This window comes from Peromyscus californicus, unplaced genomic scaffold (assembly GCF_007827085.1).
Source record: "Peromyscus californicus insignis strain IS unplaced genomic scaffold, ASM782708v3 Scaffold_2__1_contigs__length_46816999, whole genome shotgun sequence".
NCBI lineage: Eukaryota > Metazoa > Chordata > Mammalia > Rodentia > Cricetidae > Peromyscus > Peromyscus californicus.
In genome coordinates this window covers 2,299,876-2,364,702 of record NW_026294540.1, presented here as the reverse complement: position 1 = coordinate 2,364,702, position 64,827 = coordinate 2,299,876, and the positions used below count along the sequence as shown (strand labels likewise).

The 64,827-nt window shown below is 53.6% G+C and overlaps 2 protein-coding genes across 4 annotated transcripts; both read right to left on the bottom strand.

The window, feature by feature from the left end:
* Positions 1-7,438: 7,438 nt before the first annotated feature.
* Positions 7,439-42,913, bottom strand: Tpst2 (tyrosylprotein sulfotransferase 2). 3 transcript variants are annotated; one of them, XM_052754951.1, is made up of 7 exons: positions 42,794-42,908; positions 19,592-19,663; positions 15,631-16,542; positions 14,228-14,426; positions 11,159-11,209; positions 9,469-9,517; positions 7,439-7,881 (listed from the first exon to the last, which is right to left on the bottom strand). In XM_052754951.1, the coding sequence occupies exons 3-6, from the start codon at positions 16,509-16,511 to the stop codon at positions 9,476-9,478; spliced, it is 1,173 nt and encodes a 390-aa protein (XP_052610911.1). In that variant the 5' UTR covers positions 16,512-16,542; positions 19,592-19,663; positions 42,794-42,908; the 3' UTR covers positions 7,439-7,881; positions 9,469-9,475. The 3 variants fall into 3 exon arrangements, with proteins under 3 accessions (XP_052610911.1, XP_052610912.1, XP_052610910.1); XM_052754952.1 differs by lacking the exon at positions 19,592-19,663 and having other exon boundaries at positions 42,794-42,913; XM_052754950.1 differs by lacking the exon at positions 42,794-42,908 and having other exon boundaries at positions 7,439-7,917.
* Positions 42,914-50,063: 7,150 nt separating this feature from the next.
* Positions 50,064-63,061, bottom strand: Crybb1 (crystallin beta B1). The gene is made up of 6 exons (XM_052754949.1): positions 62,863-63,061; positions 61,243-61,428; positions 59,109-59,227; positions 55,422-55,554; positions 51,871-52,013; positions 50,064-50,331 (listed from the first exon to the last, which is right to left on the bottom strand). The coding sequence occupies exons 2-6, from the start codon at positions 61,414-61,416 to the stop codon at positions 50,148-50,150; spliced, it is 753 nt and encodes a 250-aa protein (XP_052610909.1). The 5' UTR covers positions 61,417-61,428; positions 62,863-63,061; the 3' UTR covers positions 50,064-50,147.
* Between the last annotated feature and the right edge of the window lie 1,766 nt (positions 63,062-64,827).

Here is a 64,827-nt window from a genome sequence, read left to right as displayed (position 1 = left end):
GCGGAGTCAGAGAGAGACACGTAGCCGCCCAGGAAGCAAGGCATGCTAGAGGACAGGTAAAGCCACGAGCCATGCGGCAATACATAGGTTAATAGAAATGGGTTAATGTAAATGTGAGAGCTAGTTAGTAACAAGCCTGAGCTTCCAGCTGAGCATCTGTAATTAATATAAGCCGCTGTGTGTTTATTTGGGACCAGGCAGTCAGGACAGGAAAACTCCACCTACAATTAGGCATGGTGGTGGTGTGGCCACATCGCAAGACCCCCCAAGCAAGACCACCACAGAGCCGATATCTGACGCAAAACACAAAGGGGTTTATTGATAACAAGCAAGCCTGGGCTTGGTCCGTGTCCAACACTCGACACAGCGGGTGGAGGAGGACGGCCCTGAGCTCTCAGAGTGAGGGGTTTTTTAAAGGGAAAAACCGCAGGCAGGGTGGTACCAGCCTTTGCATCATATGATTGGGTGAGGGTGTGTAACCTTTGAATTTACTGGTTGGAGGTTACAGTTATCATTTTGGGGCAGGCCTGGACAAGTCCCAGGCTCTGTCCTTGAGATGCCTTGGAGGCTGGCTGGCCTCGCACGTTCACATTGACCCACGCACATAACTGTAAGTTGGTGAGAGGTCCCAGACAGTAAACAACTGGCTGAACCTTGAGCAGTCAGAGTACATGCAGAAAGGGAGCTTCTGCAAGGACTATGTCTTTTGTTCATGGCCCTCCCAGAAACTGCTTGCTCAGGTCTCAGGAAACTGAGATTGAGGCCTGACCTCTGAGAGAAGACTGACAGCCTGTTATGGCCTCTGTTTGGTCCTTTCAGTGGCAGGCACTTTTAATCCCAGCACTGGGTAGGCAGGGACAGGTGGATCCCTTGTTACGAATTATTGCATGGAGGCAAGGGTATCCCGCATGTGCAGGGAAACATGCTGGGCAGATGCATGCCATGCGGTCATGGCAGCGGGTAGCGGTCAGTAATTCACAACCCAGATGCTGCATCCATGTGGAGGGTTTACTATAATAGAGAGATGAAGAGAAAGACAGGAAAGGGAGAGACAGAGAGAAAGAGAGAGGAGGGGGGGGGGTTGACGATGTGCATCTCATGGGCTGAAAAGCAGGAGAGAGAGAGAGAGAGAAAGGGGAGGAGTTTTTCGTTAGAATGAGGCTTTTAGGTCAGGACGCGAGGCAATGCCAAGGGGTGGAATTTCAAGGGGCGGATCAGAATATTAACCCGCCTAAGGCTTACTCACTTAGGCCAACCTAACCTACTGGGCCAGTTCTAGGCCAGTGAGAGAGCCTACCTCAACAAAATGGTGGACAATGCCTGAGAAATGACACCGGAGATCTCTGCCTGCCCAGTGCATTCCTAATGGCCAGTGGGATGTCCCATGGTTGAGAAGTATCTCTGTCCACTTGCCCCTCCCCCCTCAGTGTGTTCCTCCATCTCCTCATGGAGGGAGGACTCCAGACAAACTGAAACACAGCGTTGCAGGCTCGTTTTGAAAATTACCAGTCACAGCCAGACAGCGGTGGCACACACCTTTAATCCCAGCACTCAGGATCTCTATGAGTTCGAGGCCAGCCTGGTCTACAGAGTGAGTTCCAGGACAGCCAGGACTACACAGAGAAACCCTGTCTCGGGAAAAAGAAAAAGGAAATTACCAGTCACTTCTGAAACATCTGCTCAGGGAAGGACAGTATGAGCAGCCTGATTATCTTAGATTGCCATGTGGAAGCCTCCAGGCACTCTGGCTGAGAAGGAGGAAGCCTCTGGGAGACAGAATGTCAGCGCTTGTCTGGAGAGTCACTGACTGAGCATGCCTCACTAGCTCTCAGAACCCAAGATTCCACAGGGGTGGCTCCCACGCTCTCTGCATGCAGCCGGAGGGGAAAGGCACAGGGAAGATCTGAGTATTCCCTGCTGCCCAGCCCATGAGTCTCCTGTGCTCCTAATGCAGACACTGTCCATCCCTGGAGGCAGGGGCTACTCTCTGGGTAGATACAGGAAGAGGTTTTGCTGATGTTCCCTGGCAGATGTGGAACTCGCTGTGTGCACAAGACTGGTATCAATTTACAGAGATCACCTGCCTCTGTCTCCTGAGTGCTGGGATCAAAGTGTGAGCCACGGCACCCAGCAGGAGGAGAGGGGTTGCATTTTAATTAAGTTATTGATTGTGGCCGTGCATGGTGGCACACACCTTTGATCCCAGCACTTGGGAGGTCGAGAGGTTGGGAGGTTCAAGCCTGGTCTACAGAGCTAGTTTCAGGATGGCCATTAGCTGCACAGAGAAACTCTGTCTCAAAAACAACAACAAAAAAGTAACATTGTGTGTGTTGTATGTTGTGTGTGTATGTGTGGTGCACGCACAGATGTGTGTGGGTACATGTGTGTGCATGTTCTCTGTATTATTGCCTTGAGATAAGTTCTCACTGAACCTTAAGTTCACTGTTTCGGCAGGATTGGCTGACCATCGAGTTCTCAAGACCCACCACCACCCCCAGTGCTGGGAACCACAGGCACATGAACCCATGCCCAGATTGGTGAGGGCTGGGGATACAAACTCAGATCCTCATGCTTGCAGATTGGGCCTCTTACCTGTTCTATTACTCAGGGTTCTCCGGAGAAGCAGAGCCAACAGGAAGAATATGTACGTTGAAAGAATTCAGTAAGTCATCCATGAGGCAGAGACCAGCCTGGGCTACCAAGTGAGTTCCAGGAAAGGCGCAAAGCTACACAGAGAAACCCTGTCTCAAAAAACCAAAATAATAATAATAATAATAATAATAATAATAATAATAATAATAACACCTGCTGTCTCACACCTGAGACGCTGACCAACCCCGGTAGTTGCTCCACCCCCCAAGGCTGGTGTCTCAGCAATCCCATGTGCTTCAGACACTCGGCAAGGCTCCTGGAGAGCTGGAGGTCAGTCTGTAATGGAAGCCCAGACTCTCTGGTTCTGATGTCGGTGAAGGAATTGACAGTGGCAGCAGGTAAATCAATACGGTGTTGAGAGGGAGGCCACCAGCGCAAAAGGCCGAGGATTTTCCTTTTGAAATCCCCCTTTATCTGGACTGCTACCAGAAAGTGCCACCCACAGTCCGGCTGGGTCTTCCCATGTCAATCAAGGCACTCAGGACAGTTCTGCAGGGGAGGCTCACTACTCAAGTGACTAATTTGTGGCAAGTTGACATTAAAATTAACCATTGCATCTCCCTAGTCATCATTGCAGCCCCAGGAAGAGTGTGTGTGTGTGTGTGTGTGTGTGGTGTGTGGTGTGTGTGTGCGCGCGCGCGCACGCGCATTGGGGACAGGTCTTAATGCACCGCTAGGCAAGTACTCTATCACTGAGCCCAAGAAGAGATTTTTTTTTTTTTTAATTTGAGATTGGAGTCCACTCTGTTGTCCAAGCTGGTCTCAAATTCAAAGATCATCATCCATTTCTGTCTCCTGAGTGCCGAGATTAAAGTCATGGACCAACCCTCCAGGCTTGTTTGAGACAGGGACTCACCATACAGCCAAGGCTGGCATTGAACTTGTGATCCTTCCTACCTCAGTCTTTGAGTATTAGGACTGCAAATGTGTGCTACACGCAGCTTCGAGAGTTTTGTTTAATTTTTACATTTATTTGCTCTCTTCGCTTCCTTCCCTCCCCCCCACCCCACCCTCTGGGTACTGTGTGTGTCTGCGACCAGCGTATGCCACAGCATGCACGTGGAGGTCAGACGTCAACTTGCAGGGGTTGGTTCTCTTCCACCTTGTGGGTTCCTGGGATGAAACCTGGGTCACAAAGTGCCTGTTGTGAGGCACTAGTCTCCAGGCCAAACTGCTGCCATCTGCCAAAGACCAACAGTGTCTGCTTGCAAATGATCACCACACTCCAGGCTTGCTGACCACTGACATTTCCTCAGACAGTAGGGAGAGTCACTGAAACCCATCTTGACCAATTGTATGAGATCCTGTCCGCATGGTCTGGGAGGACCCTAAGGAGAGACTAGATAAAGGCTGGGAATGACTAAAGGAAGCTATTATCAATGTCTTAGGGTTTCTATTGCTGTGAAGAGACACAATGACCATGGCAACTCTTTTTTTTCCCCCCCTTCGGAGCTGAGGACTGAACCCAAGGCCTTGCGCTTGCTAGGCAAGCGCTCTACCACTGAGCTAAATCCTCAACCCTGGCAACTCTTATAAAGGAAAACATTTAATGGGGGCTGTGTGGTGGTTTGAAAGAAAATGGTCCCCAAAGGGAGAGGCACTATTAGGAGGTGTGGTTTTGTTGGAGGAGGTGCAGTCTTGCAAGAAGTGTGTCACTGTGAAGACAGGTTTTGAGGTCTCATATATACTCAAGCCCTGCCCAATGGGACAGACAGTTCACGTCCTGTTGCCTTTGGATCAAGATGTGAGGACTCTCAGCTCCAGCACCATGTCTGCCTGCACGCTGCCTTGCTTCCCGCCATGACCATAGTGAACTAAACCTCTGAACTGTAAGCGAGCCACCTCAGTTAAATGTTTTTCTTTGTAAGAGTCACCGTGGTCATGCCTCTTCACAGCAATAGAAACCCTAACTAAGACAAACTGGCTTACAGTTCAGAGGTTCAGTCCATGATCATCATGGTGGGACATGGCAGCATGCAGGCAGACATGGTGCTGGAGAAGGAACTGAGTTAATACATCTTGAGCCACAGGCAGCAGCAGGAGGCTGGGTCACTGGGCATGGCTTGAGCATATGAGACCTCAAAGCCCACCCCCGTAATGACACACTTCCTCCAACAAGGCCACACCTCCTAACAGTGCCATTCCCTATAGGCCAAGCTTTCAAACAGGAGTCTATGAGGGCCATACCTGTTTAAACCACCACACTATAGTTGCGAACACTTCCCATTGTGGCTGCTTTAAGGTACCCACACTGTGGTCAGCAGCCCCCTCACCCATGTTTTGTGAGTAAAACCCATAAATGCTTTGGTCCCCCAGGGTGAACTGTGGTGGGATTGTACTTTGGTTTTGTTAGGATCTTAAGAAGAGAGGGCAGACATTGTTCACATCTCCCCCAGGGAACAAATCTTACCCACAGAGCCTCTCACCAGCTTTTTAAAATAGGAATTACTAAGCTCTTTGGAGGAGCTGATGGCACCAGCAGGCTGGAAGTGGTTGATGAAAACTCTACATCCAGAGGCAGGTGCACAGTTACGGTCCTGACTGTGCGGCTGGGCATCAGCTCCATTGACGTGCAATCTTGAGGAAGCATGGATGCTCCATCACAGCCCATCCATCTCTTAGAAGAGCATGTGTGTGGAGGTCAGAGGACAAGGTGGAGCTGGCCCTCATCTTCCAGCTTTACATGGGCTCCAGGGATCCCACTCCCTTCCTCCTGTGTGCTTTGAATCTTCTCTCCATGACTTACAATAATGCCTCACCCAGTGGGACACTGTGGAAACCACTGTTAGGCTCTTGTGTATAAAGCACATTAAGTTTGGATTCCCTGGACCCATGTAAAGCCAGATGTGGTGGTGTGTATCTGTAAGCCCATATACGCCGGAGCCCACCAAAACACATCCACAAAATTAAATATTAAAAAAAGAAATTAAAAGTTTAAAACTGCATCTCACATTGTCTAGCCTGGCTTCCAACTCACTATGGTGCGCCATGCCTGGCTCGACTGACCAGAAGCATGCTGTGGGATGTTCTGTATGGCAAATGTGTTGCTGATTAGTCAATAAATAAAACACTGATTGGCCATGGCTAGGCAGGAAGTGTAGGCGGGACAAGGAGGAGAATAAAGCTGGGAAGTGGAAGGCAGAGTCAGAGAGACACTGCCAGCCACCATGATGAGAAACAGCATGCGAAGATGCCGGTAAGCCACGAGCCATGTGGCAAAGTATAGATTTATAGAAATGGGTTCATTTAAGCTGTAAGAACAGTTAGCAAGAAGCCTGCCACGGCCATACAGTTTGTAACCAATATAAGTCTCTGTGTTTACTTGGTCAGGTCTGAGGGGCTGTGGGACTGGCAGGTGAGAGAGTTTGTCCTGACTGTGGGCCAGGCAGGAAAACTCCAGCTACAGAAGCAGGCTGAGCAATCTTTTCAGCTATTATTAATCACACTTGGCTGATCTTATAAATACCAGGCTGAGGCTATAGGGAGCAGGGGGCATGGATGCAAATGTATGCAAATGCACAGCGGTCAGGAATGCCTGGTTCCAGCAGGGAAGGAGTCATAGGAAGAGTGCACACTTGGCAATCTGAGGGCACTGATGTCAACTGAAACGAACAGAAAAGATCTCAGGAGTGACATGGTCAAAGTCATGTCTGACCACCTCAGTTCAGTCCCTGGCACCACCTGCCACTGAGTCACAAAGGACCCTCGTCATCAGCCTGACTGGGTGCAGAGGCACCTGGGAGATTGGATGAGCAGAGCTCTGGAAGGGCGTTTCCAGAGACAGTGAGCTAAAAGGAAAAGATTGGCCCTGCATGTGGGCAGCACTACCTCAGGCTGGGGGCTCAGACTCAAGAGGAAGAGAAAGGGGAGGCCAGCTGAGCCCTGGCAAGCCCCTCTCTGCTCCACTGCCCACTGTGACCTGAATGTCTGTCACATGTGTCCTGCTATGATGGAAACTACGAGCCAACATAAATCCTCCCCAGCTTATCCTAACACAAAGTCAGCCCTGCCTCCAAAACCCATACCCCCAGGACACTGCAAGCCATGGCCTCCCTAAGCCTCACAGCTTAGCCCAACAAGTCAAGCAAGGTGTGGCGAACTTCTCTGCCCTCGTGAAGCTGTTCTTGACCCAGCTGGTTACAGAGCATGTAGGGGCCACGCTGTACAGTAAACTCAGCAGGCCAGAGCGAAAAGAAAGGCCCTTGGCACCTCTCGAGAGATCGCCTCTGGCTGGGCGGTGGTGGCACACGCCTTTAATCCCAGCACTCGGGAGGCAGAGGCAGGTGGATCTTTGTGAGTTTGAGGCCAGCCTGGTCTACAGAGCGAGATCCAGGAAAGGCTCCAAAGCTACACAGAGAAACCCTGTCTAAAAAAAAAAAAAAGAGATCGCCTCCAAGGCACTGATATATCTTCCAAGAGAAGTGGTCTGCAAGAATGTGGGCAGGAGGGAATCTTGGGGCACACCCTCCAGAGCGGCTGGTGGGTAAGATCTATGTTTGCTTGCATCACCTCCAACAAAACCCCAGGTGTAAGAGCAAAGCTGAAGGCTCTGTCTGTGCTGCCAAGGATCCTTGTGGCGAGGATCACCAAAGCGCCTACACACTTTACCAGAAGAGACCCCCCACACACACACTGATCTTTCTAACTCGGCTTTTCCTTTACTCTTCCTGTGGGGGAGCTCGGTGGTGCCCTCAGCAGCGTGGGTATGTTTTCCAGTGTTACCTGTCACCCACTCGTGAGGGAAGAAAAGAGCCCTATTCACTTTGTGTGAAGTAAGGCACAGACAGCAGCCTCTTTACTTTATTCATTTCTTTTCTCTGTGAAAGTGAGTAGGACTCAAGGGTGGAGGAAAGCCCATATATTAAACTCTTAAATAGATCCTTTGAGTTCAGAGTCCAAGTCAAGGAGAGGAACGGGTCACAGGTCTTGTCCCAGGAAATGAGGCCACCAAAGGAGCCTGTCCCTTAGGGAAGATAGCAAATTCAATTCTTTAAAAAAAAGTTCTCGAGGAGAAAAAAATAGAAAATTCCTAAGTTTCTGAAGCTGAAGGTAGTCCCCTCCTTGATGTCCACCCTGGAGCATCCGAAGGCAGAGTCTCCAAGTCCATTTCCACCGAGACGAATGCTCCGCCTCTGCGGCCACGGCACAAATGAGAAGAATGCGCTCGGGTTAGTCCGACTTCCGAATACATACAACGGTGGAGACTCAGACATCTGAGCCCTGCAGAGACTGAGAAAGGGGAGGTGGTGTCATCCTGGGGCGAAGCTGAAACAGAGCATTTCTGTTTATTTTATTGTCTACCTTTTTGTTTCCCATTTTTGTGAGAGGGTCTCACGGCACAACATTGGCTATACTGGAAATCACTGAATTGAGCGCCCCTGTCTCCTGAGTGATGGGATTAAAGGTACGAGCCGCTATATGTGACTTATTTTACTGTTAGTGTATCTGTGCACATGTGGGTGCAGGTCCCAGAGGCCAAAGGAGGACACGGTCTCTGTCCACTCCTAGGGGTGCCCAAGGTTTCATAGGTACACACCCTAGACAGCTGGGGAGCATCTAAATTTAAAACTGGCCCCTGAGTGAGTTCTCACCCACATTTGAATCTGATCTCAATGGTCCTCTTCTCTGATTTACAAAGAATAAAGGAGGCCCGGCCTGGTGGCACAGGTCTGTCTTCCCGGCAACTCGGGAGGCTGAGGCAGGAGGGTCACAGGTTGAAGGCCTGTCGAGGATACAGAGTGAGTCCAAGACCACCCTGAGCAGCTTAATGAGATCGATCTCTAAAAGTACAGGAGGGTAGGAATATAGGTCCGTGGTAGAGCACCTGCCTACCTGCAGGTGCCAGGCCTAAGGTACAATGCAAGAAGGCCTGGCTTCAACAGCCCCGCCCTCCAGAAAATTATGTGTTAAACACAATGAGTTTCAGAGGAAAGAGAGGTATCGGTCTCCATGCCAAGCCAACCTACACAGGTTGGGTGCAGGCCCTGCATGTGGCATCTCATTTAAACGGTCAATCAGGATCGAGCTGGCTTTGGAAATGGGCTGGTCTAGGATTCTAACACATTTGCAGAAGATGAGGGAGGCAGCAGTCAGATGGGGAGCAGTCTTCTCTTGCAGGTTCTTCTCTTTGGAGGGAACCCTGACAGTCTCAGAGACTGGATGTCCCCAACTCAAAGTGCCTTTCCCTACCTCTTAGGAAAACAGGTACTTAAAACCACTCTCGCAGGGAGGTGGTGGCGCACGCCTTTAATCCCAGCACTCGGGAGGCAGAGCCAGGCGGATCGCTGTGAGTTCGAGGCCAGCCTGGGCTACCAAGTGAGTTCCAGGAAAGGCGCAAAGCTACACAGAGAAACCCTGTCTCGAAAAACCAAAAAAAAAAAAAAAAAACCACTCTCAAAGAGCCAAGCCTGCAGACTGCACTGGAGGAAGCGTCAGCGGCTGCCTGTGTGACACAGGAGGCCCTGGGGTTCTCTGTACAGCGGTGGGGCTGTGTCCCTTGTGTGTCCCAAGCATCATCTGACCCAGCGTCTGGGGGCTCTCTTGGAGGAGTCCATGATGACTACTGAGAACATGCCTGCTGTGAGCCAAGGCTGAGGCTGTTATAGAGGTGGGTCTGACAGACTCCACTAGGCATCCATGTGGCTTAGGATCCCTGCCTCCATGGTCCTTCCTGCTCCTCCACAGACTAAGCCTCCATTCTATAAATAGCTCCCTAGTCAGTCACCATGGAAACGAGATGGGGCTGGATCTGTCCACCTTAATGGACACATCTGAGAGAAGGCTGAAAAGATGGGCACTTCAGCCAGGAAAGCTCACCTGGAAATCACGAGCTTCCCAGGTGCGGGGAGGTGCTATTCTGGTTCACCTGGAGGGAGACAGGGAGACAGACGAAGGGGTCAAGGCCAAGTGGTGGATGAGGGGCTCCTTTTCCCTTCTAGGAGGCCTAGTCCCACTGGTGACTCATGGAGCCACCAAGAAACCCCTCTCTCTCGCTCTCTTTCTCTCTCTCTCTCTCTCTCTCTCACACACACACACACACACACACACACACACACACACACACACACACACACACACACACACACGAGGGGCACACTGTGCTCAGGACCGGGTGACTGCAGCTATGTCCCCAGGATCTCCCAGGTGACAGGGCTGTCCAGTGTTGTATCCATGTCCCAGGCCTCCACCCCCAGTGCTGGTCCAGTCCTTAGAGCTGTAATCTAAGAGAACACGATTCTTCTCCCCACAAAGGGCATCTTGTGAGACACTGAGAAATCTGAAGCCATGGAAGGGGGTAGTTGGGCCAGCTTGGGCAGGTACATCAGTGTACATAATGTGGTCATGCAAAAGGGTCACAACCCCACCCAGCAGAGAGGGAAATCCCATGACAGCAGGGTGTACCCCGGAAGCACAATCAGCACAAAAATGTACACAGCACGCCAAAAAGGCAACAGCAGAAAGCCGTTGTCCCCGAACTCAGACACTGGTAGTCTGACCTTTAAAATGATGACTGCCATAGGGTTACCACACAGCTGGTACAGCCCAGTCAGTGAGCTCCGGATTCACTGAAAGACTCCTCAAAACAGAAGACAGAAAGGCGCGCGCAGCGCGTGTGTGTGTGTGTGTGTGTGTGTGTGTGTGTGTGTGTGTGTGTGTATGTGTGTGTGTGTGTGTGTATGTGTGTGTGTGGATTGAAGAAGGTACCTGATGTTCACATCTGGCCTCGCTATGAAAGTATAAACATGCACCTCCACACTTAAAAAATTATGTAAAAAAGTATAAATTATGCTCCACACTTAAAAAAATAAACACATGCGCCAAGTCACCCATTTCAGGACCATGTCGTCATTTCAAAGGCAGCATTTTAGCCCCAAAGGAGCGTAATGGTGGCCGAGCACAAGTCCATGCTGTCAGAAGGTTCAAGCTGTACCCACCCCGACACTGCATGGACCGGTCAGGGACAGCTCAAGGATGGCGAGCCCAGCTGTGGGAGGCATGGGGAAGTGTGACTCATGGCCACTTAGTCACATGCCCCAGGACCCCGTAGCTCTCATTTCCTCAAACAGAAGAAAAGCACATCTGGGGATGTGCTTGACCATTGTCCCCTTAGTAGGATGGGGTTTAGGTAAGAGACATAAAATCCTCACAGAGTCCCCGGCCACCTTCCATCCAGAGGACAAGGGGCGGGACAGCTCAGGAGAAATAATGCTGAGATTGGCCTTGGCTAGATGAGTCACTTAGAGACCCCCCCCCCCCCACACACACACACACACACTGCTCAGCCCTATCCAGGTTTATGATGGGTGTCATCCATCCACCCACCCACCCACCCACCCATCCATCCATCCATCCATCCATCCATCCATCCATCCATCCATCGTCCATCCATTATCCCTCCATCATCCAGCCAGCCAGCCAGGGCAAAGTGGAGCAGCCATGGACCAACTCTGAGCTGGAGTCCAGCCAGGTAAACAGAAAGCAGAACTCCCCCTCTGGGTTTTCTAACCTGAAAATATCCTTTTAGATTGGCTGGCGTTTTATAGTCTCCTTTCAAGACCTAGGAAAGAAGGTAAGTGTCACTGTGGGAGAAACAGGCAGAGAGTAAAATCCAGGTCATCACATCTATCCAACTACCCATCCATCTACCCACCCTCTGTTCCTCCAGTTCTCCACCCGCCCACCTATCAGTCATACATTTTTCTCCCATGCCCCTCCTTTCAACTACGTATCCTATCAATCCACCCATCTACTCATCATTCCATTTATCCATCACAGATCCATCAATCTGTCCACCATCCATCCATCACCCCACCCATCCATCCATCCATCCATCCACCCACCCACCCACCCACCCACCCATCCATCCATCCATCTTCCCTCAGCAACATTTACTGAGTGCCTCTTATTCCACCGACATGGGACAGTGTTAATCAGGCCACTGGAGCTCTTGTTCCATTGCAATATCTATTCTGACAGGGCACAGATGAATCAAAAGGGTGTGGTTGGGAGTGACCAGAGGTTTCTGCAACCTTTAACCACAGAGGTGAGGTCCAGATAAGTAAAACCAGCCAGGTTAAATAGGAAGGAAAAGTCCTCCAGCAAAGGTAAGACCAAGGACTTGAGGGTGTGGGCAGCACGTGACAGTGTCACCAGCTGCTGTCAACAGGAGTCAAAGGGACCCAGGTGTGAAACTCTACCCATCAACGCAAATATCTTTTATTCAATCTGGTGTGTAAAGACCTTGAACAAGTCAACAAGACTCTATATAAAAATGATTAATGAGAAACTTGAGGGTTTTTTTGGCCAAAGTCTTCAAACCCATCATGCATTTCCACACACAGCCTCAGCAGAGCCTAGCTCCTGTCTCATGGTCACCTGTGGCTGGCAGCCACAGTAGCCAATGTTACTGTGGGGGAACAACCTCACGAGTGTAATTCTCATCACCGAGCTGTTGAGGCCCAGGGCCCAGGACAGGGAGACTGCCCGCAGCAGCACAAGCACCTATGCCTGCCCACTGGCTCCCACATGGCTTTTCCTCAGCGGTGTCCTTTCTCGGCAGAGGCTGAACACCATGTTGATCAAGCCAGGGCCCTTGCCAAGACCAGAAACCCAAGGAGGAAATAAATGTCTCTGGTTCTCTGGGAGAAAATTAGGCACTATTTTATTTTAAACAACAAAAAAGAGTTGATCCAACACCGGCATTCACTGGAATTCCTGTTCTATACGACAGAGTCTGGCCTTTCCCTGGGGGGCTTTGGAGCCACTGCTGTACATGGCTATGTTACCTCTTCTCTCTCTCTTCTTTCTCTCTCTCTTCTCTCTTTCTCTTTCTCTTTCTCTCTCTCTCTCTCTCTGTCTGTCTCTCTCTCTCTCTCTCTCTCTCTCTCTCTCTCTCTCTCTCTCTCTCTCTCTCTCTCTCACACACACACACACACACACTTGCTCGCTCGCTCCAGGAAAAGGAAAATGATAGAACCTCAGCGTGACTTCCTGCCGCTGCTGTGGCCCCTTCTAGGTGCCCAGAGCTGGATTTCTGTCAAGTGAGGCCACTGCTTTTAAATCTAGAATATTATCGTTACTTAGGCTGGAACCCAGAGCCTCATGCGTCCTGGGTAAGGGTTCTACCACTGTGCCATGCCCAGCCTCTTTTTTTAATTGACACAAGCTAACTACCCACATTTATGCTCTACAACACTGTGGTTAGTTGTCTATCAAGGTCAAGCGAAGCCTCCCTAGGGAAAGGAATATAAAACATGGAAATGGAGTTTGAAGAATAACTTGTTTGTGACTAAGAATTAATTAATAATATTTACAATGAAAACGGACAGAATCACAGTCTTGCTGAGAATACCCAGGCTGCTGCTGGGCAGGGGTGCTTGCTGAGTCTGTATCTTTATAAGGGATGAGACGTTGGGGCTGGGATGTGGCTCGGTGGTAGAGCACTTGCCTGGCATTTGAGTCCTGGGATCATCTCCAGCATTGCACACACAGAAGATGAGAAATGAATGAGAACCAAAGAGGCAACAAAGACTTCTTTGGGCTAACAGGGAACTGCAATGCAAGCCTGGGGTTGTGGCTGTTCAGGAGGCTGAGGCAGGAAGATGGTTTGAGCCCAGGAATTGGACAACAGAGCAAGATCATGTCTCAAAAAAAAAAAAAAAAAAAAAAAACTGAAATGGTGATTGATTGTGGTGAAGCACATCTTTGTAATTCCATCAACTCAGGAGACAGGCAAGGTAGGACCACTGGTTTAAGGCTAGCCTGTACTACACAGGAAGACATTCTCCATAAATAAACAAACAAATGCTCTCAGAAGTGTGGGGGCGATACTGTGAGAAATACATTCAGGGGTGTCCACTGCCACACGGGTTATCATAGTGCCTCTGCACACTTGCACATATGGTATAGCCTCTGCACACCTCAAATACATAACTGCACCCTGAGCTTCCACATGACTAGAAGCCAGTGGGTGATGCATTGTGCTTGGATGTCCCAACAGCTAACTGATCAACAGCAATGTGCCAGCCTCATTATCATCCCACGGCACACTGGAACTATAACCACCAAGGCACCCGTGTGGATGCTCAGATATGCACCCAAAGCACCCAAGAAGCTGGATGATGTCAAGTAGACTTAACCACGAGCAACTGAGCTGTTCTGATAAAATGTCTTATCAAAGTCACTTCCCTTAAGTATTTTCAGCATGGAAAACAGTAATTTCAACAACTCCCGGCTCTGGTGTATGAGAAATCAAAATGATAACTTAGGGAGCGACAACATGGTCCATTCTTTATGTATGTTTTCTCTCAAGACTTGAAGGGCTCTGCACACAAGGGAAAAGAGCCAGTGAGACAGGAAGGAAAGGTAAGTACGTCCTGAGATAAGTCACAGATCTGCCGTGAGAGGACAGGGAGAGGAGGACCCCTGCTGACCCCTGCTCACGCCAAAGTGGAAACACCCACATTGGTACCATTATGTCCATCGGGCAGAACACAGATGCTCAGGAGCCCTGAGACTGGAGTACACATCCTGCTAAAGCCTATGCTCACATTCCTGTGTGTGCACACGCACTCACCCGGTGTGTGTTGTTGATGACAATCGGGTCAGGGTTCCCATAGTTGGGCGGGTTTGCATACGGGTCATAGCCAAGCCGAGCCAGCATGGGGGCAATCTGAGCCATATCCCTCACCACGTCCCCAGGGATGTGGCCGGTCCACTTGGAGAGTGCTTCCAAGTTCACGGGTTTGATGACCTGGTCTGTGGACCGCTCGATCCTGGGGAGAAAGGACAGTCTCGTCAGGTTGGGGGACACCCTCTGCTCTGTGGCTGCAGGGCAGCAGTAAGGCAGGGCACCCCTGGACAGCCCTGCCCCATCAGCTGTGAGAGTGCGGCCAGGGGACTGTGCCTCATGGAAGCGGCACACACCAGGAAGCAGAGCTGTGTGCTTGTGATGCAGGAGCGGCTTCCTTCAAGTGTGCATGTGTCTGTGTGCATACCTGCATGTCACATGTGTGTAGTACATGTGGAAGCCAGATGCCGAGGTCCTCAATCACTTCTCCCCCTCACCTTGCTGTGTTGGCTTGGCTGGCCAGTGAACCTCCAGGACCTGCCTTCTCCCCGCCAGACTCCTGTCCTGTGAGTTCCTTGCAACCACGTGTGGCTTTCATGTGGGTGCTGGGGACGCTGAACTCAGCTACGTTTGCCTGGCAGAAGTCTCACCCCCATTGGCCCTCTTTTACACTCCCCTGCGCCTTTCATTATTACGATTTACTTATTTATTTATTATGTGTGTATGCACAGGATGTGTATGTGTTATTTACTTATTTATTATGTGTGTATGCACAGGATGTGCATGTGTTAGTTACTTATTTATTTATTATGTGTGTATGCACAGGATGTGCATGTGTTATCTACTTATTTATTATGTGTGTATGCACAGGATGTGCATGTGTGGGGCATCACCAGGATGCATGTGTGGAGGTCAGAGGACAGCCTTGTGGAGTTGCTTCTCTCTTTCTACCTCTGAGTAGTTCTGGGGATCACACTCAGTGTCTGGGCTTGCACAGCAAGTCCCTTTACTTACTGAGTCATGTGCCAGCCCAGCCTGTGTCTCCTTAAAAGTGACTTGTTATATCTGTGACTAACTTGAGAAATTTGTCCTTGAAGAAAGAAAACATCAAACACTAAGGTTAGGCTGAACACCCCTGTGGACACCAGCTTCCTAGCATGCTGGGCCTTCAGTCTTGAGCGCACGCTTTCCTCACAGTGTCTGAGTTTTGCAGAAGGCTACCGGGAAGGAGAGGCCCACCTGGTTCCAGACTCTACTTTCAGTCACCCAATTCCCAAACCCTTCCCCAGGACATAGAAGGACGCTGAAGCTCAGAGAGGCACAGACACTTGCCTAAGGTAGCACAGCTCAAGAAGGGCAGACTTGATCTGCCGCTTGGAGCCTGGGAGGAGCTGTGGGGCCCCACTCACTTGGACAAGGAGACGCCCCCAGGCTTGCCAATGAGGTCCTCGTGGTGCAGGACAGTGTCACTCCAGGGGATGCCCAGGAAGTCCAGGATGCGCTTGAGTGAGCGCCGGGGGTGCAGCACCAACTGCTCGTAGTACACGGGCAGGCATTTGTCCCTGCCCACCTCCAGGCACTGTGCGTACATCACCTCGATGGCCTTGTTCCACTTGGTAAGACAGTCTCGGTAGCTACTGAGGTCAAAGCCTGCAATGGTGACCTTGCGAGTGATCATCGAGTGCACGGAGGCCCGGCCGTCACGCACCATTAGCAGAAACTTGGAGTTGGGGAACAGGCGTGCCAGGTAGACGGAGGACTTGAGTGTGAACGGGTCCTTGTTACACAGCACGCGCGCCGGCTCCCCGTGCTTGGCAATCACCTCCAGGATGAAGGCCTGCATGGCGGCATCCAGCACCTCGTCCGTCACACCCGCCTCGTCCAGCCGCAGCTTCTCCCGGCCAGACTTGGACCAGGCCTGCCGCATGGCCAGCACACGGGGGATGATGCGCGTCTCCTCTCCGCAGCGCACCTCAGGGTGCGCGTCCAGCATGGCGCGCATGAGGGTGGTGCCGCTGCGAGGCACGCCACCCACAAAGATGAGCGGCATGGCCTTGCCATAGCGGTATTCCACCTGGTCGGCCCCAAGCATCACCAGTTCCTCCTGCTCCGGGCGCATCCTCCGTGGGTTCCGCACGCCCCCGAGCACCGCCCGGCACTCCAACACTTGCTGCCCAAGTTGCAGAGCCAGCACCAGGGCCAGTGCGCAGCCAGCAGCCAGCAACACCTTCCGCACCGTCAGGCGCATGCCCAGCCAGGGGCCCAGGCCCAGGCAGGGGGCCCGCCTCATGGACGGGTCAGCAGGCCTACCTCGTGTGCATCTGTGGAGAGAGGACAGCGTCAGCAGGCCCATCAGGACACAAACTAGACGCTGGGGCGATAAGCTCAGGGACATGTAGGTGTAGCCCCTGCGTGGTGCCTCCCCTCGCCCCCAGGACTACTGCGGCCTCCAAAGCCTCAGGTGGACAGCACTCGATCCTCCACCACCATGGCTTTGGTGCCCTGGTCAGTCAGTTGGAGCTCCTGATCAGTGTTTCAGCTGGCCAACTGATAACAAAGGATGGTGATGGAGGTTATTATTAAAATGTTGGAAACACCAGCACAAGCCTGTATGCCAGCCAGTTGGGAGACCAAGACAGGAGGATTCCAAGTTCGAGCCTGCCTGTATCAAAAATAAAAAGTAGGGCTTGGTCTGGGAACTGTGGAGTTGGCGTGGCCTAGCTGCCTTGAGAAGCACATGCCGTAGGTTTTTCAGGTTAGAGTCCATGGCTCATGGGGCACAGCGTGCCTTTCGGTTCCTGAGAAACTGAGGCACTCCCTTGAGCAGTAGAGTGTTCCCTGTATGATCCCTTAGTCCCTTAGCAGTCAAGGAAGCTTGACAGGACAATTGGTCTTAGACACTAATCTGGTGTACCCTGTATAGCTTACAGCATTGGATCCTGGCAGCTACAACTGTATTGATCCTGGCAATCCCCACCACATTCTGTTTCTGATAAAGGTATAAAAAGTCTGATTGCTCTCAATAAAGCTGTCACAGCCTCAGTCTTGCTGTGGCCCCTCCAACCCAAGCCTGGATTAATTTCTCATCAGCCCTATCAGGTGACCTTGGTCTGGCAAGTGAGGCAGGGTGCTCACAGCTTGGGACGGAGCTCAGTGGGTGGAGGGCCTGCCTGGCATGCACAGGGCCCTGGGTTTGACTCCCCAGGACACATAAACCAGGTATGGTGGCTAATGCTTGTGACCCCCGACATGTGGGAGGTGAAGGCAAAAGGGTCGGGGATTTGGGGCCAGCTCCAGATACAGGAGGTCCTGTCTTAGAAAAAAACAACAAAACAAAAATAACCCATAACCACAGGTCGGCTGATTCCTGCGGCACACACAGCGGAACTGTGTTCCCAGCTCCCTGCACAGGCCTGGCACAGAGGAGGAAACTGAGGCTACCCAACAAGGAAGCAGCCGAGCCAGCGTCCTGACTGGCCTGCCCTGTAGTGCACGGCAGGGGACAGTCTCCTTCAACACTGTCCTTGCCTCTATCTGCATTTGGGACATGCTCACCAAGCTGGCACTAAAGTCTGTGCACTAAGCCCAGGACTGGGAAGATGGGAGGCAGGCGGCCAGGACGGCGGCCTCCACAGCACAGGTCCTGGTGAGGAAGTGAGGAGCTCCCGGGGGATATGCGTGGTGTGATGATGAGCTAGCTGCTGCTAGAGGGACTCAGAGGGGAGGAAGAGGCATCCTAGCTGGGAGCTAGCACAGCGGGGCTGAGCCGCTGGGAAGGGTGCTCCGAGCAGAGAAGCAGTCTGAGCGAAGGCTGCTGGGGCCAGAGGGAAGCGAACAGAATGAGGACGGAGCAAAGAGCCAGACCAAGTCCGAGGTCAACTCCAGGGCACCTGCCGGGCTCCAATGCTGGAGGCTAAGGACCAGGCAGCTGGGGGACTGCTTGGAGCATGGTAATGCATCTCCCCAGGCCTTGCTGACCAGAGGGTAGGAATCCAGCAGTGCTTTATTTCAGACAGGGGCTTCCCATGAAAAGCAGAGCCAGCTGCTGTCAGCCCCGGCCCAGATCACTGCCAGCACTCAGGCTCCACAGCTGGAGACCAGCACAGACAGTGGGTGTTCTCTGTCCATCTCAGACCACTCCACCCATCTCTGCCTTGGCCCCAGTCTCTCTGAGCCTGTTTTCCTCGCCTGCCCCTTGAGCCTTTTGCTGGAATCAGTTGAGTGGGTCCAGATTTACCCAGTTCTATCACTTCTGACTCAGCTAGCCACACTCAAACTGAGGACAGTCCACAGCAAGGTTGAGAAGTGCCTGCCAAGGCAGATAAACCTGGCCCAGGGCCAGCAAGCTGAGCATCAGATCACAGCAGGGGCCTCTCCCTGGAAAAACAACTCACTTTCTTCTGCCGATGCTGGGGCTGCTCCCCACTTCAATTCTGGACCCATGATGGGAAAAACTGATTCCAAGGCACTTTTAGGGGAGAGAGCAGGCTGGCCAGGGCACAAAGCCACTCAGATATCTAAGGATGCCTCAAGTGTTCGCAAAGCTTGCCCGGTGGATCTGAGATCCAAACTCTGCCACTTGCAATGACTACTGTGCCAAGGAAGCCACCAACCACACCTTAGCTGGAATTTCACCCTTGGGGGTAAAAAGGTAGTGTGTGTGTGTGTGTGTGTGTGTGTGTATGGGGGGGTATGCTTTAACTGTAGGTTGCTTGCAGAATGGGGCAGTACAGTGTGCATGTGTGTGCACATGCATGTGTGCGTGCATGTGTGTATGGGCCTGTGGTTGGGAACTGACACAGGAACCCTAGAGGAAAAAGGAACACAGGACAGCGAATGGTTATCACACATCCAGTTTGCCCCCAAGTCATTCACGTATTTCGGAATCCGAAGTCTAGCAAACATCCTGCCTGCATTTTGTTTTTATAATTCTAACAAGCTCAGAGCTACACAGCCAGGACTACAGGCCCGACCAAGGTCAAGGCCATGCTTGTCCGAAAGAAAACAACTCTTCTTAGGCAGGTGAGATGAGGGCAGCTTTGAGGAGCCACTGTTGTCCCAGCAGTGAAGGCAGCTGGCAGGAGTTCTGTAGAACTGGATTCAAATCCTGCCTCTGCAACTTGCTGGCTCGCAACATAGACAAGAGACTTTCCTTTCAGCCAAGGAGAGCAATGGTAATCATTACACCATGGACATTGGATGCCGTACTGCCCCTGCTTGTCTATAACCCACAGTGCACCTGTAGTTTCCTGAGGGCTGGCATTCCCGGTGTACCAGGTTCCTGCATTTTAACTAGCCAGCTGGGCAGAAAGCTCACCCGCCTGATGCTGGCAGGGAACACAGGACAGTGGGGTCTCTGGGTGGACTCACCTCCCCTGGGTACCCTCATTTCCAAGCACCAGTCCTCGAGCCTGCTCAGCACGGCTTCCTGTCCCCACAGTCCTGTAGTAGATCAACAGAGATGCTGTGTCAGCAACAGGCTGAGGCACAGGGGCTTCCGGGCTCTCGGAGGCACCGGACAACGGCCTTTAGGGGAGAAACTGTGCAGACCTTTGTTACGGTGAGTCACCTGGTCCTCTAGGACAGTGGTTCTCAACCTGTGGGTTGCGACTCCTTTGGCAAACCTCTATCTCTAAAAATATTGACATTACGATTCATAACAGCAGCAAAATTATAAAGCAGCAACAAAAATTATTTTATGGTTGGGGTGGGGGGTCACCACCACCTGAGGAACTGTATTAAAGGGTTACAGCGTTAGGAAGGTTGAGAATCACTGTTCTAGGGAGTTTGCTGGCTCGGATCACAAGGTACTGCTGACCGGGGATCCCGAGTCCCTGCAGCCTCTCCCATCCTCTCAGCCCTGAATGTCAGGAAAAGCAAACAACACAGCAGCATGCCTGCCACCACCCAGGGCATGCTGGGCATGACTGGCCAGGCGGTGCACTGTGCAGCTCCAAAGGGTACCGTGTACCCAGGTATGGCATTCCCTGTCATCAGATAATGCGCAGCCTCCGCCACCCAACACCTACTCAGTGCCTGCCTAAGTTACATGTATCTCAAAGTCCGACGGGGAAGAGAGTAGAATTCCTCTCACCAGCTGACCCAAGAGTTAACTGAATCCGCTTCCCATCTTGGTCTGTGAGACTTCATAACTCAGTTCTCAAACACCGTGTTTCAGGCAGAGGCTGTGTCCCCATGGGCCTGGCATCCCAAGAGGGCACTCACAGCCTGGGAAGGGGTGTCGGCAGGTACACTGCACTCCTGTGGTTTACCATCACGAAATTCCCACTCCCCTATCTAAGAGAAAGAGCTCCTGCCGCTGGAGCGGGCAGAGTTCACAGACACACACCCACAGCTGACATTCCACGTCCCTCCTCGGTTCTGTCTCAGATGCCGGTATGGACGGTACAGAACGGCACAGAGTCTCAATTCCCCTAGTGTGTAAACAGGGGCCGCTGGAAGCTCCAGCTGGACAGAAGGACCTGGAACGCCAGCAGTGACTGTCATTTGTGTCCCAATGGGAAGGAGTGGCTGCCTGTGTCTGTCCTCCATCTCGTTCCTCACCTTTATCATTTATTTCATTTGTGTCTTTCCTGTTCTCTGGAAATCCAGCCCTGCTAATACAACGAGGCCCCGCTGGAGAAGAGGCCCCACCTCGTCCTACACTGCAAGATGCTCAGGCCCGGGACTCCTGGACATGATGGCCGACTCCCCCGGGAAGAAACCGAGAAATCCAAGGAGGGCACTGGAAGCTTCCAGAAGCAGCTGGAGCCAACCCGGCTGCCCGCAGGAGGCCCTTGAAATGTCAAGTGTGCCCCAGGCTTGCCAACCCCACAGCTGGCACCAACCAAACGCAAAGAACACAGGCTCGCTGCAGCCATGGACTGACTGATGGGCTGTCCATCTCAGAGCTGGGCACCCGATGCACTGCACAGGGATTGAGAAGACGTTTGGATTCAAGTTCAGCCAAACCAAATAAAATGGTAAAATTCACTTCGCTTTGCACAGGCCATATGCCAAAGGCTCAGAAGCCACTGGTGCCGGGGGGACCATCATACTGGGTAGCCCTGACCTACATCGGGGTGACAAATGACAGCCAGCCTCAGTGGTCCCAGACCGAGGGATGCTTTGTGTGCTGAGCACCGGCAGGGGCTATGTGCAAAGGCTCATCTGAGCTTGGAGGGGAGACTGCCTCTGTGGGGGCATGTGTGGCCTTCTTGTCTGTTTTCCCTAGACGGCGGTGTGGAACAACTATCCACACTGCATTTACACTGCACCAGGGGTGCAGATCAATCTGAGGTGATCTGCAGTACACAGAGGTGGGCCAGCAGGAGGGCTCAGCAGGCAAAGGCACCAGCCACATGAGCATGGTAGTAACCTGAGTTCGTTCCCGGACCCACAGAGATGTGGAGAGCACTGACCCCACAGAGTCGGTCCCTGACCTCCATGCTTACCCCAGGGCATGTGCGCTCCCCATCACACATACAATAATAAAGGAAAACGACAGAGTGTGTGGAGGGTGTGCACAAATACTAAGACCTTTCATGTCTGTGGTCGGAGCACAGGCGATGAGGGAGGGAGGGGAGGGAGAAGGGAGAGCACTCTGCAGGAACAGCAGCCTCAGAAACTGTCAGTACACCACAAACCCCTGAACAGTGGCCACAAGAGCAGTCACAGACTGTCAGCCTCTATTCTGGAACCTTCTACTCAGTGCTGAGCTCTTCCACACAACGCTGACTCAGAGGACAGTGAGAGGCAGAGGTGGGGTCCACAGCTCTCTCTTCTCACAGGAAGGTCGCCAGTCAACACGAAGCCAGGGGTTATCTGCATCTTGCCTCGCCCATACTCCCATTGGCCCTGCGCCTGCACAGTGGGCTCTGCCTTCTAAGGACCAGCTGGGTCTGTGAGGATGCAGGGCAAGTGGAACTGTGCCCCAGGGCGGAATCACTAGTAAGGCAAACTAACTGGCACCCAAAACAGTAGCAGAAGACTGTGACACACTCGGATGCTCCCTGCAGAGTCCTGACTGTCGGGACGTTTTCTCCTAAAACACGCTCCTGGGGCTGTTGGTCACACTGTCTCTCTGTGATGAGGGCGTCGGAGGATTACTAGGTTTTCCATTTGTGTGCCAGGCACAGAAACGGTACAGGCTGCCTGCACTCAGACCCAGCTGTATGGGCCTGGCCTATCACTGCCTAACCTCCCTGAGTTCCTCTGAGCAACAGCTGACGATGCCTTTGGGTGTTTCCACACTCAACGTGAAACAGCACTGCAAATACGAGCAGCCTCCTGGAACACGGGGAGGGGCTGTCAGGGAAGCCACGCAAGGGCGTCTGCCCAATGCAAGTGCTGCCACGGCCGGTGCCCCGAAGCGGGTTTGTCCCCATCTGCTGATGGAAGAGGCTGTGGTCCCCAAGTGTCACGATGGGCAGAAACCACACAGCTGAGGAAGCGGAAAAGTCAGTTTCCAAATTCAGCTCCGTCCTTCAATGCTGCCCCACCCCGATGTCATGCAGCTCTCAAAACGGGCCACGAGGGAATGGGGGCCTCACACCAGCTCTCAGCTCGTCCCCAGGCTGCCCAGGGGTCATGAAAAGGGAAGGGGGAGCAAGTGCGGAGGGTTCTGAGGGAACCGCCTGCCCCAGACAGACACTTGTTTCCTGGGCATCTACTATGTGACCGCACCACTCACACTAGTGGGGTTCAGTGAGGCCAGAGACAACAATGGAGGGTTGGGTCACCCTCAGCTACACAGGGAGTTCAAGGCCACCCAGGGCTACACCAGAGTCTGTCTCTAACAGAAGCAAACAAAAGACGCAGCCCAGGTGCCAAGGGCAGAAGGAAACAGCCAGTTTGAGAGCAGGCACCCACAGCCAGTTTGAGGAGCAGGCACCCAAGTGTGTCGACATTTTGGCTCAAACCCGCCTGCACTTTCTGAACTGGCCTTTCTCCATTTTCAGCAGATCAAGAGGGCCCCAAGAAAAACGAGCTGTGAGTAGTGGGAGCTCACAGTCCATGGGGCTGGCTGCAGGAGCTCACAGTAAAGTGGCCCTGGGCGGGGCCAGGGTCCCTGTCCACAAACCCAGACTGGCTGTGTGGTCCTGCCCCCAGGGAACCAACTCTCAAACTACCCACCACCAGGCAGCAAGGCCATCTCACTCCTACACCACTCTACTCCCCCATGGCGGGGTCTATGATACCCCTGACACTCTGACACCCTAGGTGTTAGAGACCACTGACCCACTCTGAAGGGGAGCCACCCAAGAAAGCCAGCAGTGAGAGGGTGGGAGAAGCATCTCAGGCCATGGCTGCTGTTAATCTTGGGGAACATGCAGGGTGGCATGGGGGAGGGCACTGCAGGGTAGTAGAGATGAGGGCATGCAGGGTGGTCAAGAGGAGGCACACAGTGTGGCACAGGGGCGAGGGAAGGGCTCCACAGCCACTGCCTTCTTTCTGCAGCGCCAACCTTCGGTCTCCATGACTCTCCTTTACAAATCAACTTCCTACGAAGACTCAGGGCCACACAACTGGAAGCCACCTGTCTCTTCGGGGCCCAGGGTCTTGCCCCTGACTCAATTTGTTAATTTTACCTAGACTGATGGAGGCAGGACCCCAATGCCACCCCTGCGTCCCCTTCGGAGGCCCAGACCAGCACCCTTTTTGAGGTGTGAGGTAGGAGTGGGGAGCAGTGAGTCTGATCCTCTCACGGCTTCTCCACTCCAAAGCTGGAGTCCTGGGTTGGTCTGTGCCAGTTCTCTGTGAGGAACACAGATGTCTGGAACAAAGCGAGTCACAAGAACCACACAGCTTCAGACAAGGCTGGCATAGTCATCACCACTGCCCCAACACCCTGTCTGTCCATCAAGACTGGGGAATCAAGCCAGACACAGTCTTGCGATGTGGGATCAACAGTGGCTTCCTGTCCCGCACACGTCCCACCCCCAGCTTCTGTGTGTAACCTGGAGAGCTCACAAGCCACTTCAGTGAAGGCCTCTGAAGGTCAGATGCGCTCTGACTCAGCACAAAAGTCAACGTAGGTACCAACACAAGAAGGTAGGAGGCTGTGTTCCGGCTGGGTACCTCACAAAGCCGTGTGGCAAACAGGCCTGGGACTTACGGCTCGGTGTGCAGACTCCCAGGTGGGCCTGTGAGTTTTGCATACATTTTGGATCTAACACAGGACCCACAGACTGAGAAAACTATCACCACACGTTACTAAGGCACAGGTGGATCCCAGGAGTGTCTGAAGCTGGAGCTCTTAGTCTTTGCCCTGCTTAACGCACACTGTTGGGGACAGTCCATCCAGTGCCCTGCTCGGCTCCTAGCTTCGGGCCCGTGGCGATGCCTCGCTCTGGGCCTCTGTGCCGAGAGGCCTCAAGGTCCCTGTCCAGGACAGTACAAGCAGGAAAGGGTCAGGACAACCTTGTAGGAGCCCAGCTTCCTGCAATCACACACCACCTACACAGGATCCTGTCCCCAGGAAGCTGGGGGTGGGGGCTGAGCACTGGTACGGAGTCCTGCACACCTGGCTATGACCCATCTCTGCTGATGGAGACAATGTGGGACACACACACACACACACACACACACACAAAACCCTCTTCCTCTCCCTCTCTGAAGACACCATTCAGAACAGCTTCCTCACGGGTCACCCTTGTGCTAATCTCTGTCCAGTTTCACGATGCAACCCAGCCTGGCATTAAATTAGAGAAATCCTCCTGCCTCAGCTTCTCAAATGCTGACATTACAGTGTGGGACCTAAGTGGCAGTTCCAGCTAGCTTAGTGTGTGTAGTGAGTTCTCTCAAGCTCTGTGAGGACGGCACTAGACACTCAATCGCAGATGAGGCCCAGGAGGCTCTGAGGTTGAACCCCTTTGCCAGAGTCAGGATTAAAGGAAGGCCCAACCTGGGCTGGGCTTAGAGACCATGCTGCCTCCACCTTCACTCCAGGTGGGATCTGAGGCAACAGGGGGAGAGGAATGCTACTTCCAGGAGCATGCAGGCTTCTCTTGTGGTGTCCTGGGGGCAGTGGCCTCCACTCAGCCAGCCACCTGTGACAGTTCTGAGTCTATGGTCTTTAGGGGACAGTCCGGGAATGGACAATGTCCTGCAGCCTGGGCACAAATCCCACTGCACTGCTCATACGCCAGGCCACTTTCTGCTCTGGGATTCAGTTTCCCCATGAGATTTCCAAGGGGAGGGTGAATTCTGTTTCCTGCACTTGGGCTACACCAAGTTCCATGGCCAGGACCTACTATAATCTGGTGCCTGAACTGGTACCCCCACCTAGAATTTGTTACTATTCTGCAGAACTAGGGATAAATCTAGGGCCCCATGCATGCTGAGAAAATGCTCATCACTGAGTCCCACCCAGGCCATGGTCTATGTTTGAAAAGCGGAGGGGCTGGCCCCATGTCTATATAGTGGAGTCTTTGGACCGGAGGGTAGGAAGTGAAGGAAGATAACACACTCCACATGCTGGAGCCTGAGTCACTCAGCACCCCAATGAGGGTAGCCTGTGCTCCCCCCCCGCATGACTTGGAGCTGAGTGGGTGAGACTGAATGAGACTCAGTGTCCCCTCGGGTTAGTGGAAGGGAGTGTGGCGGCTGGAGGCTGTACCCTGAGAACCCTGAAGGAATAGTGTCCTTCGCCATACCAGCACGCCTACCCTTGCTTGCCCATGGGGCTCATCTGTGTAGGCCACTCTGTCTTTTCCTCAGTCAGTACTCTGCTTGCTTCTTTCCCACAAGGCCATGTGGTATTACAAGAACACAGAGGTTGTGGTCCATGAGGCCTGGGGGCTCAGGGCACAGGGAAAGTCTCTAGACAGGCTGGGATCACATGTAGTTCTGCTCTGCCAAGGTCCAGCCATGGGAGGGGGACAGTTAAAAGAAGCAGCCTCAGTTTCCCCGTCTGCACACTGAGGCTAGGCTGCCTGCCTGGGAGACTCAATCTGAAGACTAACACAGTGAGTCAGGACTTGGCAGCCACCAACTTCCCACCACCTGGTCACTCACTGTCTTCACACCCCAAGGGGTGATTTTGCCTCTTTGGACAGGTGACAATGTCTGAGGACAGGTCTGGTTGTGACAACCAGGGGCCGGGAGGGGAGGAGGTCATGATGCTATCAAATGTCCTCCACCAATGAGCCCCAACCCCAAGTGATCAGAGGTTCAGGCCTCAGGTCATTCATAGGCAACAGAAAAACAAGGTTTTTCCATGTTACATGTCAATCACACGGGGTCTGGTACACACTGCTTGAACATCTGCTGCACACCAGACCCCGCTCCAGCCCAGAGCCACACTGGTCAACTGCCTGTGCAAAGCGATGCTCTCAGGGGACAGGACACGCAGGATCCACAGTGCTTGTCAAATGTTCCCACACCCTTGCATGTACACACCACTCACTCAGACAACGCCATCCTGGCAGACATGTAGGCTCCCTCTGTCTTTGATGGACAACCCACACATTGAAAGGACCCTGTTTGTGTGCCCCATGGGACAGGTGCCCCAGGGAGTTGCTGGACAGTAAAGGATGGGACACCAGGAGCATGCCAAGTCCCACTCCAAGGACCTGGGTCTGTCCCTCAACAGCCCCCCCACATCTGCACACCAGACACCCTGCCGGCTCCATGCAGAGGACCCTGAGGGAGCCAGAAGGACACGAGACTGCAGCTGGCTCGTTCCCTGCATCACAGATAATGTAAGCACCACAGCCTTCCCACCACACCAACCTTCGGCTGCCTGGCTCTGCCGTCTTCACCAAGCTGGCGACTCCCCCCATCTGGCGATTTAGACTGAAGGAGGAGTTCGGACAAACAACCGGGCATCTGTCACCTCCGAGGCCCGATAGCTACGCCTTCTAAATCCAGCCCCAGCAGGACCCCTAGGCCACCTACTGGCCCAGTCACTCAGACTTTCATAGTTTCTAGGAACATGAAATCATGGAAAACCAGCAAATGACAGAGTGTTCCTGAGGGAGGAGACGGCCTGTGGGCAAGGTGTCTGGGTGCCAGTGGCCAGGCTGCCCTGTGCCTGCTCATGTCCAGTCATGCGGGACTGAGGACCAGCTGGGCGAAGAGCGAGTGCTGGGGTTACAGGTACACCACACCATGCTTGACTAAGGCAGTCTGCTTTTCCTATCTAAGCACAGGAATCTTTGAATCTGGGGTCCACCTTGTGCCTCCAGCACATCTCAACCATGAAACCGCCTTCAGGGGAAACAGCTGGTCCACACTTAGACTTCCTAAGGCTTACAGTTGACAAGGGGCATCTGATGCCTCAAAGGTTCCAAATGCACGCAGCTCTCCAAGAGTGATGTGGGTACCTGCACTGACATCTAGACAGCCCTTAGTACAGCCACAGGTGGCTTGTGACTCTTGTGGTGGACCCACTTGTGGCTGAGCACCCCCTCAGGCCTCATGATTCTCCCACCTCAGTCTCTAGAGCACCTGGGAATACAGGCTTGCACCTCTAGGCCTGACACACCAATGACTCTGAGGCTCAAACCTCCCATTTCCACCTCGTACTGACCAAACAATGCTCTGCAGGAAAGAGGAAATGTGTGGTGTGTCTCCGGGATACACAGAGAGCTCAGTGAAACTGGCCAGGCAGAGAGAGAGGCAGCCTGGCAGACAGACAGGTTAAAGAGAAAAAGCTTGCCCAAATTGTAAGCCAAGCGCAAGAACCAGGACTCAGTACTTCCTATCATGGAACTGGGCTAAGGGCATCATGGGATCGTTCGGTCTGAAGAAGATGATGGTAACCTCAGTGTCGGCAAGGACATGGCACAAACAGAGCTTTCCGGCTCCAAGGTGTATGTATGGGTAACACACCTGGCCATCTGGTCACGCCACCCATACCTTAGCACCTGGCACTGACCCCAGACTCAGACCTCACAGACCATGCTGAATGTGACGATTCTCTGCCATTCAGCATGTCCTTGGCCAAGGGCACATCCATCAGAATTATATCAAGCAGTCCCCAAAGTGCACGTCCTGAGTGCTCCCAGCAGGCTCTGCTGGGAACAACCTGGGTGCCTGTCACCAACTGGATGAACAAACAAATGATCACAGATCAATAAACAATGCTTGATTGGCCAGGAAGAAGATGCCAGACGGTCACATGACTAGACCAGCTCACAACAGTGGACTTTACGAATGGAAAATCAATACAAGAAAGTCAAAAACACAAGGTACCCTCAGTCCTCAGGAGTCACAGGCTGCCAGGGCTGAGGCACAGTACTGCTGGCCCGGCACCTGCCGTTGGCACCCTGTTCCTGAGGAGCACACAAGCTCTCATTCACTCTCATCCGCACTCCGTGCCAGGCACCAGGCACGTAATGGTTACACAGGCTGAGGCTTCTGGTAAGGCCACCCACACCTCAGCACCTGGCACCGACCCCGGCCTCACACCCCATAAACCAGCTGTGGGCCAACGGTCTATGGGCAAGGCCAAGACCAGCTACCTGCTTGTCCTCACAGCCACCCCAGGATGTGGGGACACACTCACAGGGTCTTTCCTGATGACATCCACCTCCAATGTCTGGGACCAGAGGGTTCGGACTGTCCTTGCACAGGCTACCTACATCTGCCAGGGGTGCTCTCTTCTCACCACCCACGTCACTGGGTCACCAAGCCACATCACCATCAACGCAGCCTGGAATCTGCTGCTGTCACCACCCACAATGTGGGGTGCCGGCATATCGGCACCCACTTCTTACCACCCACTCTGTCCCAAGCCTCTTCAGGACTCCTTGCTGGCCTCTGATTCTGCCCTGTCTGCTCAGCTGGGTCCCCAGGAGCAGCCAGGGCTACCAAGTGAGAAGCAGTCAGACAAAACAGGAGAGAGAAGACGAAAGGGAAGGAAACCGGGCCGACATCGGGGAGTGCTCACCGCACGAGCATGAGAACCCGGGTTCAGATCCCGGCACCCACGTAAAAAGCTGGGAGTGGTAGTGTGTCTGTAACCCCGGGCCTGGGGAGGAGTACGGAAGGATCTCTGGGCTCTCTGGCTGCCAGCCAGGCTCGCTGCGAGCTTCCTCAGAAATAAGGAGGTCATGGCCGAGGAAGACGCCTGACGTCAACATTTGGCCTGTGCCCGCGTGTGCTCCCCAACCTTGACCGCTGCCCCTGCCCAGGTCCCCAACAGGCCTCACTCGGTTCACTCCGCTCCGGCTCCTCAGACCCTCACTGTTGCACACGCACACACGCACGCGCATGCACACACGCTCACTCACCTGGTTGATTTTCCATCTCTCACCTTTCACCTCCTCCCAGGCTCTCTTTAATGTTTATTTTATGTATTTATGTGTGTATGGGGGTTATGTATGCCTCGGTATGCTCGTAGAGGCTGGAGGACAACTTGCGAGAGTGGGCGCTTTCCTTTCACCAAGTGGGTCGTCAGGGTTAGCAGCAAGCCCCGTTACCCACTCAGCCACCTCGCCTGCCTCTTGAGGGCTTTTCTGATCATCCACCTTCCTCAGCAACCTGCGGTCACCAACCCCCACGGCAGACCCCACCCAAGCCTGACAGTCCCCCAGTCCTCGCTGCCTCCTCCCCTCATGGAGCTGGCATATGGAACTCCATGTTCCCTGTCTGGGCCTCTGAGCATTCCTCAAGAGACAGTTACCAAGCAGAGGTTTCACCCCTCACCCTGTTCCATCCGGCAATCCTCCAAAACAAGAAATACCAAAGTCCTTACATTAGGGCCAATACATAGCCCCTTCCCTCTCAAGCGCCTAGACCCCAAGCTCCATTCTTGTCCCAGCTGCCATGTGGGAGCAAACTGGGACCCATGTGCACCACCCCCTCTGTGAGCCCAACCCAGGTACCTACTTCCTGTGTACCCACCCTGCCCCTTAGATCCCCCCACTTCCCTCCACTATGAGGGGGTATGAGGCACCGCCCCACACGGGTGTATCAAGCACTCTGAGCTCCCATTTCAGACCCCATCATCGCGCAGACTGGCCCTCCAGCCCTGCACTCTTCTCTCTCAGCAGGCTCCAGGTGAAGGCACATGACCCAGGCCTGTCCAGTCACAGTGCTCCATCTCTAGTCCACAGAGGCGGCTCAGGATGGTCACATGACCGGACCAGGTCAATGGAAACAAGACGGAAATTCCCACAGGATCTCCTAGATCAGTTCTCAACCTTCCTAATGCTGCAAACCTTTAGTACAGCTCCTCATGTCGTGGTGACGCCCAACCGTAAAATTATTTTCACTGCTACTTCATAACTATAGTTTTGCTACTGTTATGAATCATAATGTAAGTATCTAACACGCAGGTGTTTGACCCTCGGGTTGAGAACCACTGTTCTAGAGGATGCAGCTATGTAAGGCTAGACATGCGGGGCCTCCTAGAGGCAGCAGCGAATGGGAGAAATCAACCCAGGAGGCAGAACAACAAGGCGGCAACGTGGAGCCCTGAGACCAGGCTCCTGGGTCCAGCCATCAGCTGTGGCGCTTTCATTGTGGGAGCCATTTGCTGGATCATCGGGAGCTGATCCATATCCCTGCCAAGTCCCAACTGTCCCCGTGACACCCCAGCTATCAACTCCGAGCTTCCTTCACCTTCAGGAGCCCAGAGTCCCCCACACCATCACCGTCTCTTCAAGTTCCGAGACAACTGCTCTTGCCCTACTGTTCCCCACATGGCTGCCTCGTGGGCTGAGGGGTTGGACAAAGTTTTTGCCCCCTCCCTCTCTCTTTCCACACCTGATACAGACCCCAACAAACCAGAGGCTCATCCGTGTACCTGAGGCCACTCCACTGACCGGCAGCTCCTCACATACCAGCTAGACAAAGAGAGTCACGAGAGAAGAGGCCTCGGTGTTTCTGGAGCCCACTCTCCCCATCTGTGAACAGGACACTGAAACACAGCTTCCCTGCAGCACAGGACAGAGGCTTCCTTCCTCACAGCAGCAGCCCCAGCACCCTACAGTTTGGACATCTGCTGACTCCGAGCCAGAGCAGCAGCTGTGGCACAGCCCAGTAGTTTCACGGTGGGTGGACACAATTCCTCGGGGCTTTCAGGAACTTCTGGGGACTTGGCTTTGCTCTGGCGGAGGAGACAGCTAAGCTGGCAGCTCTGACTGGGGAGAGGGCTGCCCGAGAGAGAACTACAGAGAGATATCCCCAAGAGACGGAGTGTAAGAGAGGAGCGGGGCAGAGCGCCTGGATACAGCTGTGCCTGAAGGTGGGATGGACTTTCATTTTCCTTTTGCCTCAGATCACAGCCTGGCAAGACAGGCGCTTATAGACCTCACTCACACAGACTCACCTAAAGCCCCACTGTAAGTTTTAGACAAACAGGTGTTCACACGACTAAGCAAATCTATTTCCTGTCCTATGCAGAGACTCCAGGTGAGGGCCCCCTTCTGCCTCACGCAGGTGCACCTGTGTTCACACAGGACGGGCACTCTGGAGTATATTTACAGGAAGGTCCAGGCTTACTTGGCAGATTTTACCTAGAATGTCGCCAGCCAACTTCCCCTTCCTTGCTCCCTGGGAGGTGTGGCGTCACCAACACCACAGCCCGTGGCATCACCAACACCTCAGCCCGTTGCTTCACGACTGTGGAAGCTTTGCATAGGCCTATGTCCAAGAAGTGGGCAGGTACGAAAGGAACAAAGGCAGAGGCTGACACTCGGGGTGTAATGTCCCCAACGGGGTGGGCTCCACCTCTTCCGTGGTTCAGCCCAGCTGCACTGGGCTTTAATCTTGTGAGGATCTGGGACATGTCATTACAGGGTGGCACCAGGGCTCAAGAGGAGGTTGCAAGTATTAGATATGTTGGGCTCAGCACGCTGATGCCATACCTAAATTCCAGAATGGGGAGGCTGACGCAGGAGGTTCAGGAGTTCAAGATCACCTTGGTTACACAGCAAATATGAGGCTAACCTGGGCCACAACACACACACACACACACACACACACACACACACACACACACACACACACGAGACAGACACTGAGTCAGTTTTGAGACAACACACACACACACACACACACACACACACACACATGAGACAGACACTGAGTCAGTTTTGAGACGGCACCTACCAGGACCACCTCCCTAACCCTCCCAGACAGACGGTTGACCCCCTCTTCCTCCTCCTCACCTGCTCCTAGACAACAAAAGACAGATAAGTCACACGGCCTCTTAAACCCCCAAACTGCTCAGAATAAGAACACTTAACTAAGTCCCAGGAGGCACAGGGCAGATCTGGGTGAGGGTCCTTCTCCTAAGGGCTGGGGCTCTGAGGAGTCTATGGGAAGACACTGGCTACCCAGGCAGTCAAATGCCATCAGAGAGGGTCCCTCAGCATTGCTGAGCCTCAGTCTCCTGCTCTATAGAATGGGTGAAGAACCGTCCAATCCTCAGGAACCACAGTCTGCAATTGTCACATCAGCCATCAAGGAGGCTGAGAGCCTCCCTCTACCCGGCCACCTGTGGGTCCTCGAGAAGGTCAATGACACTGACCACCCAGAAGAGGTGAGACTACTGTCCAAGGTGCCCATGGTCAGAGCCTGGCAGGCCAGAGGACTTGAGAGTTGGCTAGAGACAGGCCCATCACTGAGTCCTCTATACCCTTCTCCCGGATGCTCCTTGTCCCCACAGAAAAGTGGAGGCTCAGATCCCAGAAAACAGAACAAAAGACAACCAGGACAAGAGCAGGGCATCCCATGCTCTGGAATATGCATTATCGCCACACCCACACTACACCTGGGACAGTGACCTGCCACACACCCATCGGGGGCTTTCTGATGACGAACGTAAGGCAAACAGCTGTCCCTCCTATGAGTCCTGGAGCCTGTGGCTGCACAGGAGGGCAGGGCCTGAGCTCACATCCAGGCAGAGTGAGAATCTGGGTTTGAATCCCGTGCCTCTGTCTTCCCAGACAAGTGGCCAACACACTGCACCCCTTCCCTCGCCTGCAGCTGGGACAGGAAAAACAACACTTGGAGGCAGAGGGGCCATGGGCTCCCAGAAAAACCTCCACAGAAGACTGGTCACACTCCAGGGGCTCAGCAAACACCGGTGTGCACACCAACGTTGGCTCTTGTGCCTTCTTGCCCTTGCACTGACACCAGTTTTCCCACACCATACCCCAGCTGTCTACTCTTGCAAGTGAGGACAGCACAGTGACCCCCGAGGCATTCCACTGGGGCCACCCCAGCTCGCTTCCTTGGACTGCCTCCTTCCCAGGACACCACCACCTTCACCAGCCTCTTGGTGCCCACCCTTTCCCCAAATCATCACATTAGCTCTCCAAGGGGAGGGAACAAGGTCTGCCCTGCTCGCTGTTGGACGTCTGGTGCTCAAGGCAGGGTCAGCTGCATTATGAGGCCCCTCACAGCCCATGGAGGCCAGGAGTGCCACTATTCTTTTGTGATGGCTAATACTGTCAACTTGACAAGACTGAGAACCATCCAGGAGACTGACGTCTGCGCACATCTGTGAGGGCGTTTCTGGGTTGGAGTAACTGAGCAGTTAAGACCACATGGGCAGCAGTTAAGACTGGGGTCCTAGAGTGAGTGCCAGCCTTCACACCCACGCAATACGACCGGCTGCTTCATACTGTTGCAGCCTGTCGTCACAGACTGTGCCCTCCAACCGTGGCCAAAATAAACCTTTCCTTAAGTTGCATCCCTCACAGCAACCAGAGAGTAATAAAGACGTAGAGATGATTAAAACAATCCGATGACCCAAGGCCACACCACACTGAACTGTAAAACCTGAATATGGAGATGGTCCCTGGACCTGGCCTAAGAGCTCTCACTCCAGCAGGGGCTGTGAGGTTCTTCTCTGACTCTGCTGAGAACAGAGCAAGGTACCACTTAAGGGTACCGCCCACAGCAACCTTCGAGGTGTCAGAGAAGGACAGACAGCAGGGAGAGTGGAGAAAGAGCTGCAACAGGGGCATGAACACCAATCATCTGGGAAGTCAGGGAAGAAGACAGGAAAGGAGAGGCAGCTGAGACCTAGCAAGGCTCATAAGGTCCACGGGGATACTCGATGTTAGCCAGGGACAGCCAGTCTGGGACTGGGGATGCAGGAGGAGCAGGGAGGCACACAGCTGGGCCCCACGGGGGCTTCCAGCGTACCACGGGCCTTCAGGACCAGTGTGCATTTCACAGAGAAGAAGCCATGAGAAAAAGTGACCTATCTGTGGTTTTAGTAGGAAGAGGTTGGGGGAAGCGGGGTCTTCCACGGGCATTCCAGTGCCTGCTGTGGCCCCAGTCCCCACCAGCACCAGTGCCACGCTGGCCCGCTGGGACACTTGGCAGCAACAAAGATCCTGGGAGGTGACTCCGGCTGAATGGGGCAGCAGACAGCAAGCTCCACCCCAGGGAAGCAGTGCTGTGTGCCCGCTCACCCCAGCACCTGTACTTACTAAATGCCAGGGCTCCAACAGGGACCATGTGGGTTGCATCCCCAGGAGGGGCCTGCAGGTCTTTCCCCCCCTCCCAGAGGGGGCTTTCTCCTGGACAGCCTGGCAGGCCTCCCACCCACCAGCTGAACATCCTCCTGACTCGCTGGCTTTCCTACCCCCCCCCCCCATTCCTCACTCCAACACTAAGCATGTTGTTTACTCTCAGACCTCAGTTTGTCCCTGAAGGAAAGAAAGGGCTTGGTCTCAACTTTTAACACTTTTTTCTCCCCAAACTCCAAACTCTTCACCAACAAATATGTGTTGGGTATGGTGGTATGTGCCTTTAATCCCAGCACTTGAGACAGAAACATAGGCAGGTGGATCTCTGTGAGTTAAGGCCAACTGATCTACATAGCAAGTTCCAGGACAGCCAAGACTAAATAGAGAAACCCTGCCCCCACCAAAAAAATAAATAAATAAAAAATCAAAAAGCACTGTGGGCCTATTATGTGCTTGAACAGAGTTAAATGACAAAGGGCAAAAAAGGCCTTACTGTGTGCGGGTGGTCCAGAGGATTAGTAATCCACACACTGAGTACTGGAGCCTACTCAGACCAGAGTAGCCTTCCCCCAACTCACCCTCCCAAGGCCAACCCCGGCTTCCTCTTCCTCCCACAGCCCTGGGGCAGGAAGGAGGGAGGCCTGGGGAACAGCCATATCAACATCCCCCACAGCTCCAAGAGAAAGGTCTGAATGGAACTGATGGCAGGATGTCACCCAGAGTCAAAGGAAATGGGAGAGAGGAAGGGCTGTGCACGTGTGTACGTGTGTGTGTGTGTGTGTGTGTGTGTGTGTGTGTGTGTGTGTGTGTGTGCAGAAGAAGCCAGAGACAGAGCAGGGGGGTGGGGAGAAAGAGGGATGAGAGACACAAGACAGGGCAAGGGGCACCACAGTGGGGCAGACACTGAGAGGGGGAGCAGGCAGGGGAAACTGAGTCAGGGACAGATGAAGAAGATGACTGGAGGGCCACAGGCTCAGGGAGAGATGGGAGAGGGGGGCAGGGAGATGGCTCAGTGGGTAAAGCGCTTGCTGTGCTCGTATGAGGACCCGAGTTCAGATCCCCAACACCCACATAAAAGCCGAGGCAGGAGTGTGACATCTGCAGTCCTAGCGGTGTGGGTGGGGGGTAAAGACAGACACAGGAAGGGGGTTGCTGGCCTTCCAGCCTATGGCAATGGTGGGCCCCAGGCTGAGTGAGTAACACTTTCTCAAAAGCTAAGATGGAGAACCACACAAGAAGACACCCAACATCCTTCTGTGGCCCCTATGTGCGTGTGTGGGCACACACGCGTGCCAACACACACACACACACACACACACACACACACACACACGTGCGCACGCACACGCACGCGTGCACACGCACACGCACGCGTGCACACGCACGCACACGCACACACACGGACGCGAGCAGGGGCAGGATACAGATGGTGAAGAGATAGCAAGAGGGCAACAGAGATGTAGAGAGACACACATGGAAGGCACAGGACAGGAACAGTCATTCTGAGGAAGAGGCTCTGGGAGGCAGCCTGAGGCTTCCTCAGTCCGGTGCCCACAGGGTTATCTCACGGAGCCAGGGGACTGGAGGAGCTGTGGCAGTCAGGGCTTCCCAGGGTACAGTGCCCCGAGTGCCTGTCACAGTCCCCAAAGCCCATGCTAAGGAGGGTTATCTCGATGCACCCAGAACCCTCTACTCCTGATTATTTTCTTATTAAATGGTTCAAGTCTTTTAAAAACGTATTTCCTTCGTCGTCTCCCCCCACCCCACTCCCTGATACTTTGAGAGAGGGCACAATCCAGCCTAGCACTTAAGGCTTGCCTTGACTTAACTCAAACTGCCTCCAGTTTTAAAGCATCCCCCCCTGCACATCCCACCACCCGACACACCCACAAACGCGGCAGTTCATGCACTGAGCTCCAGCACACGCACAGGTCTCACGCCTGCCAACTCTCACAGGTGTGGCTCTCCCCCTCTGGAAAACCTGCCCCTCTTCTGCCCAGACAGCTCCTCCTCCAGGATGCATCCTTGACTACCCCACCCTCCAGGATACTTCCCTGACTACCCCACCCTCCAGCGTGCCTCCCTGACTACCCCATCTTTGTACCACACCCCAACGGGTCTGGCTCCCTGGTGGCTTTGGGGGGTAGCCTTGCCACTTCCCGCTGCACCCCCTTCTCAACCTCACATCCTTTCAGGACCCATCACAGCCCCTAACTGACACTGTGGTCTGCACACATTTGTGAAGCATATGGGAGTATCTGCCTCAGACAGACAGAAAGCAACTTGAAACGGCCCGGGGCTCTGTGACGGCATGACAGGCTGGCCACCCAACCCACCTCAAGCCACCCAACCTGCTTCGGCTCAGGCTCTTCCCCAGGGATCCTGGCCAGTGTCCCATATAGAAATGGAGCTCACAGCACTACTCCTGACGGAGCTGAGCTAAGGAGAATCAACATGAAGAGCTAAGAACAGAAGGCACATGACATGGTTGTCGTCAGAGGCAGCCAGCATACGTAGGGACGTGCCTGCAATCTCTGACACTTTCCACAGAATGCCGCAGCGCGCCAAGATCCTGTGGCCACTCTCCTGAGTACACCAGCCCTCTGATGTTGCAAGTGGCCAGAAGACCTGACCGGGTACAGTTCTTTTCCTATACACACATCTGACATAGGGTTCAATTCACAAAACAGACTCAGTAGGAGATTAACAGGAATGACAATAAAATTTATTATAATAAATGTCCTGATGAAAGTTTGCGCTTTTCGGAAATTACTGAGTAAAGTCAGGTTACTTAAATCTTCAGGAATATTGGCAATTGATGTCATAACAGATAATTAGGAAGTGACTAGCGGGTATGCAGTATATATGCAGGTAATATGCATATATACTGTGGACACACAAGGCAATACGCGCGTCAAGTCCTAGTCATCAGGGCAAGTTCTCAGCACATCGCTTATTTCTAGAAATTTCCATTTAATATTTTCGGACCACTGCTGACATAGAGTAATTGAAAATTTGGGAAGATGGGGGAACTACCGGACTCTGTGATGTGGCAGCCAGAGAGAAAAGGCAGTCAGTGAGCATACTTCCAGAAGAAGGCGCGGGGCAGGGTTGAGTCCCCACAGCCTCTTGAGTCTAAACCGTCACCGAGTCAAATGTGCTCTTTAGAAAGCAGCATGGGGGAGGCATGTTAAGCACCCAGCTCCCCAAGTTCCCAGGAACAAGGGGCCCTGGCTGCTTCTGGATCTTGGCAGCAGCTTCTTCCTAGAGAGTTGCAATATGCCTTCATGCAAGACACAGCTACTGAGTGTCCAGTGTCTTCTGGGTCCAGCACAGAGGTCTCTCTCCAGGCAAAACAGACCCTGTGCATGCTGGCTGCCTCTGACGACAACCTGAATCAAGCCTGTGTGGCCTCTGAAAACTGACCAGCGGCCACCCTCAGTGTTTGGGAAATAAGAAGACCGAGCAGGGGGAGGAGACACTGTCCCTGCAGCCAGTGGTTCAGACTCAAGCACCCCAGAATCAGACGTGCATCTGCTGAGACGGAGCAGAGGGCCTCGGCTGAGGCCAGATCTAAACCCACCGAGGAGGTGTTCTGTGACTTGAGGAGTATAGTAAGATGGAGACAGACACCCATCAGAGGAGCATGGCACGGCAGCAGGGTCGGGATGCTTCTGGAGAACATCCCGGAAGATGAAGCAGTGTCAAAAGATGTTAAGCAAGGCTTTCAAATACAAGGCAGGCCCTGGCCATCCGCGAAACCCTGAAGTTCTCTGACATCAGTACAGAGTCCCGGGGCCAGTCCTGAGTGTGTAACACGGGGGACAGGTGGGGACCACAGAGATCAGGGCAGCCCAGGAAACCTGAGGGAGCCTCAGGCTGCTCAGTTTAGAACTCTGATTTTTCTCTACAAATGTCTGAATGTCAGTTCAATTAAAACCAGAAAAGCAAGCCGGGCGGTGGTGGCGCACGCCTTTAATCCCAGCACTCGGGAGGCAGAGGCAGGCGGATCTCTGTGAGTTCGAGGCCAGCCTGGGCTACCAAGTGAGTCCCAGGAAAGGCGCAAAGCTACACAGAGAAACCCTGTCTCGAAAAACCAAAAAAAAAAAAAAAAAAAAACCAGAAAAGCAGCCAGGTCCAGGGGCACAGGCCTGACACCCTAACTCCTGGGAGGCAGGAAGATTCAAAGTTCAATGCCAGCCTAGGCTACAGAGAGAGTTCTAGGCCAGCCTAGGCAACTTAGTGAGATCTTATCTCAGAAATAAAACTCGAGAAGTAGATTGGGGCTGTAGTTCAATGGGAGAGAGCCTGTCTAGCATGTGTAGGACCCTAGGTTCAATTCCCGTAACTACAAAGCCAAGTGACCAACCAAGAAAAGCCACATCGCTCAACAAAAACCACGTGAAGTAAACCCTCCCTTAGCAGGAAGAACAGGCCCAGCGGGGGAGGGGGGCAGCGCCTTGCCCCAAGTCACAGCCATCTGGAGGGAGCTGGGACCAAGAGCCCCGCTGTCTGTCCACCCTGACACTCAGGAGGAAGTGAGACAGGGAGACAGCATGAGTGGCTGATACTTCCTAACCGCTGAGGCCAGGGGCTCGTGTGCCGGGCCCCACAGCGGGAAATGAGATGGAAAGGAGGGTAAACTGTGAGGACGGGCCTTGGCCTCAAAGCCATCTCTCCACCCTGGCAGCTGGGTGACCCTGCAGCAACCACCGTGGCCATCTGCGCTCTGTGCCTCTGCTGTGGGGGGGAGTGAGTTAAAGGGCTACAGCTGGCTCCGTGGGTGTCAGCCGGGTTTGTAATCACTGCCTTTGATAAGGGGGAAGCTGAGGCTCTCCAAGAGCCTGTCCTGCTCAGCCTATGTCACCATCCCCTCCTATCCCCACTGGTACTCTACTCTGCAAACTCAGTCCAGGGGTAGCCGAGCAGCAACAGCTCCGGGCCTTGCTTTCCAGTGGACTGGTGGTACAAATGCAGGCTGTGCCAGCTCTCTGACCTTGCCAGCCTTCTGCCACAAACCAGCCTGGGTCAAGAGCCCGGTGGATGTGAGAATCCACTTGGCAGCCGGGCCACAGATGCCATCATCTCCTCAGCAATAATGGCCTCCCTGGTCCTCCCCAGCAATTTCTGGGGCTTGGCCCAGCCCTCCAGCTATTTCAAATGACTCATGCCCACAATTCCTCCTCAGCCCGCAGCTTAGGATGGGAGAGAGGGGCACCCCAGACCTCTGTGGTATGCCTGCAGCTGGGCCAGTTATGGCCCATGCAGCACAGTGCCTGCCTCACAGACAGCAAGGCCCGGGGGGCAGGGGGCAGGCACAGACTGCTGCTGCTCAGGGGAGCTTCTGGGACGTCACATGAAAAAAAAAATCAAGGCCACTCAAGCCATACCTAAACTCGCAAAAAGCCACACCACCCACACTCTAGCTACAAATACACCTACGATGCCACATGGACAATGCCCTGGCGGCCTCCAGGAGTCCAAGGCATCATCACCATGGCAAGTTCTGAGGCTGCACACCCATTCCCCCCAACAGGGACACAAGGCCTAGAGATCTCCCTTTCCCCAGACTGCTTTCGTCACCAAGGAACTCAGGGAGAATGTAGTAGCTACATCTAGTGCCTGGGACTCTGTTTTTCCAGTTCTGTCAAGCCATAGCCAGGTGACACCAGGCTGGACCTAGGGACCAGGACCTTCAGGGTAGTGTTTTAAACTCTGCAACAGGTGACTACCAGAAGCTGAGACTGACCGATTCAGAAATTGGAATCCCTTCAAGAATGTGGCTCAGGGCTATAGGAATATCTCAGTGGGTGAGAGATCATGCTATGCTAGCCTGAGGACCAGAGGCTGGAACTCCAGCCTCTCTGGGACAGGATGGGTGCGGTGGCACACAGCTTTGATTCCAGCAGATACCTGTCAGGTCCAGGCCAGCCAAGGCTATACAGTGTGACCTTGTATTAAAAAAAAAAAAAAAAAAGCCTGGCTCAGCAGTATGGGCCTGCAATCCCAGAGCTGGGGTAGTGAGTCAGGCAGGTCCCAGAGGCACCCTGGCCAGTCAGTCTAAGCCAAACGGCAAGTTCTGGGTTTAGTGAGAGACTCTGTCTCAAAAAACACAAGACGGGGAGCAACAGAGGAAAGACATACCACATCAACCTCTGGCCTCCCCCAAACCCACAAATGGACATGTGCACAGACACACACACACACACACCCTCCCTCCCTCTCTTTCTGTGGGAAGAGCACACTGACTGACCACCTCTTCTGCTGCCTCTCCTCACCGAGCACAGGGAGGGAGGGAGGGAGGGAGGGAGGGAGAGAGGGAGGGAGGGAGGGAGGGAGGGAGGGGACAGGTAGGGGCCCCAACACCAGCAGGTACTTCGGATGCCAACCACACATCTGATCCTCACTGCTCCTTACGTGCAGGTCCCAGGGACTGGCCCAATGACATACTGTCTACCCTCAGTCCATTAATGAGACGCTTGTTTTAACATGAACTAGGAAATCATCATTTATAACAAATGCATCAAAACCAGCAGGGCCTTGACTTCTTTGGAAGAGACTAAACATATTCAGGATTATGGGAACCCTCAAGCCAGGCAGGTGGCATAGGCCTCTAATTCCAGCATTCCAGAGCTGAAACTGGAGGGTGAGGAGTTCAAGGTCAGCCCGGGTTTCCTAAAACCTAGTCACGGACATTATCACAACCATCACGTACCCACAGGCAGTCGTGTGAAGTGGTAAGGCACTTTGGGAGTTTGGCAGCTCCTCAATACGTTAAGTTTTAAAGGGACCCTTTAGCCCAAGAACCCCACTCCTAGGTTAAGTATTAGACGGAATTGAAAACATACATGTACCAAGAAAAACATGTGTACAAACGTTCCCAGCAGCAGTATTAATCACAGACAAAAAGGAGCACCAACCCACGGTCCATCTACAAGTCAGTGGACAAAAAATACATATAAATGGTCTATTCACACTAGGAAATACTATTCACTCATATAAAAAAGTACTGCTGAATGCTATGGTAGAGAAACGCTATTACAAAAGGCTGTAAAGCCTATGATTCCACGAGGAACCATACAGAGAACTATCCAGAACAGACAAGTTCACGGACAGGCAGTAGGTGTCGGATGAAAGTGGTCAGGGCCCGGGGAAAGAGGTCTGGGAGCTGAGTGTTGATGAGGGTTGCTTTGGGGGATGTGAAAATGTTCTAAAAGTAGACGATGGGGACAGTGCGTGACCTAAGGATCCTAAAACCCACTCAAGAGTTCACTTCCAAAGGATGAGTCGGATGGTTAGCGGAGCAGACCTTCAGAAAGCCGTTAAGAAAACACTTAGATACGGTTTTTAAAACAAGATAGGGTAAACAGATAGGCTCGGGCAGAGGCGGGTACAGCGGTTCACGAATAACTTAACACCTTCTTTAGGCTAGAGAAACAAACCCAGTTCTGCACCTCCCGGAAACAGGGGCTGGAGAAGGGGGCTCGTCCCCAGTACGAAACCGGAGCCTTCCACCCCGATCCGCCTAACCATGCCGGGCCTAACCATCAGGCCACCCTGCTGGGATGAAAGAAATAAGGGGTGGGGTGTGGTGGGGGGAGGGCCGAGGAGCAGTGTGGACGCAGGGAGGCACGGGGGCCGAGGGGCAGCAGCCGCTTCTGGGGTGGGGGTGGGGGTGAAGGCCAAAACAGAGCAAGCCCCTTCCCCAACGCACGCGCGCGCCTGGAACCCCGCGGGGGGTGGTGGCGGGGGACGACGACTTTCTGCCGTCCTGGCTGGCGAGTCCTAGCGGCCAGGCAGGCACGTGACGGCCCGGGCCTCAGTTTCCCCCACGTGTAAAAGCAGGAAGCCGGCGGCACACCCGGCAGAGCGAGAGGGGAGGCATTCGCGTTCTAAGAACCACCGCGTCGTGGGCCGCGACCTCCGCAAGTTAACTTCCCCGCGGCGCCGCGCGGGTGGGGCTCCAGGCCACGCGTGTCTCCCTCCCGTTACCCACCCCCCCCCCTGCGGCGGCCCGGCCTGTCCGTCCGCGCTGCCCACAGTCCCCACCGCCCCGTGCAGCAGCCCCGACCCGGCACTGGCCGAGGCCGCCGCCGCCGCCGCCGCCGCCGCCGCCGCCGCCGCCGCCACCTACCGTGCCCGAATCGGCGCCCGCGCAGACTCCGGCTCCCTGCCGGCCGCCAGGGAGGCGCCGCGAGGGGCGGGGCCCCGTGTGGTGACGAAAGGGGCGGGGCCTCCTGTGGCCCCGCCCCGCCCCTGTGGCCGAGACCGCTAGACCACGCCCCCTGCCGCGGCCCTCTCGCCCAACGACTCCAGGCGAGCCGGGAAGCCTTGGGAGGCGGGACCTGGATAGGCCCTGCCCACACGGCCTCGGCCACGCCCCCGCCCCGCGGCTGGCCCTGCGGCAGGGAGGCGCTGCTAGGGGAGGGCCGCGCGTCGTGACGCAAGAGGGAGGGGCGGGGCCGAGAGGGACCCGCCCCTCTTCCTGCGCTGCCCCGCCTTCGCCTCCGCCCTGGGGGCGGGGCTCCCGCCGCTTGGGGCTGCCGCTCCGGATCCTACAACCCGGCAGGCGTACCCCACTCGCACAGCCTCCTGCAGGGTTCAGCTACTCAGGCCAGCGTTCAGACGCCACGCGGGCTGGCCGCCCTTCATCCCAGAGGGCAGCCAGCCCTAGGTGTGCATAGCAAGGGAAAAAGTTCAGGCTCGCCTCTCCCTGCGTCCTCTTTATCCTCTGTTTATACCTTACGTACATGTGTGTGTGCTGCTCCCTGTTTAAAATACATTTCTGGGACCGGAGAGATGCCTCGTTTGGTAAAGACGCTTGCAACCCCCGAAACCCACGGAGAGAAGCGACTGCACAAGGTTGTCCCTGACCTCCACGTGTGTGCTATGGCACACACACACAGAACTAAAAATAAATAAATATTTAAAATGACATTCTGGGGTTTACGAGGTGGCTCAGCGGGGTAACAGCGCCTGCCTCCAAACCTGAGAACCTGAGTTCGTTCCGGGACCCACATCATACAAGGAGAGAACAGACACCCTCGACCAGACAAATTGTCCTGTGACCTCTGGGGTGTTGTGAAACAGTATCCCCCATACCCAATACAAAAATAAATGTAATAAATTTCTATTCTAGTTACAACTAGCACAAATATACATGCACGCCAGAGAAGTCAAGGCACACAGATGTGTGTTTGTCTTCCATTCATGCGTTCCATAAAACAGTGCCTGTCCTGTGGGAGACGCTGGACTGACAGAGTCTCCACCTCGGCGAAACCAGTTTTCTACAATAAAGCCACATGACATAGCGTTGATGGAGTGCATATTTGAGATTTTGTGTGGCTAACCTGACACAGCAGCTGGGAGTTTCATACTATTCACAGGTGAAGAAAGATACCAAAGAAAGAGGTCCCAAGGGGACTTCTGCTGGGGGAGGGCTCTGTGCTGGGCTTTATGATCCTGGAAGGAAGCTGGATCCCTCAACAAGCCTTCACAGTAGAGTGTGTGTGTAAATGACCAGACTGGAATAGGGGCCTAAGCTGGTCCAGGGAGGAAAAATGGAGTTCTTACACCATAACCTGAAGTTCAGGCAGGGCGGCGTGTGCTGCTAGTCCTGAAAAGCACATTAGTCACAGCAGAGTGTGGGGCAGCAGGTGGGGCCTTGCATGAAGTTGGGTAGGCAGGACGTGGTGGAGGTGAGAGGATGCTGCCAGGCTCCTGTGCATTGGGGAAGAGAGTCTCCACCATGTCTTGACAAAATGAGGACTGGGAAGGTGTTCGTCAGGGAAGGGCGTGGCTAGCCGTGCTTTCTGTAGAGACACCTCTCTGGGTGCTCTTGGGGAGGAGCAGGCAGGGTTTGGTTCCTTCCAGGGGTAGTTAAGTATTCCAGGGTAGGCACAAGGGTGCAGAAGAAGGGTTCTGCTTCCAGAGTCGCTGGGCAGAAAAGCGAGGCACAGATCTGAGTGGAGGGCTCAAGTGAGCATTCTGGCAGCCACCCAGGGTAGCAAACGCTTGCAGGTCTCCATCCGACTGTCACCCCTGGAGGAAGTCCACTCCCCTGTCCCGCTTCTGGATCAACCTGGGAATCTGATGTGACATTGAAGACGGGTTAACAAGCTCATTTCCATCCCATCCCTGTCCCTGGACTGGGGCCTTCCAGGATGGGCACCTCCTTCATCTGCTCGATAACCCGCTTCCTTAGCGGGCTCACGGAGCATGGCGCTTAGGGAGTCTCCAGGGGATGTTTGTCAACAGCATGGGATAGAGATGTAGCACAGGTCTAACCTCTTCCTAGCACTGACCTCCCAAAAGGCTGTGTGGATGCTTTATCAATGGCTCTGCTTTCTTCAGGCACAGAGCCTGTAGGCGGAGCTGTTCAGAAGGGTACTGGGGAGTGGGAGTGAAGGATGTGGCTGAGGGATCGGTAGATCACTCTCCTAACACTCTCAAAACCATCCCCAGCACCACCAGGCTTGGCTGTGTTTTGTTTTTCATCATCTTCAACCTGCCTGTTCACGCTCCCCAGCAGCCTTCTGAGGTTTCTTATCACCACCACACACACTCTACAGGGGAGGAAACGGAGGGTCAATCAGGAAATCTGGTTTGAGGGCTACAGCTGCCTCTTAGTACTAATGCAAGCTCAGGTCTCTCTCACCTTCCCCGGGGCTCTGGCAGCAGAAGGCGGCTGGCAGTGGGTCCCTTCTCTGGCAGGAAGCAGGTGGGGTTACCATTTCTCTCTGATGGTCAGACTTCAGAGAGCACCCTTTGGTCTCTGACTCAGAAGACCTGCTGCCACGGTAATGCGGCTCCAAACAAGGTGCTCATCTCTGGTTTTTGTCCTGTCATTTTTGTCTATTTGCACTCGTGTGTGTGTGTGTGTCCAGGTGTGTCTGTCCATCCAGGTATGTGTGTCTAGGGCAACCTGAAGTGTTACATTCTGGAGTCCTATCTACCTCCTTTGAGACAAGGTCTCTCATTGGCCAGAAGCTCACCAATTAGGTGGGACTGGCTGGTGCACAAGCCCCCATCCTCCTGTCCCTGCCTCCCCAGTGCTGGGATTACAAGCACACCCTTCTCCACCCAGCATTTTCATGGGTTCTGGGCATTAAGCTCACGCCTTCATGCTCACAAGGCAAGAGCTTTAGTGACTGGTCCATCTCCCCAAACCCTTTCGGTTTTTTTTTGAAACAGGGTCTCGCTATGCAGCACAGGTTGGTCTTGAACTCATGATCGTGCTGCCTCCATGTCCCAAGAGCTGGGATTAGTCATGTACCGTCACCACCAGCTTTAAATGCTCACCTCTTTAGAGCCTCCCTGGGACACCCTGGAACCATATCCTCATGAACTCAGCTGCTGTGTGCCCTCCAGGGTCTGATGCTGACTGATGCTGACCAGTGCCCCTGAGTACTTCCAGGGCTACTCCTTCCTACTCTGCGCGCGCGCACACACACACACACACACACACACACACACACACACACACACACACACATACACACACACAACCTATGTTGTACCTCAATCTCAGAAGATATGGGTTAGGTGCTCCAACAGGGAGACACTTTGTCTTCCCAGAGGCCCTGGAGTCAATATTCAAGATCTCAGATCAAATGTGGGAGGTGGGAAGTGGGAGGTGGGAGGTGGGAGGTGGGAGGTGGGAGGTGGGAGGTGGGAGTTCCCAGCTCAGCTGAATTGCGGCTGTAAGCCCGGTGTGAGGGGCAGGACTCCAGTAGACTCCTGGAGAGTCTTCCAGAAAAGTGGGCCCTGCAACCAGCCCGTTTTCCTTCAGTGTCACCCCTAAATCATGTTTTGAGTTGAGTTTGAAACTGGGTTTTGGTTTCAAAACACAGCGTGGCTTTTCACCTTGAAGTGCTGGAGTTCTTCCCCAGCTGGCCAGGGCCTCACAGGTCCAGGACAAGCTGGAGTCAGGACCTGGGGCAGGAGAGGCAGGTTCAAGGCGCCTGCTGTGATCACCCTGGCCATGGATGTGTCCTTTTCCTCGCCAGTGTTTATTTTGCTTAGAGTCTTCTGTAGGCTTTGTTTTTCTTACAGCGTGTCTGACGTGCTTGTAAATTTGCTGGCAAAACAATAAATAAAAAAAAAATAATGACTGTTATTTCCTCCTGGGTTTTTGTGTTTGTTTTGGCAAGTGTGTGTATCTAATCTCAAGGATGCTAATTTGCCCAATGTGTTTCACCTGTCAGTACCGTCAAGAAAACATGGGTATCACTGGGCTGAGAGCAAAGGAAGGCGTTTGAAGTCCTGCTCTTTCTCCTCCCTCTCTTTCCTTCCCCCTCCTTCCCTCCCCTCTCTCTCCCTGCCCCGCTGTTTCCCTGTCCCCCTGTCCCCAGCCTCCCCTCCCCAGGGTCTCCCCCAACTCCCTACACAGTAGAGGACTTCCTTGACTATCTGATCTCCCCCCCTCCACCTCCCAAGTGTTTTGATTATAGGCATGTGGTACCACACCCAGGATTTTCTGTGCTGGGATCAAACCCAGGGATGCGGGCAGGCTAGGCGAGTATCTACCAACTGAGCTGCAGACCCAGCTCCTGTCTTCTTCCAGGACTCATCCGATCAACACAAGTAAAAGAAAACGGTCCTGTAAATAAGATCTAAACCGTCCTTTCAACAAGCATGAAATAAAAACTCAGAGTGACCGGTTAGCAGTTGAATCGGCGTCCACGGAAATCAACTTTCTCTTTGTGGAAATGTGAGATCATGGTGCATCACGCTATCTGCAGGATGTTGGAGCTAAGCAATTGTGAAGGTTAAGTTCATGTGGCTTTTGACTGTGGGCTCTGCTCTGCAACAGCACAGTCTTTAATCCCTCTGCTCAGGAGGTGGTGGCAGGAGGATCAAAGTTTCAGATTATCCTTGGCCACACAATCAATTCAAGGCCAGCCTGGACTATAATATCAAAGAGAAAACAAGGCCGCGTGCACACCATAGGAGCTCAAGGGAGTGAGAAAAAGGAGAGGGAGGAAGAGAAAAAGAGAAATAGAGAAATAAAATGATGGTAGGAATTGACAGCTCCTGGTGGGGAATCTCCGCAGCCTGCCCTTAGACTCAGTCATGGAAGATTGGTGATGTGTTACAGAGAACCACAGCTTCAGAATCTTGGGTTTGGAGGGACAGTGGGGCTACCGATGGGCAGAGGGAAGGGCAAGACCCAGAACGGAGCCATTCACGGGACACATTCTAGGCCCCAACAGAAGCACAGACCAAATACTTGTGCCTCTGGATCATCCCAGGAATCCTGGCCCACAAACAAGCCCGTCTTCTTGCCCAAGATGCTGGCCACCTTGTGGGGTAGGAGGAGAGAACCAAAGTCTGGGGAAGAGGCAGGATGTAGACACCATAGCACTAGACCCAAGGAAGGCTAGGCAACGTGACGCCTCTGCTTTGAAGCCCCAGAAAGCCCAGGGAGAGGTGTTAGGAGGCCCCACCTTCTTATTACTTTCATCTCCTGCCCGCTTGGCCTCCCAGCCTGTCCTCGCTTCTGCCCACACAACCACCAAGCTGCGGCACCCACCCCAGGATGCTTTGCTCCCTCTACCACAAGCTCTCTGCACCCGTGCCTGTACTCATGGGGCGGCAAAGCTGCCAGGCACAGCTGTGCAACCTGGCCACCACACCGGGTGTTGCTTCCACACGGCAGACGTCACAGGCTTCGACTGGCAGTCTCTAGCAGGTGACAGGAAGGTGCACCTGTTTTCTTTTAATCACCTATACATTGGTGCCATCTGGGCCAGCAGGGCTCCGCTGTTTGCTCTGCCTCGCACATAGCCTTCCCTATGCTTCAGGCTTCACGAAGCCGATTCTGGATCCATCACCTGAGCCTCTTCTCCTGGAAGATATCCATAGCAACACCATTCTTGCTACGTCCGGCTAACGTCAGTCAGTGCTAACTGCTGATAACAGGAGTCAATAATGCCTGGTAGAGATTTCCGGAAGACATGGTTCTGGGTGGACCCGTGGGTTGAATTGATTACTCAAAAGTACACTCCTTTCAATCTTCTCTGCTTAGACAGGAACATTAAAAAAAAAAAAAGTCTCAGCTGGTTTCTGCTTTTCTCCAACTCTCGCTAATGACCCACTGAGTCATGTCAGGAACAAGCCAGTTACAGAGTCAGGGAAGCTGTGGCTACAGCCGAGACTTAACTTTGTGGGACTACCTTCTGTCTACAGTATTTGTTTGTTTGTTTGTTTTTCTAGACAGGGTTTCTCTGTGTAGCTTTGGAGCCTTTCCTGGAACTCACTTTGTAGACCAGGCTGGCCTCGAACTCACAGAGATTCATCTGGCTCTGCCTCCCGAGTGCTGGGATTAAAGGCATGTGCCACCACCACCTGGCCTGTCTACAGTATTATGAGGCTGAGTTTCTGTTTCCTGGAGTGTTATAATAAAGTTTTATTTACAAACCAGTGAGTCTATTTAAGGTTCCAAGTGCAAATGCACACCGGACCCTATGCAAGTCGAGCAGAAAGTCACCTGGGGGTGGCTGGGAGGATGAGAGCTTGCTAGGCAGGCTCCAAAGCCAGACTGCCTGGATTTGGGTGCCGTCACTCACTGTGTGACCTTGGGTAAGTTCATTTCCATCTCTGAGCCTGCTACTCTTCACATGTTCAGCTGGAAGGATTATAATGCTAATCTAAAGTAGTCTCAAAGCTATAGTGAGATGTATGTGAAAACCCTAGTGGCTGTTCACAATGGCACACTCCTGTGATCTCAGCACTCAGGAGGCTGAGGCGGGAAGATCCTGAGTTCAAGGCCAGCCTGGGCTACATAGCAAGGCCTTGTCTTTTAATGTATATATATATTATTTTACATGAATGCATGTTTTGTCTGCATGAATGTATGTGCATCCCATGCGTCCCTGGAGTCTCTGGAAGCCAGCAGAGGGCATCAGATCCACTAAGACTGAAGCTATAGCTGTTTGTAAGCTGCCATGTGGGTGCTGGGCATTGAACCCAGGTCCTCTGGAAGTGCAGCCAGTGCTCTTAACCACTGAGCCATCTCGACAGTCTCTAGACCTTGTCTTAATACATAAGTAAACAAACAAAAAAAGCAAATAGTCTGGGGATGTAGCCTAGTTGGTAGAACTCTTTGCCTAGCAGGTGCAAAGCCCTGGGTTCAATCCCCAGCAGCGTAGTGGCTCACACCTCTAAGAAGAAGGCGGCAGCTCAGAAATTTAAAGTTATCTTCCACTACACAGGGAGTGCAGAAATCCAAGGTCATCCTTGACTATACAGGAAACTCGAGGCCAGCTTGGGACATACGACCTGCTCCCTCCCTCGGAAAAAATGATCTTTGTGGTGATTTCTGTGTTTATGATCGATTGTTCTAGTTGCTATCACAACTAGGTGTCGAAGGTGGACGCACACTGTTCACAGACCCAAGGGTATTTAGGCTGTGGGAACTTTTATTAGCAGGGGGAGAGGGGACACTGAGGCAGGGAGGGCTGCAGATGGGAGGGGTGCAGCTTGGATCACTTAGGGGGCTCGGCGGCCAGCACCGGGAAGCAGCCCTCATGATGCCACTGGCGGTCCCGCAGGCGACGGACGGCCTGCATCTGCGGCTGGAAGGCACCCCACTCATTCCAGTGTCGGAAGTCGCCTGGTTCCAGCAGATACTGGTAGCCACGGTAGCCCGGGTACTGGTAGCCCACCCATCTGGGAAGAGAGCAGGAAAGGTGTAGAGGCGCCCAGAGTCCCCTCCCCAACCTCTTTTTTGCTACCCATCTTGTAGCTAGTGTCCCAGGAGGGCTCACACATCTGCCCTGGCTTGGCCCTTTCTGTCCCATGCCCTGGGGCATGGCCCTCCCCTTTCTGATAGCCTCAGTATTCTCCTCTGAAAGGTGGGCACAGTCATGTGGCTGCTGTTTTGCGCACGCTTGGGGACCAGATGGAGGGAATGCCCCCACTGTAGGCAGTAAGTCGACACCCACGGGTCCAGGAAGAACAGAATCCAATGCATGAGTCTTGAGCTCTCTCTCAGGCGATGAGGACAAGGCATCAAGAGCCATGTCTCCAAACCTGGGTGTCTTTCATATGCAGTGAGTCGTCTCTCTGGCTGCTGTAAGCACTGTCCAGCGTCAGATAACCTGGAGCCAAGCCGAGACGCTGAGCCACGTGGGGTGTGGATGGCGGTGGCTCCACTCCCTCCCTTTCTGTTGAGGACTCACTTCATTTGATGGGTGAGCGCAGCACAAAGGTGCCCTCACCAAGGAATGGTACAGCCAGCGATTCTATGTTCAGCCCTTGCCTGGACCCAAGCCAGGTCTTCCCACGCCCTTCTCTGACCCATTGCAGGCCACTGGCTCGTTTCTGTGGAGGAATAGCCAGGGCCCATTCAGTTCCTTCCACCCTGCTAGAGGTGGGTAGCCCAGGCTCAACCATGTCCACACTGTACAGGGCACATTGGTGTCTCTAGTCCCGGGCAGAGGAACCCTCTCTAAGCAGAGAGTGACCTCAATCCAAGCCTCCCCTCTGTGTGCCCAGCATGTGCCAGGCTCTCAGACAAGACTCTGAGGGGGATGGACGAGGACACAGGTTGAGGGGAGAAGGGAAAGGGAGCTAGGGAAAGGCTGCCATCCCGCAAGCATTATAGGAAGGCATTAAAAAGGACACTCGTCTCCAGGGGCCAGGACTTGACTCTCCCCAGGTTCTTGAGAAAGTAGGGTTAAGGGCTCTGCTTGGGAACCTCGGATCCCAGGAATGAGGGTGGATGAGGAAGAGGCCTCACCCACCTACTGTGCAGCCAGCAGCACTGAGATGCAGACAGGGCACCAGCTCACCCAGGGACCTCTGCTGGACCTACCCTCTGTCCACATCAGTTCTGGCCAGGGCCCCATTACTCTTGAGCAGCTGAGAGTCTCTCCACTGTGGATAGTACTTACACGGAGGTGGAACTTGTCACATGCCACAGAGACATGTGATCTGTGGGCGGAACCCCAGGACCCAGTCCTAAAAGACTCTGTGTGTGTGTGTGTGTGTGTGTGTGTGTGTGTGTGTGTGTGTGTGTGTGTGTGTGTATGTGTGTGTGTGTATCTTTGTGTATCTCTGAGTGTCTGTGTGTGTATCTGTCTATGTGTGTGAATAGGGAGGGGGATTATGAGGTCTTTCCCAGGGACCTGATGTGACATTTCATCTCTGGCAGCCTTAGCCTCTGACTCTGCACTTGCTGCGGGGACCCAGAACCTGGATGCTTACGTGCCACCGGAGACGGTCACACTGCCCACACGGTCACAGAAGCCATACACCCAGAGGCTGGGCACGTCATCCTCTTGAATCTCCATGGTGTTGCCCTTGAAGTTGGCCCCTTCAAACAGGCAGATCTTATGCTCCTGGGAATCCTGGGGAGGCCAAGACCAGTCAGAAATAGAAGCAGATGGGGGGGGGAAGGGGTGAGGAGGGACCCCTGGGGCTTGCCCAGGGAGGACCCTCCTCACCTGGGAAGAGGAGATAATGGTTGCTACATCTCCGGTGCCCAAGGATAAAATGAGATCATCCACACAGGCTCAAGTCCATATGTGGAAATGTGTGGCATCACCCTGCAGCAATACAGAGGCCCAGAGAGGGCAAGCATATTGATTTACATCACACAGCCAGCAAGGGAACGCACCTTTCAGAGAGGTGCCATTTCCAATTCTCAGCAGCCTCTGAGATATTGGGGAGGCCCATTCAATGTCTTTTCTATATGAACTTCTTCTAATCAGAGTGAGCTACAGTGGACCATGGGGTTGTGGAGCATGGATCTGGGTTCGAGTCCTGACTGTAGTCCTTATGCCTAATACCTTGGGCATTTCCCTCTGTCCCTCAAGCCTCAGTGCATTCTGCCATAGAATGGGTTTGCTGGCACTTCACCCATGGGACTGTGGGTAATAGACCTGGAAGAGACTGAGGTACACCCTTGAATGTCAGCATTAGGAGTTCTGGCTGGGACTGGTGGGTTTTCTTTTTTGTTTGTTTGGTTTTGGTTTTTGAGGTGCTGGGGCGGAGCAGGGAATCCCGATCCTGCTGCATGCTAGGCAAGTGCTCTACCACTGAGCCCCAACCCCAACCCACACTGAGTCTTAACGAGTGAAATTCCACGGAGATGAACACCCAGCGGCGCACAGCGAGGCCCAGCCCATCGCGAACAAGCTGGGCAGCATGAAGAACTTCATTTTCCATGTTTGGGCCTCAGTTTCCTTATTGTTGTGATGAGTGTTGTAATGGCTTCTGTCTGCTAGGGCTGCTGCTGCACAGACCCCACAAAAGGAAGAGAACTCACTGAGTATACAGCAGGTGCTCAAAAGGGGTGCTTTAGTCACCGCTGTTAACTAGCAACAGGGGGAGGGCAGGGCACAAGCGCATCCTTCGGTGAGGCACAGTGGAAGACTGTTAGTGAAGTAAGTCAGTCAGCTCTCCCAGAGGGAAGGGAAGTGGATCAAGGGAGGTACCATAGGAGGAGGGAAATTTAGGAAGGGCTTTGTAAGTCAAGTAGGAGTATGAGAGCCAGAAGAAGGGAAGTAGGGCAGAGGTCAGACTGTGCAGAAGAGAAGGCATAGACAGAGGCTGCTGTGCAGGACAGCAGACGTCCCTGAAAGGGGATGTGTGGTGTGAGGTAGGGAGGGGACACAGGAGACATGATCAGCAATGCAAGGCCACTATTTAATCAATGCCAGTGACTGTTATCTATAACTGTCGCTGTCTTGAGGACCTTGAGGAGGGTCAGCCAGTCTGTGGCCCCCCACGGTGATGGAGGTGAGACCTCATCGTCCCCATAAAGCCCCGTGGGACCCCACCTCTCGGACACACCTTCCTACTCTGCCCCAACCCCATCTGCTCCTGCTGCAGCAGCCACGTCTGTCCAGGTGCTAATGTTTAATTTCTTTGGCTACTCTGAGCCTGCGGCAGAACTCTGCCTTCACCGGCCCCTGCACAGCTTTTCCTCCAGCTCTCCTTGGGCTGACTCAGCTCTTAACCCTCAGGTGCTGGCTGCCCTGCCCACTGCCAACCAACCCCAGTTCCCCCCAACCCATCCATCCACCCCAAGCAGCACAGGCAAGGTTTCTGGTTACAGATGGGCTTCCAGGGCCTAGGGTGGAGCCGGCAGAATCCGGCCACCCTGAAGTGCCTAATAGGGTCTCGACTATGTAGCCCTGACTGGCCTGGAATTCTCTCTGTAGATCAGGTTGGCCGTAAACTCTCAGAGATCCGCCTGCCTCTGTCTCCCTGGAAAGGTGTGCACCAACAATGAACAGGCTTGATTTTGGAAATAACTCTAATTTTCATGAAAGCGGGGACGAAACCCAGACAGGGAACCCAGGAGTGAGGCGTGTGGGTTATGTGGTGGGCGAGGTGCTCAGGAGAAGGACAGTGGTGGCCCAGGACTAGGACTGTCACAGGGGACACAGAAGACAAGTCAGACCACTAGACCATGGCCGTAAGTGTAAGAGGCCACCTGGGGTCCGGGGTGGAGGTGGGGTGAAGGAAAGGGGCCAGTGCCCCTAGCTGCACCTGTAGATTCGGAACTAAGTGATCTGGGGTAAGGTTGGGTGTTAGGAGTTTTTCAGTTTTTCTAATATATTTTTATCTAAACAACTATGTCTAAAATACGATCATAATTTTAATTTGGCCAGTGTGATCGTGAGAGCGTGATCTTTCACACTTGTGAGGAAGACATGGTGGTGTATTTAAAACCAGGAGTGTGTCTCCTCAGGCTTATCGCACATCTCCATCCAGACCAGACAAATCTCACAGGTTCAGTAACTACGTAGGATCTGATTGTGGTGGTGCACGCCTGCAACCCCGGGAGAGACATGAAGCCTGGGCTACGGGGTGGGCCCTGTCTCACAACACAAAGCAACACACACAACAACAACAACTACAAATGGTTAGTGCTTGCTCTATCAGAGAGCATCCTCTAGAGCAGTGATTCCCAACCTTCCAAAGCTGTGACCTTTCAGTACAGTTCCTCATGTTGTGGTGACCCCCAACCATAAAATTATTTTTGTTGATACTTCATAACTGTAATTTTGCTACTGTTATGAACTGTAATGTGATTTTTTTTTTGGAGAGAGAGGTTTAGGCAAAGGGGTCGTGACCCACAGGTTGAGAACCATGGCTCTAGCGGTTACCGTTCATTGGCACAGCCCTAGTTGAGCATGCTTCCCAGCTGCACCCATTACACAGATGGACATACAAGGCCTTCAAGGGTTTGAAGCTCATCTCTGAGTTCTTACAGTGTGCTCTGCGAAGGCTGAAATCTAGCCTGGGATTCTCAACGTGCGGCGAGCACTCTGGCTGCCTAACCCACGGCGACACATTAGTAACGCCTCATTGTCCCGGGCGGGCGAGCCTTCATTAATGCGCTTTCTTCACAGACATTCCCACCTCAAGAGGTGAGAGTCGGTGCCGTCAGAGCCTGGCACGCGTGAGTAAGAAGTAATTGGCTCATGACTCATAATCAATTCATAATCCTGGAACAGCTACACACCATGTGGGACTGTCTCCACGATCTGGATTCATCTCCTTTACGCTGATCTAAACATCACAAAGCTAATTCGGCATGTTCTCAAGATGTCACAACTGTCTTCCCCCAAAGTCCCTTGCTTAGTCACTTTACAACTTGCTTCTTCTTCTTTTCTTTTTTTGCAACGAGGTCTCACTTGTAGCCAAGGCTAGATTTGAACTCAATCCGCCTGCCTCCGCCTCCTCTGTGCTGAGATCGTGGGCCTGTGTCACCATAGACCTCTGTCCCAGTCCCAGCCACTCACCATCCTGACGGGCCGGAAGGACATGAGCCGGTCGCTGCGGTAACTGCTGGTCCAGGTGTCCCAGCGTGGGTATTCGCCCTTCTCCAGGACAAACATCTCCCCACGGAAGGCAGATTGCTCAAAGGCCACCCAGCTGAGCACAAGGAGGACCAAGAGGGACAGAAGCAGAAAGGTGAATGCGCCAGCAAGTGCCCTCCCCAGCACAGCAGCCCAGGCACCGAAATGAAAACCCGAAGTAGCTCCAAGGGGTCTGGGTTTCATTCCGCGCTGTACCCCCTACTTTTGTGTGACTGCAGACAAATGACTTTTCCTCTCCCAGTCTTCATCTCTTTACCTACACTAACATTTTCTGGAGTTGGCAAAGGATGAAATGAGATACTGTTTGTAATTATCTGAGCAAATTATTTTAGCACATATGGGATTCACACAGGCTTTAAATGCTTTAAGGACCTGGGGCCCACTAACTTACCAAGAAATATTTTCTTTTAAGCTCACTAATAGCTGGGAGAAAGTCTCTGCTTGCTGCTAGTGTGGCTCTAATACCTACTGGTCGCTTCTTTCCAACCATGAGAGCAGCAGACACTGGCCCCAGCCCTGCAGGCCAGGGTATGAAGGGCTGCTTTGGGTTCAAAGCAAACCTTCTCATAGGTACCCAGGACTTACAACAGAACTAGGTCTTCGATTGCCAGAGTGGTGTAAGCTTGTGTTCAAAGGATCATTTAAAATAAAACACAGGAGCTGGGCATGGTGATGCACCCTGCAATCCCAGCACAGTAAAACACAGGAGCCGGGCATAGTGATGCATCCTGCAATCCCAGCACAGTAAAACACAGGAGCCGGGCATGGTGATGCATCCTGCAATCCCAGCACAGGGAAGAAGCAGCATGATCATGATATCTGTGGCCAGCCTGGGCTACACAGTGAGCTCCTGTCTCCAAACAAGGAAACAAAATCAAAGGAAGCAAATGTGAGTAGTCCCAGAAGTTCAGATATGAGAGAAAAGTGAATTCACATTTGCTGAGAACTAGCCTGGCAGCCAGGAGGCCCACAGTTAGGGTGGGGGGTGCAGAGAATGAGTCTGGTAGTGAGTCTCAGGCACCTGCTGAATTTTCATGATGTGGCAGCTTGGTCTTTCACAGAGAGTAAACTGGACATTTAAAATAGCGGGGGTTTTTTCATTGTGGTTTGATTAGGAAGATTAGGGTAAAGATTCTGTAGGGGGGGGGAGGGGCGTGATTCTTACTCTATGTGTTTGGAATTCTAAGGGACCAAGAGAGACCCAGTAGAACATCACTATGAGTGTTGTCTTCCTGAGGGCTGCTGGGACGGTCTCACCAGAAAGATGACAATGGGGAGACATCATCATGGGCTGAGAAAGAAGCACCCCAGGAGCCTCAGGATCTTGTCTGAGGGATGAGCCAACCACAGTGAAGAAGTGACAGAGCGGGAGATGTGGACCTGTCCTCAAAGAACGCTACTGAGGTTTTGTTAGCAGACTGGAGGAGAAGAGCAAAGGATGGATGGATGATGGTTGGGTGGATGGATGGATAGATGGATGGATTGATGGACGGATGATGGATGGATGGCTATAGATGGATGGATGGCTATAGATTAATGAATGGATGGATAATGGATGGATGGATGGATAGGTGAATGAATGGATGGATGGATATGGTTGAATGGATGATGGATGGATGATGGATGGGTGAATGGGTGGATAGATGATGGATGGATGGATGGACAAGTGAATGGATGGATGGACAGGTGGATGGATGGATGGATATGGTTGAATGGATGGATGGGTGTATGCATAGAGAGAAGAACAGGTGGACAGGTGATGACAGGGGGATAGATGTGTAGATGACTGAGTAGTTGGATAAATGAACAGATGGATATAGGAATGGAAAGACGGATAAAAGAGAATGGATGGATACCAGACTGATAGATGGATGGACAGATGGATAGTGACACATGTGACGGACAGAATGGGTAGATGGGGCGGGAACCTCAGAAGCTGGTGCCACACAGGGATGAAGACCAGAGACCAAGGGAAATGACAGAGCTGAGATCTAATCCCAGCTCATCATTGACTTACTCACCACATGACTTGGAGCCGTCACTGAGGGTCATTAAACATCAGTAAAAGAGGAAATGACTGCCTGTGCATCACTGGGAAGTCTGAGGGTCTGAAACCGGGGCACTCGTGGAGCAAGCGGACTCAACACAAGGCTCCCACGGTAATCTCATCTATGACTAGAGATGGGGAAACTGCTGCTTATGTAAAGACAAGGCAGATGTGGTCTAGCCTCCTGCTGCCCTCTCTCCACACTCCTCTGTCCCCTTTGGGTAGCCCATGAGTCAACAGTGTCCCGGTACCCATCCTCATTGCCTATGGCTCATCTGAGCCAGAAGCAAGAAGAGGAGGGCATGAATCAAATGGAGCCTCAGGCCTGAGAGGTAGTACCCAACCCAGTCATGCCATGATGTCAGGTTTCAGGCTGAGCTCTCCCAAGTCTCATGGTACATGTCTCACGGCACATGTCCCCAGTAAATTTTTCTTCTCTCCTTCCCCTGCTCATCTCTCTTTCATCCTTTCTTCCCACACACTTGCTGATCCTGACCCAGCCCTTGCTCCTGGATCTCAGACCTATATCTGTCCCTTTTGGACACAACCCCCTGAACACCAAAGAAAGAAAGAAAGAAAAAGGACATGGGCATAGCTGTCCGTCGTCTGTCTTTTTGGGGAGAAATACTCTGGCTTTGAGTCATCAGCATCCCAAACATTCCGAAACCTCAAGATGGCCACATCCAGCAGTTCCTGTCCCAAACGGGCTTTAGGGGATGGGTGGGGCTGAGTTAGGGTTGACCACACCAGGGATGGAGTGGATACAAGAGGCATGAGTGGTCCCCAAAACAGAACATAGACCATGGTGTGCTGCTGGAACTCACAGGGAAGCGGGAGGAAGGTAGATGGCCATCACTGTCGCCTGCCTGCCATGCTTGAATGTCTACGGTGCCAACCCCACTCTGCCTCAGAATCATTCTGACTCTCCTTGTTTAGAGTCGAGAAAGCAGGCTTGGAGGTGGAACAAGATACAGGAAGGAGTGAGCATTGGGAACCCAAGTAGGTCCAATCTCAATCTGGCCTTGAGCCCAAGCTGGTGCTTCCTTTTGTACTGTGGGCAGTTTGAGATGCCTTAAACATTGGCTGGCCACACCCCCTGGGGATTTCATGGTGGAGGAAAGAAGAGCAGAGAGGTCACGATGGCCTCAGCTCCTGGAGCTAGCCCTGGGGAGCTAGCTCACTGCTTCTGAGAACTGGAAGTGAAATCCAACAGCCTATGATGGATGTGGGCTCTGCCACTCAGCATGGGGTGACCTCACCCATTGATCTCCCTGTCTGTTGACTGGGGAAGGGGTTAGCCCTCTCTCAGACAACTTGGTGTTGTTATAGGTGACGTGCAATGCATTTGCTTTTCACACTTATAGATGTTTGGGAGAGGGGATGGCTGGGGACATGTGGTTCCTCCCATGGTAGCCTTGCACTGTTTAGGTCCCCTCTGAGTCTCAGTTTCCTCTCTATAAGGGATGCAGAGAAGCTAGACAAAGACCAAGGAGAGACTACTTGGTGCCAGGCTAATAGAGCTGCTTTGTGGCAGAGTGCATCCCTCCCCCTCCAGCACTCACGGTCCTGAGATGACGATCAGGCTTCGTACTCGGTCAAAGCCACGGTCCCCCAGGTTCAGACACTCCCCCGAGAATTCAACCCGACGGCCCTGGAAGTTTTCCTGCTCAAAGACGACCAGCTGCAAAGAGAAACCGCCCAGTCCGGGAGGGCAGATTGAGGAGTGGCCTGGCTCCATGACCCTGACCCCTAACCAAATCTGAGAGATGAGGGGCTCAGATCCAACAACTCCTGAAAGGCATGTGTCAATCAAAGCAGGTAGGGCCTGGATCTCACCAGGATGCCATGAGCCTCAGTTTGTGAATGAGCCTACCCTCCGGTCTTCCCACTATTGAACTCAAGATCAGTACCATAGTCAGGTGTAGGAATGGGGCCCTGGGCCTCCCAGTCTCCTCATCCAAGGACTCTCTGTGTAGCCTAGACTGACCTGGAATTTATTCTGTAACCTGGGCTAGCCTTGAACTTGGGATCCTCTGGCCTCTGCCACCGAGTGTTGGGACTAAGTGTGTGTGTGTCACTGGGCCCAGTCCTTCTAGTTCCTTCCCTGTGTTATTTCTCAGCCTGGCATGACCTCTTCACCGGGAGTCTCCAACTTGGATCTTCCAATTCCTAACTCACGTTCCAGGCTACATGTGTGGTTGTGACCCTGTTCTAGGTGCAGAAGCCACTTCACCAGGAAGCCTTCTGGGCTTGCTCCTCCTTTACCCTGTCACAGGGGCTGAATGCCTCCCTGTGACATCCCTCACAGTCAGGTACAACCCTGGGAAGTCACCACTGCCTCTGAGTCTCCCTCCTCCACCTCCTCCTCCACCTTCTCTTCTTCTTCCTCCTCCTCCTCTTCCTCCTCTTTTTCTTGTCCAAACCTCTACCCCTAAAGGGCTCCTTCCGGGCAGAGCAGGGCATGAGCTGTTTTCTTATTTGAGGGTCCAAATACAGGTAAGGCTCACTAGTCCATAACCCAGCGCACAGCCAACCCCTCCCTCTCATTTGGATTTTACACATTTTCTGTCCCACACAACAACTCTGCCGTTCAATGGTGTCCAGGCACCTATCTGGCACCAGGCGCAGGCGGCAGATGCTTGGAGTTGGGGAGATCATGGGGTGGGGAGGAGACAGGGTCCTGAGGAACCCCTAGGGCCAGGTAGAGGGTTTTCACCAAATCTTAGCTTCTATATAGATTGTGGGTTTGCAGTAGGTGTTTGCTACCTTGTTAAAAAGCAAATTTAAGTTAATGATTAAATTCAATTTACATAAAGCAAAGCCAGCCACATCCAGGTCTGGTGTGAGTCATAAACCAGGTGTGGCCAGGGCTGTACCTGAGGGTGAAGCCACCACAAATGAAATCTCAAGGGCAGAGAGTCTGGCTCCCCAGGAGTCCTGCAATCTGGACCCTGGGGGAAAGTTTCCAGGAAGATCAGAGTGGCCTAGTGGCCTGGTGGCCTGGTGGCCTGGTGGCTCTCCTGGGATGAGTGGTTCCTGCCACCAAGCACACTCCTCTCCTGTTCCTGGCTTTGCCAACCTCTAAGTTCCTACATGCAGCTGGCCTGGCAGCAGGTGTCTTGCATCAGGAGGAGTGTTTCACATTCTGGTGGATTCCCTTTTCTTCCAGGCATGTGGAACCCCTGAGGTTCCCAGACTGTCTAGGAAGGAAGAGGCTGTGGAGGATGGAGAGCAGGCCAGGGAGGATGGGGAGCAGGCCAGGGAGGATGGGGAGCAGGCCAGGGAGGATGGGGAGCAGGCCAGGGAGGATGGAGAGCAGGCCAGGGAGGATGGGGAGCAGGCCAGGGAGGATGGGGAGCAGGCCAGGGAGGATGGGGAGCAGGCCAGGGAGGATGGGGAGCAGGATAGGGAGGATGGGGGTCAAACCAGGGAGGATGGGGAGTAGGCTAGGGAGGATGGAGAGCAGGCCAGGGAGGATGGGGAGCAGGCCAGGGAGGATGGAGAGCAGGCCAGGGAGGATGGAGAGCAGGCCAGGGAGGATGGAGAGCAGAAAGAGTCAGAGGAAGGAAATCATAGAGAGGCAGCGACTCAGAAACATAGAAAGGAGAGAAGATCTGCAAAGGGGAGAGAATGAGGGAGGGGAGGAAGAAGAGGAGGGATGAGGAAGATGTGGATTGGTAAGCCTCCCGTCCTTACCCTGTAGCTCCCAGGAGGCAGGTCCCCTACTTTGGCACTGGGCCTGGGCACGGAAGCTGGGACCGGGGTGGGGCCAGGGGCTGGGGCCGGCCCTGTGGTTGGGCCCCCCTTTCCCTTGCCATCAGACCCCGGGTTCACTGCCGTGGTGGTCGTGGCCTTAGCAGCCTGAGACATGATTTCCTGATGCTGCAAAGAAAAAGAGAGCTTTGGGCTGGGTGATTTGGGGGTGGCCATCCCCAGCCACCCCACCCTTATGCTTCTCATGCTCCTTCACAGACATCAACTCTGCCTGGGAAACAGAAGCGCTGACGCAGTCCCTCCCCTGAGCTGTGTCTGTCCATCGAGCCCCGCACTCCGCTCTTCCCTCCCTTGGCCCTGTGTGCTTGTTAGCTGTCACCTGTGTTTGCAGCATGGCTCTGCCTTGCCAGATGAGTGACAGTCACACTCGGGAGTGCTCCATCAAATACGATAATGGGTGCCTCACACCCTGACCTTAACTATGGGCTAGCCAGGGGTCAGGATCCCCCTCTAGAATCTAGCTGGAGTAAAGGTGTCCAGCAGCCCACACTGCAGTCAGCTCCCACCTCAGCCAGCAGATGGACCGGCAGACACCTGGGTTACTAAATGCAACCTTGTAAACACTCCTGTCCGGGACAGCTCCTTAGCACTTGTCTCTGTGCCAGGGGCATGGGAGCTGCCCAGCCAACATCTGCTCAGAGAGCGAGTGCAATCGTGTGTGTGTGTGTGTGTGTGTGTGTGTGTGTGTGTGTGTGTGTGTGTCCTGAACCTCTCCCAGCCATCCATCCGACCCTGGCATCCTCTGAGGGCAGATGTGGGCGTGCAAATACTAGCCTGGCACTTGGGTTTGGGAGGGTGCAAGAGGAGGGAGCAGCATGCTCCCGACGCTCTACACCCAAACTGTGCCTTGTGGGCGTTGGGTGGAGGGGACTCTGGTCAGCTCCACGGGCCCCTCAAGAAACACAGCCTTCTTGGCGTGGGTCTTTGCACTGTCTGCTGATAACTTACTAACCACTGGAACCCCGGGGCTGCCCAGAGCAAGCTCCTTGGGTCCAACTGGGTTCCGGACATCCTTTCTCTAACTAGGGCGAGCCCACACCTCCCAGCCTCCGGCAGGAAGACTGGCTGCTCCTGCCCACACATCTGGGCCACATCTGGGGGTTTCAGCCGCCCTCCACCTTGTCCCCAGAAAGCACTCCCCAGAGGCTGGGCTTCTTTCCCAGCATGTGTTCATTCTCCCCCACCCCCACCCCCTCTCTCCCCTCTTCTGGCCCAAATACTTCCACCACTGCCTCCCTCCCTGCCTCCCTCCCTGCCTCCCTCCCTGCCTCCCTCCCTGTCTCCCTGTTTTGTTGTTTTGAGATAGGATTCCCTCTCTGTAGCCCAGGCTAGTCTCCAATTCTCAGCAATCCTCCTGCCTCAGCCTCCTGAGTGCTGGCTAGACAAGCGTGCATGAGCAACAGCTCTGGGTTTTGCTTCATCTCCGTGTCTGCTTCCTCCCAGTTCTTCAACACCCCCCCCCACTCTCTTTCTGTTTTCACCCTCCCTCTCTTTATCTCCACTTTCCCCCAGTTCCCTGGCAGAGTGGCAGTCCCCTCTTACCTGTGTTGGAGGACAGGCGGGTGCTGTGGGCGCCTCAGGGCCGACCCCCCATTTTATAACCTGGCAGACACCAGGGTCTATAGTGTGCAGCACAAAGAGGTAGCTGGCTCAGCATGCCTGGACAGGGTCCAGGGCCAGCTCTGCCCTGGTACTGCACAGGCTAGCACTTTCCATTGTGGGGCAGGAACACAGAGAAAGCCTGGCCCCAGCCCTGTTCTGACTACAGCGTCCATTGCCCTGGCTGGACACAGGCCCAGGGCCCTGTTGGCTGCCAGCCTAGGATAGGGAAGGGGCACCAGGGAGGATGGCCTGAATTAGAATCCTGCCTCAGGCACCAGACACAGTTTCCGTGGCTTCGGAAGTCTCTCCCTCCGGGGTCTCAGTCTGAAGGTCCAGGTGACATGTCTCCCTGCGGGATGCCGCATAGAACTGAGCGTGAACGCGTTGCGTAAAGACAGAAGGGCTCTCAATCCACGGCCCCGTTCCTGAGCACTTCTGTGTGTTCGCAGCCTCTGGGTTTGTGATCGGCTCCGAAGCACACCTGCTTTCACTGTACCCACTTCTCAGATGTGGAAAGGCTGAGTACAGAGGCCAGTACTGGCCAGGGGAGGCAGGCAGACTTTGGCCTGCATGCTCCGTCTCAGGCCATCTGACCTTGGCCCTGACTGAGGTCTGCCTGACATCCCGTTTCTAGTGTGTTGGTGGAGTGGGCTGGGTCTCAGGTTCGAGTATTTGACATTCAAGGCCTGGGTCCTTCCCAGCTGCCCATCAACCACCCGGGACTGACCCCAGGGGTGCTGCCCAGGGTCAGGGACATGGAGTCTCTGAGCAACCTCATATCTCACTGCACCTAGCTGGGCAAGGGTCCGGTGCTTAATGCATGTCCTGGGCCCTCACAGGCTCCCGACAGTGTCAGGATAAAATGGGGGGGTGGGCGGTGCTCCAGTGTTCACTGAAGAGGGTGGAGAGACAGGGGTGATGGACATCCAAGGTGAGGACACAGATCAAAGGGTGAAGAGTGACAGACAGAAAGGGAGGTGGGGGAGACCACAGAAGGGAGAGATGGAGGGAGCCCCAGGCAAAGGAGAAAGCAGGGCAGCCATGCAGCCTGGTAGACCAGTGAACCCCAACAGAGAAACTGAAACCCACACAGAACAGGTTTCAACCTTGTCCACAGTGTGAACTCAAAGTGGACGACTGTGGCATGTCTTTAGCCCCAGTGGGGTTACATCCATCTTCTGAGAAACTCTTTTTCCTTGGGACGTCCAGGACCCCCATGGAGCCTACCTCTGTCTTGTGGTCACTCTGGCCTGGAGCCAGTGCTGGCCCTGCCCTTCTACCCATGAGCCACTCTCCCTGCCAGCCTCCTCTCTGCCTTTCATCCTGGGCCAAGTCCTTGAAGGGCAAGCTGGGAATCACAGGATGGGGCAGCCACTGGGAGTCAGGCCAAGAGGCTTGTGGTGGGGGCCACCCACAGGTCTGGGTTTCAAAGGGCAGGCATCTGGGGCAGTTTCGTCCCCCTACCATCCTGGCCATGGGCAGCTTGCCCAAGGTTCTGGGAGATGGGAGCAGCCTCCCTTGCTGGGTGGCTCTTCTCTGAGCATTTTATGACTCTTGACAGCCTTCAGATGAACCATTTACAGACAAGTTGGTGGCTCCTTTGTCCCTTCCAGCCCTCTTTCCCATCTGCCATGTGGAACTGGCACTCACGTTATTCTTTATTTCTTTTTATTTTATTGAGACAGGGTCTTGGGGCTGGAGAGATGGCTCAGAGGTTAAGAGCACCGGCTGTTCTTCCAGGGGTCCTGAGTTCAATTCCCAGCAACCACATGGTGGCTCACAACCATCTGAAATGAGATCTGGTGCCCTCTTCTGGCCTGCAGGGACACATGCAGACAGAGTACTCTATACATCATCATCATCATCATCATCATCATCATCATCATCATCATCAAAGACAGGGTC

Bases quoted from the DNA above. Each gene is read 5' to 3' on its own strand.
- Tpst2 (XM_052754952.1), bottom strand. From the start codon at position 16,511: ATGAGGCGGGCCCCCTGCCTGGGCCTGGGCCCCTGGCTGGGCATGCGC. The intron at 11,210-14,227 runs GTGAGTGCGTGT...CTTCTTTCCTAG, and splicing joins TCATCAACAACACACACCGG to GTCTTGAAAGGAGACTATAA. The intron at 9,518-11,158 runs GTTAGAAAACCC...GTCTCCCTCCAG, and splicing joins ATCTAAAAGGATATTTTCAG to GTGAACCAGAATAGCACCTC.
- Crybb1 (XM_052754949.1), bottom strand. From the start codon at position 61,416: ATGTCTCAGGCTGCTAAGGCCACGACCACCACGGCAGTGAACCCGGGG. The intron at 59,228-61,242 runs GTAAGGACGGGA...TTCTCTTTGCAG, and splicing joins TGCCTCCTGGGAGCTACAGG to CTGGTCGTCTTTGAGCAGGA. The intron at 50,332-51,870 runs GTAAGCATCCAG...CTCTCTTCCCAG, and splicing joins GTGACCGTCTCCGGTGGCAC to ATGGGTGGGCTACCAGTACC.